We start from the raw sequence: 72,089 nt of genomic DNA, 5'->3' as shown, positions 1-72,089 counted from the left end.
TCTGAAGATCAACATTTTCATTATAGAATGACATTCATATGAATACTGATTTGTTACCCTCTGGATATTTTATGATGTTGTTAATGGTTCTCAGAATAACTTAGCATAATATCCATGTTGCTGTCGATAAAATGGAATTAGGGTATAAGAACGTGAGATTTATTCCGAAATCTATTTGATAATATGTAATATGCTTACTTAATCCTGTTAACACTCATGGAGGAGCATAGACCACTCACCAGCATCCTCCATCCAAATCTGTCCTGGACAATCCTTTCAAATGATTTCCAGTTGCTATTCATTCTTTTCATATCTGCTTCTGATTTCCGATTTAATGTGTTATTTGGTCTTCCTCTCTTCTGTTCCCCTTCAGGATTCCATGTTAGGGCATACCTCATGATGTAGTCTGGTGGTTTCCCCAATGTATGTCCTATCCACCTCCGTCGTCTTTTCCTTACTTCATCCTCATTTAGAAGCTGTCTTGTTCCCTCCCACAGCAGGTTGATGTTGATGGTATCTGGCCTGCGGACATTTAGTTTCGTACGTAGACAATTGTTTATAGGTACTTTTACCTTTTTGATGTTTGTTGTAGTAGTTCTCCACGTTTCACTTCCGTACAATAGAACTCACTGTCTTGACGTTCGTATTGATGATTCTGACTACGATGTTGGCTTACAGATAGCTTTTTTGAGTTGCACGAGAGCTCTTAGCCTCTAGACCAATAAGCTGGCATTCAGTGGTATACGTGTATAACTCCAATCCATTCGTGATATTGCAAAATCCTCATCGATTGCCTGAGGTGAATAGCTGTCTCATGTTGGACATAGTTAAACTCCACTGGTCATGGGTTGTCACTAGAACTTCAAGAGTCGCATCTCGAAGTGAGCACATTATATCATGTACAAAATCTGACCAATTTTTTTTAACCGTTTCGCTAGGTCGTTATTTACAATATTTGTAATTACTCATATCACTGGTAAGAGAAACTGTTATTATATAGTCTAGAAGTAAACTATCCTAAACGTTATATTCATATAGGTAATCATAGTGAAGAAAAAAATAATGTTTACTTTCTATTTTCATAACCTAGTGAGACTAAACGTGTATATTTTCTTAAGAATAAAAAAATCGACGTCGTTGAACTGCCAGTGATTTTTCTGAACAGTCGGATTCGCGAGCCGATATAAGTTAGGCCATCATCGAGAGACTGTAGGTAGTGGGCGGCCGTTTCGTCCTAGTATGGTGCTCTTCAGCTGGGCGCACCCATGACCCCGCGCGGGACTCGAACCTAGGACTATTGGTATCGCACGAGAATACATAATCTCTAGTCCACTGAGCTGGCATCTAATAATGTCGATGTCTAACTTCAATCGATCCATGATCTTGCACAATCTTTCATCAAATGTCTGAAGTGGATAACTGTCTTACACCCAACACGGATTGCACTCCACTGGTCATGGCTTCTCATTAGAACTCCACGAAATCTATCTTAAAGTTAGTCACTAGTGAGTATATGGTTATTATCAGTAAGGGGATTTGTTGAGATTACAGTATTTTTAACAATTGATTTAATAATTATATAATTAGATTCTTTGGAATTTGATTGATTTTTATTGACCTGTAGATATTACATGCACTTTTTGTTTGACTTATGTATTTGATGATGTCAATAATTACTATCAGTTTAAGGAAATACTATTAGCACTCAGACTGAGTTTAATTATTATTCATTAATATTAAGTATAATTTGATGGAATAAAAACTAAAAATAATCATAAATTAACACCAAATAAAATGTAATATTCAACTTTTGGATAGTTTGTATTTAACTAGTCTATGAATCCCAATTGTTATAGACGTAGGTAAAAGAGTATACATATGAAAATCTATTTTAAAAAAAAGAGAACAACAGAACATATGAACCATCTACTCAATAAACCTAAATTGTGATTATATTCTAAACAGTCTAGTGACTGGAATTTGAAATAGATAGAAAGAAAGATAGTGTGTGTGTATAACTTTTTTTATCAGGTAACAACAATACTATTTAAAATGACCTAATAATGTTGGGTTAGGAAATTCCTTCAAAACCGAATAATATATGGTTATGTAGGATTTTTATTGTAGAGTCACGACTGTCACGTTGAGTGATGAAATTAGATTACTACTACAACATTCAGGATAATACAATCATTACTACTCCGTAAAGTGCTTAAACTAACAGAAAATGGTTTCTTTTTAATGAAGTTCAGTTGAATTACTAATAATTACCTGATGTGATATGAAGATAACTGTTTATCATAAAGATCTATTTGAAACTAATACTGAATGCAATTCAACAATCAACAATGAAGCAATTAATGTAGGTTGAAGAAAGACTGTTAATTTGTCTTTTTTGTAAATCCTAATGGGTTTTATTTCAAAAACTTATATTTACCATTATATCTTTGGTAAAACTATATGGACACAATGTTGGGGACGATAGATCCCTAAAACTCATATTTGTAATTTTATCATATCGATTAACTTATCGATGAAATGTTTAAATATTTGAATGGCAGTCACTTGATGAACTTATCGATTAAATGATTAAATAGAAGTCAATTGACGAACTTATCGATTAAATATTTGAATGGCTGTCGATTAATGAACCTACTGAATAATGTTTAAAAACATTTTACTATGACAATATCGATTGTAAATATTTGTATAAATACGCTTGACTTGTGTGCCTGATTGACCTGACCTGACCTGGTATCTGCTGGTTGCCTGTAGAATACACTTTCTACGCCTTACCAAGACTTCTTGATCGCGTTAGCTGAGTTGGGGACAACGGACCAGAATGGTCTATTGAGATTCTGAATCCCTTGATCCGATCGATAAGTCACTGCCCTCTAACCGGCGGCCCTTTGAGATATAACACACAATCAGTAGAGATTTATTCGTCTTCGTTATACACTTGTTGATATCGACTAATGGCGAAGTTGTTGCGCTGTTATTAACTATGCAAGCTACAGATTTATTACAATTCGTTCGTTCAAATTTACCCATCGTTGTCCCTTGTTGGTAAAATACTTGAAAATATTTCTTCTAATTTTATCCTTTTTATGTAGTTTTAAGTGAAGGAAGTTAATAGCATCAGGAAATTAATTATTCAATTTTCTCTCTAACCAGCAGAGAATTTTTGTATAACTGAATAACAAGTGATATATTAATCGTCAAGGAAAAGTTATCATTTGCTTTATGACCTTCGGTTTTATCTTTTTTAATTCACTTGTTATTACATAAATAACTCAGTTATCTGAATTATTTGTAATAAGAATGACAGTTTGTTGACTAATATGTTCTTAGTTCATTGCCCTTTGATTATTTTCTTTTTCTAAAATCTGTTTGGCTGAAATTTCAGAATCAGCTTTGTGAATTTTGACATCTTAACATACATTTCTTTTATTTCTTTCCGTTTTTAATGTCAACAAATTTGGTAGCCGATAGCTAAAAATAACTTCTCATCAATCTATTATTGACTTTATTTTAAAAATAGAATATTAAGTTTTTTAAGGGAATAAGTTGGTTTGAAATATAAGCGTTTCCCCATCATTTATATTAAGAACTGTAATTGACGATCGGTCTCTACTAGCATATATGTATTTTGAACAGATTTTCTCAATGCTCCTTCATGTTATTGGTTTTTAATATATTCAGTTTATGGCTAACAGTGAAATTGAGGATGCGTTAAAATCCAAATACAATGTCCAACAATCGTCTAAATTTTATTTATACAAGTCACCTCACTGATAAATGCCACAGTGTCATGTAGAAGAAATTTTGAAAATTGCGATTCCATGCCCATCATTGCCAAGATTATGCAAAGTTTTAGGCATGGAAATTGTTTTAGTATACTGAACACAGCTAGAATAAATTTAGATATGCTAATTAATTCAAAATTCAAATAAAAAGATGAGGAAATAGTCCGAAGATAATAGGGAAGAAAAACATTCTTATTGGCTGTTTATTGACCTTTATTTAGACACTGAAATAATCAATTGTTATTTAATAAATAATTCATAGTTCTGCCCTACTTGTTGTATGTTTTAGTACATAAATGACAGGTTGATTTCTGTAAGTTATATATAAATAATCAGGCAAACAGTTCAATTGTTTAGTATTAAATAGCAAAATGTTAGTAAAAAGAATACTTTTCTATTACTTATTGGAATATGCAAATTTCTAATAATAATAAAGTTTAATCCTTTGATAATTTATTTATTCCCTGTTTCTACTATCAGGTCTTTGCTTAATTATTTGCTTATGTCAACCTATCAACTGATGATTAGTTATCGATTTAGTAATCAATATTCCCATAATAACAGCCTTTTTGTACTTTCAAGTTATAGGAATGAACTGAGAGTTTTCCCTTGTTGTGTAGGAAAAAAATAATTGAAGTGATAGGCAAAATAGTGTTTTAGATTTGTTATTGGTTAATTTTGAAGTTAAGATTAGGTAATATACTTTTCAGTATTCTGAAAATTTGTCAAGTAGTATTTTGATTAGGCTGATAGAGATTTATTTATCTTTGAAGCTAGAAAAATATATATTCCATTGGATGATTGGTAAAAATGTCCTACAGTTTGATAATAGATAAGATGACATGTTTGTTCTTTATAGTTACTGACTGATAGGATTAAAGCTAGTTAGAAACAATCCAACAAAATGAGACTGTATATTTCGTGATTCAAGGTAAAAGTGGGAGAAAATATCTGATAAAAAATAAAATGTTAAAGAATGGTCTCATGGCCGACTGAACAATATTTACACAATCAAGATGAACTAGTTGTAAATAATCTTGACATGTTTGTAGCTGAAGATCAGCTATTACTACGGCTGAGATTTTTAATTTTTAGTTGTGATAATTAATTATGATTACAGATACCTTCGAATGATTGGTTGCCAACTTCTGGACCAGCAAGTGAACAATGTTAAGATTGGGCGCACGCTACTAGTTAAGGATGACAAACTGACTGATAAGGTAGTAAAGCTTTAGATGGTGGTTGGAGGTAGTCAACAGGAAACCCTGGACCCGGGTTTCGTGCTACTTGGCACTCGTCAGCAAGGTGTACCTGTAATCTTGAGGGAACTGGTGCTCCCTGGCGGATTCGACCTCGTGTCACCCAGCTTCACAGTCAGAGACGTTACCACTGAGCTATCCGAGCCGTGACTAACCTCCTGTAGGACTGAGATGTAATCACAATTGATTGATCACTGGGTGGTGATCACTGTCATGCTTGTCTAGTCCTTATTAGTGCAGATCGAATGCTATCGATCATATTGCAATGTGGCCACCAGTCTAGGTGACTCGACACTGCGGGCACTATGTATTGAGATTTAGATGGTGATTGATCACCACCCAGTGATCAATCAATTGTGATTACATCTCAGTCCTACAGGAGGTTAGTCACGGCTCGGATAGCTCAGTGGTAACGTCTCTGACTGTGAAGCTGGGTGACACGAGGTCGAATCCGCCAGGGAGCACCAGTTCCCTCAAGATTACAGGTACACCTTGCTGACGAGTGCCAAGTAGCACGGAACCCGGGTCCAGGGTTTCCTGTTGACTACCTCCAACCACCATCTAAATTTCAATACATAGTGCCTGCAGTGTCGAGTCACCTAGACTGGTGGCCACATTGCAATATGATCGATAGCATTCGATCTGCACTAATAAGGACTAGACAAGCATGACAGTGATCACCACCCAGTGATCAATCAATTGTGAAGGTAGTAATGCCTTGTCAACTAATATGGTCGGAACTTGCGGTATGCATTCTCAATAACTCTCTGCCTCGATGGCTGATGTTGGCTAGTATAGGAGTAGGTTGAAAGAAAGCTAAGAGCGGCCAAACAAAAACACGGAGTCGGTCCATGAAGACAGTGGCTGGTAGACTGAATTATGTAGGTAGGTGCAAACTACCTGGTTGGGATTTGCATGAGTTTCATAGCCAATAGTTGGAGACTTTGGGTAATACGGCACAGAAGCAGTAGTAATGGCGCGTACATATCCACTATTTGTCCTTCCACAGAGCCTGAGTATCAAAAATGATTTATAATGTTTTTATACAGACAACTTATCCTTCTCGGATAATGATTACAAATTATACTGTTACTACTTCCAATACTCTGAGATTTGTCCTAATTATTTTCCCTTGTTACATTGATGTGATATCGCAACTTGAACCTAGAGACATATGATTTTAGTGTTTCATTCCTAATTTCATAAGAATGTAATGAAATTTTACAAGTTTTTATAAATTAAACGAAACATTTCTTTAAGAAATTTGGAATACATATGCAGCATTTAGTTTGAAACATACATAGTTATCATTTTTGTAACTAAATTTTCATGTTACTAATCAGTAGTTTAAAACCTATATGAAAATTAAAAATTCTCATTATAAAGCAAATAGTCCCTTTGGTAAATTTCGATAGTGTAATTAAAAGACGAAGATTATCAGAACTATGTGATATATTAGTGCAATACGCTTCGAACAATAAAAGGTCAACTAGACTAGAAATGGAGGGTAAGAGGAGACAAGGATAATGGCGAAATAATGTGGAAACAATTTGAAACCTCATCACTGGATATTAAGCTAACATTACTAGGGTAGGTTTAAGGTGAGAACAAACTTTTTTTGAATATACAAAGGAGGTTCAAATTTTCGCATGGCTAAGGATTCAATAAACCTTAGTATACGTCCTTTTACACCTTTATACAACACAATAAAAGCCAAATTAAAATCAATCTTATGGCCTGTTTCGATTATGTGTTTGGCAATAGAGGATGATGGATGTTTATCCTCTGCTCTTATTGGGTCATTAGATTCTATTTGTTTCTGCAACCATTAAATAATTCATCAATATTAATCATGTTAATCTATTCCCAGCTAATATTGATAAGTACGTCACTAATTTATCTTCCACTGTATTGTCTGCTAACGAAAAGAAAGCACTTTCTCTTGGTTTAAATTTCTCGATCCCTATAACGCAAATGTCTGAATTGGAAATAAACGCTTAGTTTGAAAATCTATATGATCAACTAAGTACTCTAACCCCTATGTCTTTAAATAATTAAAGCTGGTGAAAAGCTAAACTGGCAGATATAGCATACTAATTTTATAATACTGGACCAAATAAGAGAAGCATATTAACTTCTCAGAATTTTAAATCACTAAAAGAACCATGAACAAACTCCGATATTGTCTATTTGAATCACCTCTAAATGGTAAGGTGACGTAGATAGGCTTTTTTCCTCCAAAGCTACAGTAGGTCTCACTGTACCATGAACTTCCCATTTATTTATGAGTTTAAGGGGATAGCCATTTCCTATTAATGTTCTATTTAGCAACCTAAATCATCAATGGCGTCATTTGTACAAATACGATCAATCCTGTTAATTAGGCACCTTATCAAACTCCGTTTGTATTGCACAGGGCAATAACTATAATAACTAAGGTATTGGCCTGTCGACGTTGGTTTTCGAGAAATGGATCGTTTGGCTGAGGTATCTTCTCTTCTACTTAGAAGTATATCTAGGAAGGGAAGCTGATCGTTCTTCTCTTCTTCTCATGAGAGACTGATGTGGTTTTGGAGAGTGTTAAGTCTATTCAATAGATAGTTCATATTCTCCTTTCTTTCCCAGACAACTAAGATATCATCCACATATCCTTGTCTCCTCTTACTCTCTATTTCTAGTCTAGTTGACCTTTTATTTTTTATATATAAATGTTCTTAACAAGTATATGTGTGATCAGATTGTTCGAAGTGTATTGCGCTAATATATCGCATAGCTCTGATAATCTTCGTTTTCTTATTACAATATTGAAATTTTCATTTTGTTAATCAGAACACATAAGTGGACAAAATTGTTTTCAATTAGATCTTCATCAGGTTTTACTCAAATATACTGTGATATCTATATTCAATCAAGTCAGCTTATCAGTCAGCGATAACACTGGGATAGATTACTGTTATATATAGAGCTTAGATTCTTAATATGCTGCGCATAACTTGAGCACTCAGATGCTAGAACCCTCCAAGTTGCAAATGAGAAGACAGAAGACAAGTGAAAGAAATTTTATTCCAAACAGTGTCAAATAGGGTACAAAACTCTCAAGTGTTTATAGATTTTTCTAGTAAAAACTAAATCATCATTATAGTCATCCAGTCCGAACACAGGGGGCTTTAGTATTTGTCTAATAGGGAAGCTACACGTATAGATTCTGGAATATTCTTCCTAAAGATAAATGGATGGAATATCTTCAGTTCTTTCTGAGCTTCTTAGAACTTTCTCGAGTTCATCCATGAGCCGTCCTCATAATTACATAACTAAAAATAATAAACGAGAAGTACAGATTAATGGTGCGATTACAGGTGTACTAGTTATGATAGGAATAATTAAGTCAACGAGACTATAATTCATGGACCAATCAATCAGACTTAAGAGAGCAGGTCTTACATTTTGGCACGAGATTCATCCACTCATTTGGTTAAGTACCATTTCGGCATTAAAGCTGATGTCAGTTCGTAATGAAAATATTAGATATAATTTCTAATCCTAACGTTCAACTGTAAATCCTAATCCTAATTCCTCGCACTAATTTGTAACCCTCATTTAACCCTAGTAAGTAGGTGGACATTTTCGGAGTCATTTTAACGTTGCTCAAAGGTCGTCCATAAATTATAGTCTCACTATTAACTCTGCTACTTCCTATCATGAAAAAATTGACTCAAGCCTTCATTATTCTCATTATAATTAGTATACTTGTCGTTGCACTACCAATTCGTAATTCATGTTTAGTATGTTTATTTATGTAATGTATTTTGTTGTTGTTATTGACTTATAAACTGCCTTGATTGGTTTGATATTTGTATATGTGCATATAGATATTACTGTATAAAATCTGACAAAGATCTAATTGACGCTGACATTGTTCATTTATATGAGTGGTTCTAATTGCGAATATTGTTTGGTCCATACATAAAATAATAGATTGATTTCAAAAATATAAACCTGTTAGAGTTGTATTGAATTTTCTTTGTCCAGATAAAGGTTATGAAACTCATTTGAGTCTACATACTTCAAGGATCACTTCTAAAATGTTTATTCTAGAAAGTTAACAATCATCTACTATTTCGATTTTAGAAAGTAGTTTAGATTCAAGCGTTCTTTTAGAGTAGATCATATTGTTTCAAATAATTACTTAATCCCGTAAAATTTCAGAGAATTTTTTACTATTGAAACAACTGTTTTTATAAATTCAGAGTTGCATTAACTGTATTAGTTCGCATATTCGTGACAGAAAGTGGTTTTAAATATATGGTAGATTTTTTCTAAATTCTTATTTTATCACTGGTACGTAATTTTCCCAAGTCAATTTGAATTTCTTGTTCTCTGAGGATTTGAAATTTAGATCCAAATCTGTTTTGCAATTTTCTTCAATGAGGGTGTTATTGATTTAAATTCTACAGTCCAGTTAATTTCCTTCCTATATACACGATTATTGATTTCTCTTGAATTTTATAGTTAACATTACTTACTGATCTTTCAAAGACAGTCATTAAAAATGTTAAAGCACTTGACAGACGCCACCGAGTTTTAATCCAGGATCTTCATACCTGGAGATGAACTCTTAATCTTTTGACCAATGAGTTTACATCCAATGGTCTAAATTTCTAACTTCATTCATGTGTCCAGAAGTGACGGATTTTATGCGGTCATTTCCTGGGTTCTAATCATAAACATAAGTCAAACCATATAGGGAGTGAGATGATATTGGATGAATGATGTGCAACATTCGGTATTGACTTTAGTTGGATACGTAAACCATTTGATCTCCACTCGTTTTTCAAGGGTTAATTGCTTACTACGGAACTGGGTCACCCCAGTTTTACCTACGGTGAGGTCCCTGATCCCCACAGTTAACTCAATCAATTCAGAACATTTAATTGATATCCACTGGTACATATTCTTGATTTCAGTTTATTTGTAAGTTTGCAAGACCTTCATCGGATATTTTCTGTGAGTAACTGCTTCACTTTTAACTTCGTTGACTTCATAGATTAAAAGTTATCATTAAAATGTGAGGAACATATCTAGAAGCTCGTTACCAGTGTCGATTACTCCCTGATTATGAGCTGACTGTTGATTTATTACGTCAGGAAACCGAGGCTGTTAAAATTTCCCCAAACCGGAAAGTTTCACAAGTAAATAATCAAAAACATCGAGACCTCTTTCACATGTCTAGAAATACATTTGGAGTGATATCTACATTACACAGAATCGCACTCAACAAACGAAACGTAAAATATGATTTGGTTACTTATTACCATCCAATGAAGTTATACAACTCGAAAATATTAAACTCGATGTTTATTTTAAAAACAAACTATTCCGTTGAATAAGCTCTATCTCTAATCTGCTTTAGTTTCTCTCATATGGCATAAATCTCTGACATGCACCTTTACTATGGAACATTCTTAATCACTTATCTTTGTTTTACTTCATGTGGCATTAGTATTACTATAAGCTCGAATTACGCATATATTACATTTTTCCTATTTTGAATTATATTCATATGATTTTACTCTATTGATTACAGCCCTTCATCCCAAAGTACATCTTCTCTTAACTTCAGTATGAACCTTAAAATCTATTAATGCATCAATTAGTCAGTGCAAAAGATGTAATCGACATGAAATCAACCTCTCATTATACTACGCAAAACAGATTGTTCAATTAATTGTAATAGAGGGGTTTTGTGATTATTAATTTAACATTTAGTTTACATTTGACAAGGATCTTCTGCAGTAGGAGTGCTGCTAAAAACAAGCGATCACTGTAGATGCGTATCTTTCTAGTATTAGACTCATCAAGTGTGTGGACACAAGACTTTACTATCTGTGTGTAAATATCTAAATATTAGACCACTAAGATCGAACACATTGGTCCACATTCGCAATTCCAATCAGTTTTGCATATAGCCAGTGAGGATAATTGTTCCGCCCACATCTCCTAAAGAGTAATCCCTGCTTCTCAACAGTGTTCAGACTATGACCAATCAGTGACGAATGCTACTCATAATTCGACCAAAACTTTAGTGCTTCGGACAAGCTATTGTTATATCTGTGGATTTATTAACACACAGTCTGGAGTTGTTAGAAGTTATTGGTTTAAGATGATTAAATTTAATCGTTTACCTGATGAACTGTGATTAAAATACAGTCCGAATTGATTAACAGACTTTGTCATCATTTCAATGACTGTTAAGTAAAACAAAGGTTAGGAGTTAAGTATCGATATTCGTTTTAGTTTTCTATTGTAACATTCATAGTGAACTCAGTACCAAGTTAACAGTGTTACAGATTCAGCATTATTTGTATAAATAATGACGAATAATAAAGGATGTAAATCAGGGTTGATGACGAAACGAATAGTGAACGCATTTAAAGTTTTTATGCAATTACTGAGTTGAATTAACATCCCATTTCTACTCGTAAGTGAACTTAGAAAATCTTTTTATTAAGATGACAAATCATGGATAATGGTTATTTCAAGAATAAAGTGAGAGAATTGAGTTGATTCACAGATGAATTTAAGTGTATATTTGTTAACTAAAAGAACATGTTCTCTTAGTTTCAGTTCCGTACAATAGAACTCACTGTCTTGACGTTCGTATTGAAGATTGTGACTGATGTTGGCCTGCAGAAAGTTGTTTCGAGCTCCATAAGTTCTTCAACTGTAGGAATGCTGTCTTTACTTTGCCAATCTTTGCTTTTACGTCTGCATCAGATCCTCCTTGTTCACGGATGGACCTGCTGTTCAGATAGGTGGAAGTTTCCACCTCGACCAGAATTTTTCGATCAAGTGTGATTGTGTTGGTATTCTTTGTGTCACGTTTGAGGATTTTGGTTTTCCCTAGTGTATTTTGAGGCCTACTGAATCAGTGGCTGAAGCCTTGCTGGTTGTCTTGACCTACATTTGTCGGTTTGTATGGGATAGAAGAGTTAGGTTTTCTGCCAAGTCCAAATCTTCTAGTTGCATAAAAGCTGTCCATTTTATTCCGTGCTTCCCTTCAGATGTGAAAGACTTCATGATCCAATCGACAACCAGAAGAAAGAGAAAAGGCGGGAGTAATCTCCCTCATTTGATACCGGTCTTCACTTGGAATGGATTGATCAGCTGTCCTCCATGCAGGACTTTGTACTGTAATCCGTGGTATGAGTTCTGTATAATGAAGATTTTCTCAGGTATACCATAGTATCGAAGAAGGTTCTATAATGTTCCCCTATCTAAACTGTCAAATGCCTTCTCTTAGTCGAGGAAGTTGATGATTAGTGACGACTTCCATTCAAACGATTGTTCAACAATGATCCGTAGTGTTGCTTTTTGGTCTGTGCACGATCGATGCTTACGGAATCCAGAATGTTAACCTCGAAGTTGAGCATCTACTGAATGTTTCATATGGTTCAGCAACACTCTGTTGAGAACCTTTCCTGGTACTGATAGTAGTGTGATGTCTCTGTAGTTCTCATATTTGCTCAGACCTCCTTTCTTTGGTATCTTTATGAGGTATCCTTCTTTCCATTCTGTCAATGGCACTTGTTCTTCCTCCCAAATCTCCCTCAATAGAGTGTGAAACATTATTGCGGTTACTTCTATGTCTGACTTCAGTCAGTTGGCTGATATATTGTCAGGTCTTGCTGCTTTCCCACACTTGATTTGCCTGATGGCCATCCTGATTTCTTCAGTCGTTGGTGGATTGACATCTATAGAAAGGTCTGTGTGTGCTACTTCGATGTCCGTCGGATTTAATGGAGCTGGTCTATTTAAGTACTGTTCTACCCATCTACTCATCAGTTCTTGAATGTAAGTGATTGACTTTCCCTCTTTGTCCTTGACTGGTACCTCTGGTTTACTATATTTCCCTGTCAGTTTCTTCGTCGTGTCATATGGTTATTTCATGTTTCCTTCTCTTACAGCTTTTTCTGCTGTCGCCACTAGGTCTTTCATGTATTTCTGCTTGTCAGATCTAATACTCTTCTTCGCTTGCTTGTTTGCTTCTGTGGATTCAGCTTGTGTCTTGATTTCCTATGCTCTTGTTCAGCTGCTGTTAATTGCTGTCTTCTTATTCTTTCTTTCTTGAATCTTGTCCAGGGTTTCCATAGAGGTCCATTCCTTCTGATGATGCTTTTGACGTGTATATATTACAGTGAGATGATATTTGTATCCATCACTTAAATTTAGAAACATTACAATCATTAGCCTAGTCAAATTCACTAAGTGTTTATGATTTCAAATGTGGTGTTCTATTCACTTAGTTATACATATCTACATTAAGCACTTTTGGTACACTTATGTAACGTGAACAAATTTTATTTTAGGCCTATGTGAAAAGGTTTATAGCGGTGAATTTCTGCATACAATTAATATTTGCTATAAATTTTGCGATAATTCAAATATTTAATTTTCATAAAAAATATTTTGTTGATTCTTATCGACCTGCACTCAAGGTAAGTTGTAAATAGCTGTTTGTTTTAGCGAATTCAATAGTCGAACATTATTATTTTCACTACACTTCATAGAATTTATAGATTGTGAATGTTTTATTATTGATTTACCTCGTTTTCCGACCTAAATTTTGTTTTATTTAAACATTGAATGGTAATAAAATTTTTCTGATTGAAACCATGGATCGATTAATGTTAGACCACTATTAAAAACCTAGAAGCAATGGACGATTGTTTCGTCCTATTATGGGGCTCCTCAGCAATGTATATCTACAATTCCACACGTGGGATTCGAACCTATGACCTTCGGTCTCGCGCGCAAGAGTTTAAACTCTAGACCAATGAGTCGGTATCCAGCGGTGTAGACAAGCACTGCTGAGGAGTACCATACTAGGACGAAACGGCCGTCTAGTACGTCCAGATTTTCAGTGGTGGTCTAACATCAACTGATTCATGATCTCAGTCAAAAATAAATTTTGATAAATATGAATCGGTTATGGAAAATTTGTAAAATACCTTTGCAACTCAGCAAAAAAATGTTCTAACTCCATGTAATAGTCACGATCATATACCAGTTATAGAGATCGTAGTGAAAAAATTATTTCGAATACTTAATGAGTTTTTTTCATAGAAAATGCTCAAATCTCAAAAAAATAGTTTTTACCTCTATGTGAATTGTCAATTTCAAATTGTGCCTTTGATAAACAGTTCCTAACCATAATGATTCCATCACTTTGAAGTTTGCGTTACGATAACACGTTATCTAATTTATATTGTTTAAATATCGTTGAATCCCAGTTTATAACTCATAAATAGCTTTAAAATCTATACTCAAAGCGATATGGGTCGACTGTCAAAAAAACGAGCCCGGAAAAGCCCTAATACTTCAGATAATAATTCTGTTATTACCTATTCCCCATGTTCTGCTACTCCTTTTGAAGCTGATAATGTTGGGATAGGTCTTACACCACATCTGATGCTGGATGACTCTGTCTCTAATTTAATAATGAGTTCCACATCAAGATCAAAGAGTATCGATAATATTAAGAGTGAATTAAACACTGTCTTTAAACAACTAACCGACATGCGTTCTAAAGTTGAGTCACTTGCTAGCTCTTTATCAAAGCATGATGATTTGAAGCAAGAAATAAAGACATTATCACCTCTTAAGCTGCTCCTGTCAAAAGATATCGTTCCTGCGGAACTTGATGACATCATAAAAGCAGAATCTGTTATCGACTTTATCGCTAATGAAGTTACTAAGCGAATAGTCTCTCGTAATAACGTGATTATCTATAATATACCTGACAGAATCCCCATTAAAACTGTAAGGAATTCGATATTAAAAGCATCTAACCTTCAGGATAGTCCATGCCAATCCATTCGACTTAATAAAAAGCACCAGAAATACTCGTGCCCAGTCTTGTTCAGATTCGACTCCCATATACTAGCTGAACAGTTAAAAGAATCTGAGAGGCTAGTCTGCGCGCTTACGAAATTTAGAAACGCTCGTATAGTCTCAGATAAGACCACCAATCAAAGGCTCACCCAAAAACGTACCTTGAACGAAAATAAAGATGTTGAGATCACAACAAACCACGATGCATCAGCTGCTGGATCCACTGATGCAGCTACCTTATCTCATGTTCTCCAGCACTCTGATATACCAACAAAGAATGCTAATTTGCCTGTTATGTCTGTAGTGACATCTGATAGCCAAAGCACATCTATTGACGTCACTAGTCCGATATTACCCAGTTTACCATTAGAAGCCCATAAGCAAGTACTTAGTTCTAATGCTACAACTCTTAAAAACGCTGTCAAGATTAAAATGCCTTTGCCACGTAAGAAGAATGTAAGTACAGAACCTTCTGGTTCTAGACCCAATATAAAAAATACTACGATGACCTTACCAAATAAAAATAAGACTGTACTTCCCGACACCATGTCTCATTTTACGCATCGTAAGGGAGGTTTTAAGGGCAGACTTGGTTCAAATGTCTCACAAGATGGCCACTGCAATCATTATGTAAGCAGGCCTAATATTGGACAGACCAAAATGAACCAACGCACCCTACGGTTATCCTCAAACGTTTTAAATAATAAACCTGTAAGACGTAACTATTCTCAACACTTTCCCATTGGGCAAGATGATTTACTAGGTTACTCAACATCAAACGTTTTAAATAATAAACCTGTAAGACATAACTATTCTCAGCACTTTCCCATTGGGCAAGATGGATTACTAAGTTACTCGACATCAAACGTTTTAAATAATAAACCTGTAAGACATAACTATTCTCAGCACTTTCCCATTGGGCAAGATGGATTACTAAGTTACTCAACATCAAACGTTTTAAATAATAAACCTGTGAGACGTAACTTTCCTCAACACTTTTCCATTGGACAAGATGGATTACTAGGTTACGCACCATTAACCCAACCCCAACTGGCAGGTGCCTGTCTTAACTGTCCGCCTAATCAAGTTCAACAAATTAACCCACTTTATCAAAATAATGATTTTTTTGGCCTTCAGAAATCCCTGGTCCCACTAGCAATACAGTTTGTTCAAGCGATAGCCCATACGATCAGTCAAACATAACAAACCATAGTCTATGCAAATCCAAACTACATAACATCGATAGTGAAGCTCTCGGTTTTTACACTCCACACTCCCTTCTTAAACTTATTACTTATCAATGCACGTTCACTTCTGAACAAAATTTCAGCCTTGAGAACATTAGCTTTTCTAGCCAAACCTTCTTTCATACTTATCACGAAAACATGGTGCTCTCAAGTAGTATCAAATTCAGAATTAGATATCCAGAACTATCGACTTTATCGCTGTGACAGAGAAACTAAGCGAGGAGGTGGTTGTATTATATATGCTTTGGATACCCTAACAACTAATAAAGTTGAAGATAGTGTCCTGAATAGTTTACCAGAATCAGTCTGGATATCAGTCAACACCCTAAATCATAGTCTACTACTTGGATGTATATACAGAGCTCCTGATAGTCCGAATAGTGAGAATGATCTTATTATCAATGCATTCATACATGTATCCTCTCTAAACTTTAATGCTAAGGTTATCACTGGGGATTTCAATTATCCTGGGATCAACTGGAGTACCGGTAGTTGTCAGTCATGTAATGATGAGTTCTCGGCAACCATTAACATGCACTGCTGGTCACAGTGGGTTCGTGCCCCAACTAGAGGCGATAGTATACTCGATCTAATATTTAGTAGAGATGTTATCCCACTATCTGTAAAAGTATATGATGAATTTGAAAGCAGTGACCATAAGATAGTAGTTTGCGCTCTCCCTATCTATTTCTCTTATAACCCACCCATTCAAAAAACCTGTCAATATAGAGACTATAAGCATGCTGACTGGGACCTCCTGCATTCATTGATTAAACTTTCAGACTGGGACAACTTTTTTTCATGTAATAGTCTCATGGATGCTATCGACGAATTCTATCTGATCATTAACTCTTGTTTAGATTCCAATGTACCTCTTAAAACGTACAGGTTTAGTAAACCTTACGAATTATATATACCAGCTAAATATCGTAATAAACTAAAACGCCTACAGAACCGTTATTTTAAGTCAGACGACTTCACAGCAGTTGCACAAATAACAATAATTTTTAATCAAATTAAAGAGGAACATAGGTTAAAAGCCATTAATGAGGAGCTGTTAGCCCTTAATACTAAATCGAAAGTACAAAACTTAACTCTCCTTTTCAATAAACGCACTGAAGCAACTCGAAATGTTGATATACCATGCATCCAGTATAATAGCACTTTTATATACGACTCTAAAACCATGGCCGACCTTTTCAGTAGTATATTCGCGAATGGTGTAGAAAACATAAGTGGCTATGCTTCAAGAGTTATGTGCGTGACTAGCAACTCAATAAAATATATCTCCTTCACATGCATGAAAATTAATAAGGCTATAAATACCCTTAAGCTTTCGAAAGGTCACGGAGTAGACGGGATTTCATCTTTTCTCTACAAATATGGTGGTCCAGATATTCCACTTCTTCTTCTAAAGCTGTTTACTCTCTCTATGGAAACCGGTTCTTACCCTTACTGTTGGAAAACCGCGTACATCATACCACGTTACAAATCTGGAGATAAGACTGACATGAACAATTACCGACCAATAAATATTACTCCAGTTATTTCTAGGATTATGGAAAAAATTATAAGTGATGAACTTTCCAACTATTTACTTGCTGGAAAATTTATCAATGATACTCAACATGGATTTCTTAAAAATCGTTCTTGCGCGACATGTCATTTTGACTTCTTTAATTTAGTCTATTCTCTACGTAGCCAAGGATATCTAGTCTTAGTGCTATATCTGGACATTTCTAAAGCCTTTGACATGGTTAGCCACCAACTTCTTATAGGTAAGCTCGCATCTTATGGGGTTCAAAGTCCTTTGCTTGCTTGGCTTGATTCCTTTCTCAGCAATCGATACCAAATAGTTAAAATTAACTCTTCATTGTCTAACGCTGTCCCTGTTAGAAGTGGTGTAATACAAGGTAGTGTCTTAGGTCCTTTGCTCTTTTTAGTGTTTATCAATGATATTTGTGAAAGTTTTTGTGTCGGTAAGCCCCTTCTATATGCAGATGATCTTAAAGTAGTATATTCATTTTCTGCACATGAGCTGAACAACGTGCAAAATTGCATCAGCATGGAGCTTAACAAGGTGGCACAGTGGTGCTTAAAATGGCAACTGGAGCTTAATACGGCTAAATGTGGATGGATATGCTTCGGCAATACATCACTCAACCTAGACATTACCATAAATGGAGAAGTGTTACCTAGGTTACATACAGTTGTAGACTTAGGACTTAGATATTCCCAAGACCTGTCGTTTACAGAACATATATTAAAACAGACCTCTAAGTCTCAACGTCTAATAGGTTACATAACTCGAAATCTTTACAACACTGAGTCACGTATTCTAATGTACAAAGTTTGTGCTCGACCTCTCCTGGAATACTGCACGTTTATTTTTAGCAGTGCGCTCATAAAGGATAAATTAAGGCTGGAATCAGTACAGAGACGATTTACACTTCGTATTCTTGGAGCTGATTGTACCTTAACTTATAATTCTAGATGCAATAAACTTGGGCTAGACCCTTTATGGAGGAGGAGACTCAAACTAAGTCTTATCTTTTTCTTCAAACTACTTCATAAACTATCGTTTACATCCGATCACGCGATTCAATATGCAGAAACCTCTCATTATGACATCCGTAATTCCTTGGCACCAGTGAAACAAACTCATTCTAAATCATCTCTTTATATGAATTACTTCACCTGTAAATTTTCTGGACTCTGGAATAACCTACCACAATCTATCCGCACGATTAAATCACTCCCATTATTTGTTCGCTGCATCGATGCATACTGCTCCTCTGAAAATGCATTGAATGGTCTAGCGCCTTTAAGTGTATCTCATTCCACAAGTGATATTTTAGGAACCTTAAATGTTTAGCCATCTTTATTAGCAAATTCCCTTAGTAAAACCACCCACTTGCTGTCAATATGTTAACACCGCCCCTAGCAACTTTAACTAATTTGAATAACATAACCAGTATATCACTGTGTCACATAACACACGCATTTAGGTAGACCGGATTGATATATTTTGGTAATTACTTTTTTGTTGTTCCGTGCTCTCTGTTTTCGTTTTAATTTCTCTAGTTGTAGATAATTATCATTATTTCGATCTGGCACACGAATTGACCTTAATTACACCGTTCATAAATCAACAGGCTGTCCATTTAAGAAATATTAAAAATTCCCGGCTGATGCATTGGATCCCTGTAATATATGTACTACTTAAACAACTACTGAACTAGTATACTTGAAACTTTCTTTTATCACATGTTTCTTCTGCACGTCTAACGTTATTATTCATATCAAATTGATCATGCCTGTAAACTGGCGTGAATTCTGTAATTATTATTATTTTTCAGAATATAAATTATTATTATTATTATTATTTATCATGGGTATATTTAATTTTCATACGTTTCGTGATACAATGTAAGCCACTTCTTCAATGAATAAATGACCAACTTAAATTAACCTAAGTTTAAATAGTACAAGGGAACAAAACAAGAATATCTGGTGCAATCAATCAATAAAAATAAGTCTGATCAAGTCGATGTCACGTCGTTCCAGTCAAGATGATTTGTATGAGAAATGCTTGTATATTCGTATGTGAGTGTGTGTATGTATTAATAAATAAAAAATGTGACATGTAATATGAAAGGATAAAGTGCTAAATATTTTTGCTTTGTTCCTTTACCCTGTTTAAACTTGGATTAATTTAATTTGCGTGTTTATTCTTTAAAAGAAGTGACTTGAACTGAGTCACTAAACGTGAGAAAATTTAATTTTTCTACTTAGTGGAATATTACAAATATATTATTCTTTAATATCAGAAGGGGTTTTGTGGATATTATAGTAATTTTAATGGTTGAGATCCTTAGTGAATTGAAGTTAGACCACCATGGAAAACCTGGAAGCACTGGACGGTCGTTTTGTTCTACTATGGAACTCCTCAGCAGTTCGAGACTGATAGGTCCTGGGTTCGGATCTCGTGAGGCGGGATCATGGATGCGCACTCCTGAGGAGTCCAACAGTAGGATGAAACGGCCGTCCAGTGCTTCCAGGTTTTCCATGGTGGTCTAGCTTCAATTGACTCATGATCTCAACTATTAATATTATTTCTTATTAACAACTTTAATATAGCTCTTCCTTACTATACTACTGATCACTGATTTTATTCAAAATGGCAATAATCATTTATTATTCAAATGGAACAAATGTAAAATATTTAAATTAAATATCAGCAATGTTATAGATGTTATAATGAATAGAAAATGAAAGTTTTCTATCGAAAATTTAATCAAATTCTACTCGTTCTATCATTCTTTTCATTTCAAATTAAAATTTATTCATTGACGTTGTGGTTCAGCAGAGATTTGAATGTTAATTAGACACAATCAATTTTCACTAAGAATAATCTTAATTAGTTCACTCATGAATGATATCATCAGGTAACTGAATTTAATAAGAGCAATTCTTATTATCAGTATGGCGTATAAATATTTTGTTATATTACGATGAGAATAATTAATGGTAACCGTTGGGATCTATTTCTAGACTAATACTATGCGTATATTTTCATCGTATAATTGTTAAATAACTAAACTATTCATATTCATATCCCTCTTATTATGAGCTTTATTTTGACCTATGAACTATTATTATACGATTTGCCATTCTTGAGTTATTCTCAGTCTATCAATTTCTATCTCCCACATTCACAGCCACTTTGGCTAAATCTTGTACAAATGTTATTTTCTATTTTATGCTACGATGTGGTCTGTTTGGTTTGTATATAAACCAAGTATGTTTGAAATACATGATTCATATCGCAGTGGTTGAGATTGGTGTTCTGGGCTCAACAGGCAGGGCTAGGCAGGACCGGTAAGGACTCTAGACTGCTCGTACGGGTTTTATGCGTCATTGGTCCGTTCGATAATTCACTGTTCTCTAATCGGCGGTATCATTACATTATAGATTAACAGGGCACAAGAACACAATTTATAACGTATTTTGATAAAACAAAAAAGTTAACTAAACATTTCACAGATTAATAAAAGGACGGATTTGACTATTATAAAATTACAATTTTAGGTTTATTTTTATCATTGTAATTACGAATCGATCAAACCTAGACAACTATTGTGGACCTGAGAACATTGAACGATTGTTTCGTTCCAGTGTGACGCTTCTCAGGAGTACGTACCCAACGACCTCACAAGTTGCACTCGATTTCAGAATCCCCAAGATCACGAGTGAATGCCTAACCTTTAGACCACTTAACTGATCTAATTGTTTATAAGTCCTATTTCCATCAGTCCATGATAATTCATGACTGTTGAATTACATTGAAATTACGAACCGATCAAGGTTTAACAACCATGTTGGTTAGCTATGAGAACGAGTTTCTGCAGTTCTAGTGAAAAGCTATTACCAATGGATCTCAATCGTATCGAGTGTGAGGAATGTACTCATCGAAGTCAATGAATGATAGTCGCCCACTATCGTGGACTAATTGAAGCTATACTTGCGAATCATTATACCCCTGCTCAGTGGTCAAGAGGTTAAATGTCCCTGTGTGAACTTGGAGATTCTGGGTTCGCGTCCCACTTGCGGGGTCGTGGATACGCACTTATGAAAAGTACCATACTAGAACGAAACAACCATTCTGTTTTCATACTTTCAGTAGTTGTCTAAATTTTGATCGGCTCTTGATTTCAATGACATTCAATAATATCAACAACCCTGTCTGGCGTTTTTTATCATAATAATCCATGATATGTGAATTGTGAAAATCAGTCTACGTAATAACTGATCTGGAACTGTTAAGCATTCCACATGCACAGTTCGTACTTAGAAATTCAGTCATTTCTTTTGAACTTGAAGTTTGACACATTTTAAGCTGTTTTCAATACAATTTCGGTTTATTCGGCGTAGAAATCCTTTTCAATGAGTTTATTTACCAATATATATGAGATATTATAGGTCAACGTATAAATATATGTTAGAATTTAATTAATTGTCATGCGACATTTGACCACATAATTTGATATAAACAAATGGTAATTGAAGGCGAAAATATACATAACATGAGAAATATACATTATTACTAAGATGAACGGAATTACTATGGATGTCATTAAATTCAAACGAGTGCGTGTGAAGAATGTAGTTGTGCTATGTTTATCTGTGGAGTTCGTAATCAGTTGGTGGGTATAGATAGAGTGGGTGATTAGCCCGATCTCCACCACCCGGGTTACCGCTCACGTTAGTTCATGAGTCATTCGTCTCATTATCCAGGAGGCACGACACAGACGTGTGAGTCGGATTTTGCCTCCCTGGCTTGGTGGTTATTACCCTAGGCTCCAGTGGTGGCGTGTGAAGAATGGTGATAAAAAAAATCTTGGTTGGAAATATCTTTGTATTAACAATTACAATTGTAAAATAGAGTAAATTAGAACAGCCTTTATAAACATAAGAGTGAACAAATGAAGAAAATAAGGAATGCTGAAATAACAAAATAAAACTACAAGCTGAGGTTGTGGTAAAAATAGCTATCCCTAATAGTAAATGATGGAAGAAATATGTTGATACAATAATGAAGAATTACGAATAGTCCATTTTAATAGAAAAAAAAATAGACGATAACGCAAAAAGTTATTTAGCTTGTCAATATCTGTTCATAATGAAGTTCTTTTTGAGGTTGTTCCTCTACCGATAATCTTTTTAAATGGAGAATGTTTAGTTTCATAATAAATGTGTGTCTCAAAGTCAGTATTCGGAAGTTTCATTGTGAAAGTAATATACGTATGATGAACCAAGTCAGTAGTGAAAGTAGATACCTATTGATGACACTAAATATTTTTCCCTTCAAATCTTTGAATAATTGGTCCTAGAATATTGATCATAAATAAGATTTTAATTTGATACCACAATGATGATAAGGTCACCTAGAGAAATTCAAGTATCATTCTTTAACCTAGAGACACTAGGGAGGAATGAAATACATCTTAACACACCCTAGTTTCATTGATTTTTTGATCAGTATCATAGCATATTAATGGTTTTGAAAATTATACAATTATCTCATTTAGTTTTATAATGATCTGTTAACTTCGTTCACAATAAAATGAGCGTGAAAATAAAGTTTATCATACAACAACTAAACCAATAATCGAAGTATGAAATGTGTTTAAAGTCGACGAAATTCAAAACAACATGATAGTTGTACACAGCATAATGTCATACAGACAAGAAATACCAATGAATGAATGAAACTATCTACAGTTCACTAATTGCGAACCTCTATCCAGTTATATTTATCTTATTATTCAATCGATATTGAAAAGAAAATGGATGGAATGATTTTCGTACTTTTAGAAAAAAATTTAGTTATAAACAATATCCAAATGTCAAAGCTTCAAGTGTCCGACATGAAACTAAGCCAATAGTGCCACAGTTTTAGAGAACTAATGTGTAAATATAAGTTATTATAATAACATTACATGGTTTACATCATGAACTGACCTTGGCTATACAGTCGTTAAAAAACGAGGAGCACTGAGTTGTAGTTCCTTCTCAGTACAGAACTCTTCAACAGTATGTATTCACAAACCCTCCAATGATTGAACGCAGAACGACTAGCCTCCAATCAATAAGTTAACATCCATTGGTTCATATTTTTAATTTCAATCAGTCCACGACATTGTTCAACCATCATTCAATAGCACTGATAGGTAACTGCATCATTCCTGATATGACTGAACTAAACTGATCACATGGTATTGTCTGGCTATCAGGACTCAGTAGCTGAGTGAATAACGCGATGGCGTTTGAAGCGAATGGTACTGGGTTCAAGTCCCAGAGTGAACATCAACTATGAGATGCAGGTACATCCAGCTGACGAGTCCCAAATAGGACAAAATGCGCGTCCTGGATTCCACTGCTAGCCACTATCCATCATTGCTTATAAACTGATCACACTTTCTCACTAGAACTCTGTGAATTATCCCTCAAAATCAGTTAAATTAGCTAATTATTACTAACTGAAACGTAAATTATTGGAGAGTTTCCAATGGCTGTCTAGCAACGGCGATACATGATGTATTCTATGAAATTTACCAATCTCCACAATCAAGGTATTGCAATAACAATTACAATATTTAATTAGATGACATTGGAATCAGTATAATTACGATATCATATTATCACTGAAGTCACCCTTGTGTATAAATATTTTTAGATAAAACAATATGATTCTCTGAACTGACTAGTGTATATTCTGTTTTTATTTTTTCATTACATAATGGACTCCAGTTTTATTTTTTCAATCTTGTTAACACTCATGGAGGGGCATAGACCACTCACAAGCATTCTCCATCCAACCCTGTCGTAAACAATCCTTTCCAGTTCTTCCCAGTTGCTAGTCATTCTTTTCATATTTGCTTCCCATTCCCGAATCAAGATGTCACTTGGTCTTCTTCTTTTCTCTCCCCCTTCAGCATTCCATGTTAGGGCACATCTCATGATTCAGTTTGATGATTTCCGTAATGTATATCCTATCGTTTTACAATATCTTTCCCTCATTTCTTCTTCAGCTGGTAGCTGGTTTGTCCCCTCCCACAGTGGATTGTTGTTGATGGTATCTGGTCAACGAACATTCAGTTTCGTTCGTGGATAATTGTTTTTAAGCACTTTAACCCATAAAGCTTGCTGTTTATTTTTTTTGATATTGCTTCATATAACTAAAACCAGATTAATCGATTCATGATCTCAATCAAAAACGTAATAATCTCGACAACCCCATACTGATAATTGCCATGGCTTCACTAGTGATTAGATTTGTGAGAGAATTCCTGGAGTTCTAGTGAGCCGTGACCAGTGGAGCTAATCCATGTCGGACAGAGACAGGTATCTACATCAGTACAATGGAAGATGGTCACATGATTTCGTGAATTGATTGGTGTTAGACATTAACACCATTAGATGCCAGCTCAGTGGTCTAGGGGTTAAGCGTTCGCACACTAGACCGAAGGCCCTGGGTTCGAATCCCGCGGGCGGGGTCGTGGGGGCGCTCTGCTGAGTAGTCCTACGGTAAAACGAAACGACTGTCAAGTGCCCCCAGGTTTTCAATGGTACTCTAACATCAGTCGGTTCATGATCTCAATCGGAAACTTTATAATTTCCACAACCCATTCTGATAATAAGCATTCATTTGATCAACTGAATGAAATCATTAGACAACTATATAATTGATAACTGCTAGGTAATTGAGTACTGTCTCGACGTTCGTATTGAAGATTGTGACTTTGATGCTGGCTTACAAATAGTTGTTTTGAGTTTCGTATGTTCTTCAATCGTATAAATGCTGCCCTTGTTTTACCAATCTTTGCCTTTACGTCTGCATCAGATCCTCCTTGTTCATGGATGGACCTGCTGTCCAGATAGGTGGAAGTTTCCACCTCTTCCAGAGTTTCTCGATCAAGTTTGATTGGGTTGGCTTTATCTGTGTTGTATTTGAGAATCTTGATTATACCCTTGTGTATGGTTTGTGATTTTTATTAATTATTAACAACAGCACATTTACCAATCAGAGGGAACTGATACATTCTCGATGATTAAAATTAATGTCACTCTCTGCTTTGTTGATATGCCGATTACCAGTAAATTATTGTTACAACAGCTTGACAACAACATTGAATTATTTTATTCTAAGTCTTTGATAAACCATAAATTTCCTTTAAGTTAAAAACATATCTGTACGAGAACTTGCAATATGGATATAACCTAGGTTAAATAAAACGTTTTAGTGTTTATTTTCAGCTAATCTAATTTACTTCATCATGGGATCATTATAAAAATGGTTGGGCTAACAGGGTTAGATAGTTGTACGATAAAATATTTTGTTAACAATTTCCTTGAGATATGCATTGAGTTTGATTTTTCTTCGAAAGGTCAGAAAGGTAGGTAAGTCAAAAGCAGTACAAAAATACATTCTGAATTCTGTTACTCGACATAATCAAAAACTCAGACCCTTTGTATTGATTTCATAATAACATATCATCTTTTGTTTACATTAAGTGATACTTTTCTTCCTCTGTTCTTTGAATTTATTATCTCACTATATGGATTGAAATAAACATTTGAAGAAACAATTAACACTAAGCAACAAAATGTCGGAGATCTAAAATTTTCTACTTATTGGGATATAACAGATCAAAATTTTTGTATTATAACCAGATCCCGTTTCGATGTTATGCATGTTTTGCATTTTAGATTGAATAATCCTCATACATTGCCAATTTTTACTGTGCACCGTGCTTGCTTCCCAAACTTTTACAAAAAATTTATTCTATACTACTGAGTTGTCAGTAAAGATAGTTTCCATATCCTGTCTCTATATTTTAATGATTGTGGATAAGCGCTTAATGTATCATCTACAATGGACTATTGTTATATTGCTACATACTAATCACTTCCTTTACCTACAACATTCTGCTTGTCTATTTTCTGATATAAGCTTGCAAAAAATTGAGCTTGATAAAGGATATGTATATGTTCATACTAAAATACTTAGAGAACTTACATGCAAGTAAAAACAAGTGGGATTGTTGGTAAATGACTGGTAAATTTTTATTGTTACTAAGATTTTTACTGACCATTCTTATCTTTTCATCTCATCTGATATATTTGCTTAACTTCCTTTTTCTTAAATGTAATGTGTAGTTATTGCTCCTGTATATGTGGATAATTCTTTATGGTTGTTTTACGTGTTAAATTTTAGTGAATTATTTAGTATCATTACACTCTAATTCATTGTGTACTCAGAATTTCATTTCTCAGTTGCCTAACTATTACCAATTATTTAGTTGTTTAATGATTTCATTCAGTTGATCAAATGAACACTTATTAATCTGGCCTTAGCTATATGAAGTTATATAAAAAAAATAATAAACAACAAGCTTTATGGGGTATCGTCAATATATTTTCAATTTTTACTTCCTGATAATAATATTCTAGTTCTCTGTTTTGGCAAGGATTGGCGAAGCGAGGACAGCATTTCTACAATTGAAGAACATCTGGAACTCCAAATAACTGTCAGACAACACCAGTCAGGATTTTCAATAACAAACGTTAAGACAATTCTATTGTACGGAACTGAAACTAAGAGAACTACCACAACCATCATCAAAAATGTACAAGTGCTTAAAAACAATTATCCACGAACGAAACTGAATGTTCGTTGACCAGATACCATCAACAACAATCCACTGTGGGAGGGGACAAACCAGCTACCAGCTGAAGAAGAAATGAGGGAAAGATATTGTAAAACGATAGGATATACATTACGGAAATCATCAAACTGAATCATGAGATGTGCCCTAACATGGAATGCTGAAGGGGGAGAGAAAAGAAGAAGACCAAGTGACATCTTGATTCGGGAATGGGAAGCAAATATGAAAAGAATGACTAGCAACTGGGAAGAACTGGAAAGGATTGTTTACGACAGGGTTGGATGGAGAATGCTTGTGAGTGGTCTATGCTCCTCTAGAAGTGACAACTGGAGTAAATGAGTTAGTAAGTACTGTTATGACTCATCTGATGAACTAACATATCATTAAGATCGAACGATTGTTTAATGGCACGAAATTGATCAAACCATTTTTTATAGGATCAATGCAATTGAGAATTGGATTCATTTATTGATCACAGTTACAGAGAATTCATGCTGAAGTATTCACGCAGTATTATAGAGAAGCTTTATATCAAATGAAACATTTTGAATTAGCCATATGACTTTCGAATTCCTTCTGATGTTAATTTTAAGAAAAAAGGTACGATAATTCGAATTATTGAAAACTAATATTAAATACTATTTTACTGATATTTGCCAATTCGTCAAAGTGATTAGAAATTACCACAACTGTTGTTGTAGCTCAGTTCATAATATATGTACTGAGAAACGGATAAAATGAAAATAAACATATAGTCAGTATGGAGTATCAATGCTGAAAAAAGACTAGTATCTGAAGCTTTTAGGTGACGCAGGATCTACTTCATTTACAGAAATAGAGGTTATCATTCAAAAGTTTTGACGTGGGATCGCATGCTAGCTGGTACTCATCAGTTAGGTGGTTCAACCATATCCAGAGATATGTTTTCATTGATAACCCACGGCTCGTTAAAAAGCTCACCAGTTGACAGGCTGAAAGATTTTCGTTCGATTGTATACGATAATGACACTTACCCATAAAATACAATTACTGAATTTAAATTTAAATGAAATCCCCATTTAACTGATCAATTAAGAAGAAATCTAGAAAACCATTGAACAATAAGAAGTGGTCATACACCTTTGGGAATAAAAAGACTTATATCTTGATGGGTGTTTTTGTTTATGGACGAACTACTTATGTGTTTCTGACAAAACAAAAGCGTTAGGTGGTAGTTGGAGGAAGTTGACACGAAATTCTGGACATAATTTTCGTGCTGTTTCTTACTCATCAGAAAGGCATGTCTGTAATCTTGAGAAACTTGATGATCCCTGTAGGATTCGATTCCGTTTCAGCCAACTCCACATTCAGAGACGTTACAACTGAGCTATCCAAACCGCGGCTGACCTCCTGTAGAACTGAGATATATTTACAACTGGTAGGACTGGAGTTTCCTGTCTACTACTTCCAACTACCTCACTTCTCAATATACTGCAAGTGATGTCCAGTCACCTAAACTAGTGGTCACCTCGCAAACTGAGCGACAGAATTCGATCTGTACTAATGAGGACCTGACACACAAGACATTGGTCAATACCCAGTGATCAATCAGTTGTAAAACCATAAGTATAAAACTTATTAGTTGATGGTAAACCATCTCAGAGATATTAGCCAGTAATTCCACACTGATAACTACAGTATCGATTATCCACATTAACAATCACCTTCTAACAGATCATTTGTCATTTCACAAAATCCACATTCTATTCACATTCTTTGACTTAATATTCTCACATTCTCAATTATGCTCTGGTGTTTAATATTCCTCGTTAATAAATTACAAATAGAAAACAACCAGCTAAAGTAAACATCATGATTATAGTTTTATTAAATGCATGCATTAATATGCAACTGTCTCTTATCAGTATACACACAATCAACATATATATGTATATATATATATATATCGATATCACTGATGGGAACATATTTTGTGAAACACTTCTCCTAGATTTTCCTATCAAAAATCGGCCTAAATCCTTTTTATTTATGAAGCGAAAATGCTTATGCAAATAGTTATTTATGTCCATACATGAGTGTTTTTTTTTAAAAAAAAATTTTTTTATACACTATTTAAATGTTAGCATTGTTTAAAGATGACTGATTTACAACTTATTGACTTTTCAATTCCATTCAATTCTTCTTCAGATCGATATGTATAGAGAGAAATAGAATAGGAACAATGTTAAACTAACATGGATGGATTCATTTAGTTTTTGAATTCTATTCGGTTGCTTCCATGATAAAAACAATCACCCTAAGCAATACATATTTTCAACAATGTATTTATCGATTTTATACAAAACTTAAATTCCATTCAATCATAAACCAATAGAGAGTTTGTGAAAGTTGTTCAAGTGTTGATTATTCATAGAATATGTAGATGGGTATTCTCGAAAGCGAATATGTAACTGAGAATCACTAACCTTAATACGAGTAAGAAATTCAAGCTATTACATTCGTAGTGACAGCAGCAAAAGACAGATTGATTGGGATGTTGTAATGACAAGAGTTGTGGTAGATAGGAGAATGGGGAGTATGAATTAAAATACTGCACAACTGCATAGTATAAAGACATAGTCATCAATGTCGTCTTTGATTAATAAACAAATCCTTTACAGTACATAAGATAAGTTTGAGTCATTTGATGATGTTGTGACAGTTAAGTGAAACTAAAGTGAAATTGACTGGTTGCCTCGTCATTTGCATCCATAACGTCGATGCATTAAATAAGCCTCACAACCAACTTGTTCGATGGAAATGTTATTGTTATTATTGAAATCCAACCTAGTTCTTATATTTTTCTTACAACAATGATTAGCTATTGTTTTGTTGACCGAAATTTAGATTTCTGTATTCTTAGTCGAATATGTCGTTGTCTGTTTTTAATACAGAAGCGTAAAATCAGTTGTTCTGATTTTCAATAGCATTGTGGTGTGTGCTACTTATATTGAGATAAGTAGTAGGTGATGTTATTCGTGAACAGAATTTCTGGCAGCAGAGAGACAAGAGGATCGAACAGTAAAGAATGGAAACAAGAACAATGAAGTCTGAGTCACTATGAGACAATTGATGGACATTTTGCAAATTACTTGTTTACTATTTGATTGTTAGATTTTATTAACAAATCCTGTAATTTTGTGTCAAATACAATCCATTGTCCTCACTCCTGTTCTGTTCACTACAGCATATATTAGAAATGACCCATGTTTATTGATTTTCTGTCTAGTCATTTAAACCATTCAACTTTGTTTATAGTTAAAGTGCAGTAGTTGTGTTGTCATTATTGATTTTTTTCACTACATGTACCTCTGGGTGACTAACCGACAATATGTTAGTATGTCAGTTTGTTGTTTACATTTAGGTCAATTCTCAAGTTTTCAGTAAACATTTTTAGAAGGAACACGATCGAGACAAAAATATAGTTTCCTTGTATTTAGCATAGTTAGCATAGTCAGTTATGAATACTTAGTGTTAAAGGTATCAGATAAGTTAGTTAATCGCCAAACAACCTATTATGTATGGATACGTCTAGAAGTAAACACCATCATCTAAAGAAATTAGTTACAATAATTCACGAAAAAACAAATCACCAGATGGGTATTTTATAACAAGAAAAAATCTTCAAATAGTCCATTGGCTTATTGCTTTTTTGAGATCGAATACAGGAATCTTAGGTCTCATAATAATTAGTCACGGTTAGAGAATTATGTCATAACTATAATAAAACAAACTCCGCCTGTAGCTCTTCTAGAGTTACTGCCGGTCCCAAGCCCGGGTAAAGGAGGAGGGTTGGGCATGGGGTTAGTGACCCCATCCCATAGAAAATGTGAAATCTACAGAGGCATTACACTACTGTCAGTACCAGGAAAAGTCTTTAACAGAGTTTTGCTGAACCGGATGAAAGATGCAGTAGACGCCCAACTTCGAGATCAACAAGCTGGATTCCGTAAGGATCGGTCATGCACAGACCGAATCGTAACACTACGGATCATCGTTCAACAATTAGTTGAGTGGAACTCGCCACTGTACATCAACTTCATTGATTATGAAAAGGCATTCGACAGTGTAGATAGGAGAACGTTATGGAAACCTCTTCGACACTACGGAGTTCCTGAGAAAATATTATCCGGAACTCATACGACGGACTACAGTGCAAAGTAGTGCATGGAGGACAGCTGACAGATACATTCCAAGTAAGGACGGAGTCAGACAAAGCTGTTTACTCTCTCCCTTCCTATTTCTTCTGGTGGTCGACTGGATTATGAAGACCTCGACATCTGAGGGAAAACACGGCATACAATGGACAGCTGAGAACCAATTAGACGATTTCGACTTCACAGATGACCTAGCCCTCCTATCACGTACACACAAACAAATGCAGATAAAGACAGCCAGTGTAGCAGCAGTCTCTGCATCAATAGGCCTCAGAATACACAAGGGGAAAACCAAGGTCCTTAAATACAACACGGAGAACACCAATCCAATCACTCTTGATGGCGAAACTCTGGAAGATGTAGAATCCTTCACATACCTAGGAAGCATCATCGATCAACAAGGAGGTTCAGATGCAGACGTAAAGGCGAGGATTGGCAAAGCAAGGACAGCATTCCTACAGCTGAAGAACATGGAACTCAAAACAACTTTCAACCAATATCAAAGTGAGAATCCTCAATACGAATGTCAAGGCAGTTCTACTGTACGGAGCTGAAACTTGGAGAACTACAACAACCATCATCAAGAAGGTGCAAGTATTTATAAATAGCTGTCTACGCAAGATACTCAACATCCATTGGCCGGATACCATCAGCAATAGCCTTCTGTGGGAGAGAACAAACCAACTTCCAGCTGAAGAAGAAATTAGGAAAAGACGATGGAAATGGATAGGACATACATTACGCAAATCGTCAAACTGCATCACGAGGCAAGCCCTAACTTGGAATCCTGAAGGGAAGCGAAAAAGAGGAAGGCCAAAGAACACATTGCGTCGGATAATAGAAGCAGATATGAAAATGATGAATTACAACTGGACGGAGCTAGAAAGGATTGCCCAGGACAGGGTTGGATGGAGAATGCTGGTGAGCGGCCTATGCTCCTTCACGAGGAGTGCTCCCTGACGGATTCGGTCCCGTGTCACCCAGTTTCATAGTCAGAAACGTTACCACTGAGCTATCCGGGCCGCGACCGACCTCCTGTAGGACTGAGATGTAATCACAATTGATTGATCACTGGGTGGTGATCACTGTCATGTGTGTCAAGTCCTTATCTAGTGCAGATCGAATGCTATCGACCAAGTTGCAGTGTGGTCACCAGTCTAGGTGACTCGACAATGCGTGCACTATGTCGAGATTAGATGGTGGTTGGAGGTAGTCACCTAGACTGGTGGCAAAATTGCAACTTGGTCGATAGCATTCGACACACATGAAATTGATCACCACCCAGTGATCAGTCAATTGTAAGAAACCCCTTCAAACAGAACCAAGGGGACATATAGATGTAATAGCCGAAAATGACACTTTTCAGAGCGTTTACAATCCCTGATTCTTCTAAGTTCAACAAGTATTTATTTTGTTAGTGCAATATACATAGAACAGAAACATCAAATTTTCCAAGTCAACTCCCCTTTCTCGTTGCTCTACCAAAACTTATAAAATGAACTAATTACTTAGAATGTTTATTAGATACTTTTCATAGATTTACATAAACATAATAATAAAATTTCACACTACACACAATCATCCTATTTTTACAGGTATTATTCAACGGATAAGAAAACAAATTAACATAGAAACAAAATTTAGTTGCACTGACCTCCGTTTCAACCATTAATGTATACATTAAAACATAAAATTTTCACTGTTAAACTACCTAAAATGAATTTCAATCTGTATATTTTTATTCTATTATAATCTGTTGTGAGATAGTAACTCACTTAATACAATCGTGAACGGTGGCGCGATTTCGTGGATTGGTTGAAGTTAGACATTAACACCGTTGTATGCCAGCTCAGTAGTCTAGAGGTTAAGCGTTCACACGCGAGACCGAAGGCCCTGGATTCGAATCCCGCGGGAAAAATCGTGGATGCGCACTGCTGAGGAATCCCACAGTAGGATAGAAAGGCCGTCCAATGCTTTCAGGTTTTTCATGGTGGTTTAGCTTCAATTGACTCATGAATTCAATTATCAACTTACTACAATCTCCAAAAAACCCCTCTCTGATTATAATCTAATGCTTAATTATTTCGTAAATTGTTTAAGTCTAGTCAAAATTTGCTGTGATTAGTTTAAAACAGAATCTGTATTGATAAAACATAAATGTAACAGTGAAAAGTTCAATACAATATCATATTATAGATGGGGTTTAGTTAAGATCGAATATTTTGGAATAAAAAGAGGGACGAAATTTTCATTGTTATCGATTATTTGCTTAATTTCTAAAAAGGAAATAATTATTTGCGGTTTGAAGATTTTCCGAATAACAACAAAGATCATATTCATGATTATTATTTAAACTATGAATTACTGTTATTGAATTGTACCGGAATTGGAAATTTAAATATACCCGTCTGTTTTAGTTAACGATTTCAATTGATTGTTTAAAAGCAATTACTCTGTTTTAATGAACTGTCTTATCACTTGTAGATGATGAGTGTGATATGATCGGTAGATAAACAATAATGTTGCTTATATGCTACTTATATTTCAAGAAATTAAATGCTGTATTGGTTAAGCTTATTTTTCTTACTATTTATAACTGCTTTAATGATACTCAATAAAGTATCTTTATATTAGTACTCTTTTGATGATTGTTTTACATCAAGATTTAAATCAGTGCACAAAATTTCGATCGCCTTACGTTTCTATGGATTATCTTGTTTAACTAACCGTTGTTACGTTGTTTTACAGTAGCTAAAATAAATCCGATTTCGATTACACAAGCAAAACATTTTCTAAATGCATATCAGTACATTACCCTGTTTGACTGTCAAATAGAGAAGAAGAAAGAATCAATAATTCCCTTTTGGAACATTTCATCAATTCTGATCAATTTGGTCCACCAGTATTATTTTTCAAAACTATCTACATGGTCAAACGAGTGAACTCAAAGGAACACGAATCAGAAGTTTTACACTTTAGTATTTTTATCCATTTGTACGTTAAAGTCTGAACTCTGCTTCCAGAGACAGAGGGTGTAATCTCTCATTCTGCCATAGCACTAGCAATATCAAGTTTTTCATAATTACTATTCAACTGTTACTGAAACTAAGTTTTTCATTTCTTCGACATATCTGTTAAGACTTATCTCTTATAATGCTGACCGATAAACTGTTGTCATGTTACTACTTTTCTTAAATCTTTGGACCATTTCCTAACAGTCTTGTGATATCCTGTGAAATTTTCCAACACTCAGTGATGTAATCTATTTCTTAATAAGTTGTTTTATCCGTCAATCAATTATTAACATTTCTGTACAGCTTCAGTAAATTATATAATTTTGAAGAACCTTTTAATAGTTGATTTATCTTTATTTCTTCTTTAATTACATGATTGGCTTCTTCCGTTGTTTAAACGTAGTTTTAATGATGAACGAAAGTTGATTGGAAAAACTGTTGAACTGATGAAGACGCAAGAAAAAAGCTGTTTCATTTTATTTCGGAACTCTTTTGTGTCGTAACTTGCCATCTTTTACTGAATATAAATTATAACACTGCAGCATCCAACCGACCACACTAATCCTCAACCAATGGTCTGTACTCCTTTAAATTTATTTCCAGTCAGTTTAAGGTATGGTATAACTATCATAGATCCTTATCTATACCCTGTAAATTATTTTACTTCATAAGTCACAAACTTATAGTGAAACCTGGAGACATACACTTTCAAGGTCACCGGCGAATAATTATTAGCTGTATACTCATATAGCTCATGAAAAATCAGTTAATTAGAACACCTTTTTCATCATATGACAGCTTACCAATACTCTTTAGTTCTTAATGGTACTCCACACAATTTCACTGCATGATGAAAGAGATTACATTACTAAGATTCTAGTCAGATCTGTAGATATATATATAGAATCGATTTATGTTAACCAACAACATTTCGTTATTTTATTTCATTTCCATACTTCCTTCCTAAAGATCTTTGATTCGTTTTTAGATTGAAGTAATAACTTTGAAGCGTCTTAATGAAAACACTATTTGTGAGTTACGTAACACTCTGGTTTATTTGGTCTAAATCTATTCTTAATTCAATAGTCTTCGTCTAAACTCAACCTAGGAGTAAATGGTTTTGATTAATGCTTATGAACATCCAATTTTATGAATGATAGCCATGAATGGTAGATAATCATTCAATGTTTTGTAAAAACTGTTTCAATCCAACAATATACCTCATCGTAGACGAAATCATCCGGGGAACTGCAGTAAAACCCGGTACCCACCTATTTAAATAATAACCATATGTTAATTAACAACGAACTTAGTAATGAACTTATCAGGTTCTTAATTAAGAGCTGTTAAACGTGTAGTCATGAAAATCTCGAGTGAAACAATTACCATCCGGCAACAATGAACACGAGCTTTGTCTCATCACAAATCGACTGAAGATAGGAATGTGAACTTCTAGATTTTGTGTAAGTCGTTTAAAGAGATCGTGCTCGTCACAAGATCTTTAAATATTGACCTAGGGCATGTATAGCGTTGTATATAAACAACATTACGGATATTCAAATTAGGATAAAATGTTGGTTCAGGATGATAATATCAGTTGGTGAGGCAATTTTCTCCAAATTAAGCAGATATCGAGAGATCATCGAATCAAATAGCTTCAATGCAACTAAATCTAACGAAGAACATCTTTCTATCAATTTTCCGTTACATTGAAAATCTTAAGAACTTGATGGGATAATTGTAGAATACATAGCTAACCATTTAAATGTCGAGTTTATTCATCTAGTAAATATCTCAGTAGTTACATAACATTACCTACGTCTATGCTGACATAATGAATGAATTTCAGTTGTCAACTGATTAATGTTTTATACTACTAGAAATATGCTAATTTTAGAATTGACTACATTAAAAGAAATATGTCTTTGTCTAATTTCCTTTTACTACAGAGACATCGGAAGAAATGTAATTCTACAATGAATCTTATATTCTAATAGGTCTATGGAAATAATCATATGAAAATTCATTTGACAAGTGAATGAAAAAAATAAAACACGTGTACTCTAATAATAATAATATTAATAAGAAGAATAAAAAGAGGAGGGCGGGTGTGACAGTTTACTCTAATGTGTTGAGAATTATTATCTTGGCTCCAAACCAATAAATAACAGAGAATGATGAGTCGAAACTGGAATTAAGAAGTGAGTGAGACAGAATGAACACTGATCATTTAAAAAATATAAACTCAAAGCATATGTAATCATATTATTCTATATAAGATCAAGTCACTCATCTAGGAGTTCTACCTAGTATCTAACATTATAAGAAATGAAAAGGTAACCAGTCAAGTTCACTTTAGTTTCTTTTTGGCGGTAGACTTCTACCTGAAGTTTGTGCTAATGATGTCGTTCAGAAGAACGATGAAAGCTCCACGACCAAACCATCCAGCTCAGAGAACAAAACTCCACCAAAATCATCCACCTGAGCTACAAATCTTCTCCAACATGTCACTTTAGTTTCACTTAACTGTCACAATATCACAAAATGACTCAAATTCATCTTATGTACTGTAAAGGATTTGTTTATTAATCAAAGACGACATTGATGACTATGTCTTTATACTATGCAGTTGTGCAGTATTTTAATTCATACTCCCCATTCTCCTATCTACCACAACTCTTGTCATTACAACATCCCAATCAATCTGTCTTTTGCTGCTGTCACTACGAATGTAATAGCTTGAATTTCTTACTCGTATTAAGGTTAGTGATTCTCAGTTACATATTCGCTTTCGAGAATACCCATCTACATATTCTATGAATAATCAACACTTGAACAACTTTCACAAACTCTCTATTGGTTTATGATTGAATGGAATTTAAGTTTTGTATAAAATCGATAAATACATTGTTGAAAATATGTATTGCTTAGGGTGATTGTTTTTATCATGGAAGCAACCGAATAGAATTCAAAAACTAAATGAATCCATCCATGTTAGTTTAACATTGTTCCTATTCTATTTCTCTCTATACATATCGATCTGAAGAAGAATTGAATGGAATTGAAAAGTCAATAAGTTGTAAATCAGTCATCTTTAAACAATGCTAACATTTAAATAGTGTATAAAAAAATTTTTTTTTTAAAAAAAACACTCATGTATGGACATAAATAACTATTTGCATAAGCATTTTCGCTTCATAAATAAAAAGGATTTAGGCCGATTTTTGATAGGAAAATCTAGGAGAAGTGTTTCACAAAATATGTTCCCATCAGTGATATCGATATATATATATATATATACATATATATGTTGATTGTGTGTATACTGATAAGAGACAGTTGCATATTAATGCATGCATTTAATAAAACTATAATCATGATGTTTACTTTAGCTGGTTGTTTTCTATTTGTAATTTATTAACGAGGAATATTAAACACCAGAGCATAATTGAGAATGTGAGAATATTAAGTCAAAGAATGTGAATAGAATGTGGATTTTGTGAAATGACAAATGATCTGTTAGAAGGTGATTGTTAATGTGGATAATCGATACTGTAGTTATCAGTGTGGAATTACTGGCTAATATCTCTGAGATGGTTTACCATCAGCTAATGAGGTGAACGGAATTTCTTGTCGACTTCCGCCAACCACCATCTAATATTGATATTTACACGAAGGTTATATCTGATCTAAGTATAGTTTCAAGAAATATCAGTTATGTTGTTAGGATAGACAAAACTGTTCACTTAATATTTCATTCAAAATTATATAAGTTCAATTAAATTTATGTCTCATCGTATTTTGGATAGACAGCCTTGGAAAATATATTTTCATGAATGGAATCATCCAACGCTGACATAAATACAAACTATTTGTAAAGTGAAACAGTATATTATTGCTTAAATTAATGGACTTATACAACTACAGACGTGAATTCGACCGGAGAAACATCGTATTCTGTATCAATTTAATTCTAAGAATGATAATCAATCCATAGAAGCACGGCATTGAAATCACTTAGCATTCAATAGATGCATGAATCAAATCCAATATTTCAGTGCATTTAGAAAAGGTTAATCAACAACCAATTCAGAGGTCAGTGGAATAAAACAGTCAGCTTGACAACAAAGACAACTACAGACAATGAAATCTACAAGTAAAGTCAATCACAAACGAGAGCAACAAAACAATCTGATTTAAAGTTTGTGGAATAACATAGAAGATCACTCCTAGATGAACGGAGTGTTAATGATGTTGTCTAGAACGATAATGAAGGCTCCCCAACCCAATTATCTAGGTTAGATAATTCAACAGCAATAACAGTATAATTCATTCTGTTTATAAGCACATTTCTTCAGTTTTTGTGAAGATATACTCTTTAAAGTTTTTATCTATTTACTTACTATACATTAATTTCTTGAACATATTAGAACTATCCATAAAACTCACAAAAGTTTTTATAAATATTGTAATCTCACATAAAGCACTAGAATTTTTAGTAACACGCGCACTAAACATTGAAAAAATCTCTTTCTCTTTGTATATTTCTGTTATTCTATGGTGTCAGTCTAAAATAATCGTTTCTGTATAGACACTGTGAATATGAAATAACATAATGAAATAGTACTAATCCCAATAAGTCTGGAACTTTGACAAGACACAAGGAAGAACTCAAATTCGAAGTACACAGTATGCAATTGTATTGTATTGTCATGATAGGTTTAAACACAGCATAAAATATCTAAGTGTACAGTAAATGTATTAGTTTTTCACCACAGATACTTAACCGGGTAATTATAATTCTAAAACAGTAAATTCTAACGGGTTCGCTGTGTTCACTGTCTTCAGTTTTGATCTAGTTGCAGATATGGGGTGTTTAAATGAACTAATGATACCTTTGTACTTGTTGAATGCTTGATTTCGAATTCTAAATACAGTACATTCGTTTGTGGTTATCTAGTACTTCTTGATCCGATTACGTTATTTCTGGGATTTTTAGTTCATACTATAAGTGAAATACTTCGGTTTACTACAGAATATTTCGTTTCTTGATGAAATCCTTCGAGTTTTCAAAGTATTTTTAATTTAATTTCATAAATAATGTTTCAGACGTGGTTTTCAATTATGAAGTGGTCTGAATTGAAAAGTTAGAGAAAACTATAAAGTATTAGATAATTATTTCGTCCTTATTCAGGAGTCTTCTAAATGAAGCACGATATAATTAAGCCATTATTGTTTGTAGAAAATGAGTCTTCCTGAAATTGAATTTCTGTTCTTCTCCAGCTGAATGATCGGTTATTTAGAAAAACTGTAGATTGATTATTAAATAAAATTGTTCGAATATTATAATTTTACATTTATCCTTTCATTACATTCAGACAACAACTTAGGCATGAAAGTAAACTGTACATACATAGTGTAGCAGCAGCCTTTGAATCAGTAGGCCTCAACATGAAAAAGGAAAAAAGCAATATCCTGAAACACAACACAGAAAACACCAACCAAATCAACCACACTTGATGGAGAAGCTCTGGAAGAGGTGGAATATTTCACGTACCTGGGAAGCATCATCGAAGAACGTGGAGGATCCAATGCAGACGTAAAGGCGAGGATTTGCAAAGAACATATGGAACTCAAAACAACTGTTAACCAATATCAAAGTCACAATCTTCAATACGAATGTCAAGACAGTTCTACTGTACGGAGCTGAAACTTGGAGAACTACAACAATCACCATCAAGAATGTACAAGTATTTATAAATGGTTGTCTACTCAAGATACTCAACATCCACTGGCCGAATACCATCAGCAACAGCCTTCTCTGGGAGAGGACAAACCAGCTTCCAGCTGAGAAGGAAATCAGGAAAAGACGCTGGAAGTGGATAAGATATTCATTACGGAAATCATCGGACTGCATCACGAGGCAAGCGCTAACTTGGAATCCTGAAGAGAAAAGGAAAAGAGGAAGGCCAAAGAACACACTGCGTCGGGAATCGGAAGCAGACATGAGAAGAATGAATCGCAACTGGAAAGGACTGTCCATGACAGAGTTAAATGGAGATAACTGGTGGGCGGCCTATGCTCCTCCATGAGGGGTAAGTAAGCGCATTCATAAGAATAATTGTATCATTCAGATGAAATTCTTTTGTCAAACATTATATATTTGATGAAACGAACACTAACGAGTTATAAAACTACAATAATAAACATGTCTTAATTTAGAAAATATTTGACATGAAATATTTTAAATGGAAATCATGTTATCTAAGTATGAAGTAGTCATTGTACATTTTCAATCAATAAAATGAATTTGTGGAAAGTTTTTCATATGGTGGATTTGATTTGTACTACAATGAGATTTCAGATAAAAAAGCATTGCAAACTAAAGAATAGTAAAGAGCTAGTTCATTCCAGTGAAAGACTTATCAACAGCAATGCATAGTATCTGCTAATGTATTAGTTGTCAAATGATATAATGATCTAGTAATAAGTGAACTAGCTTAGTATAAATGGTGGTAAATATCAGTATAGAGCTTTAAGGAGATAACAAATTTTTCACAGTTTTAAATCACGAACTGGTCTTAGCTAGACAATTGAAAACCTGGTAAAACTAAATAATTGTTTCGTCCTAGTACAGAAAACTTTGACACTGGTCGTCTTTAACCCCGCCACAGGTAGTTGAGCGTAAAACTATAGGTCATGAGTGAGAATGTTTAACCTATAAACCACCAAGCTGGAATTCGATGGTGTTGATTTTCAATTCTAACCAATTTACGATATTGTGCGAACATCTCTCGTTATAGTGAAAGTATATCTAACGGAGGAAACAAGACTATTATTTTTATCGTTTTCCGTCATAGTGACATTTAATCTATGCAAAAAAAGTAAGACTAATTATAAATAAAAGCATATCGAATAAAGTATAACTTCAGTGTTTTATATAAGTAGCTGGTTATGATTTACTGAACGAAATATTTCAGTCGATATTGGTATATGAAAATTTTGTGGTAAGTTCTTTTATTGCCTTGTGATCAGTTACATTCATTTGAAAGTTTAGGTGCTTGATATTTACTTCAAATCTTAACAGGAATATAAACATTTTAGATCCAATATATGAATAATGAACATAGAACAGTTAACAGCCTAAACATTAGATAAGTTTAATACTGTCACTAAATTTATTCATCTTATAGTTATAAATAATAAATAAGTTACTTCACATACCGTTAGGTGGTACATTATTCCAAAGTATCATAATACTTGAACAATGGAGTTAAATATTTATGTTAACTGAAGCATATCTATTCGGTTTGAATCGCTTAAGTTAAACTTTTAATTAAGACAGTTTATGCTGTAACACATCGGTTATTTTAGTATTTTTTTCTACTTTGTTGTAAAGAAAAACAACAAACAAAATATATTTGTAAATATTTCGTAATCAGCTTTTTATTATAACATTCCGAAAGAAAATAGGTTCCATAGGAATATATTACACACTTATAAAATGTTGTATAATCATAGCAAAATATATCTTACATGGTATATGTCTTATATTTTAATTTAGAGTAAATATTATCAAGGCTTTTTCTTGAAAAAATTATTTTGGTGGAACAATTACCACTGGTATATGAGCATGATGTAACACATAATCAGAAACACTTCCAAGAAAAGTACGTCGAAGTACACCAAGACCTCTACTTCCCATTATAATCAAATTTGCATTATGATCTTCAATTGATTTTAATATAGCTGCACCAGGTCGATTGTCTACGTGAAGAAATGCTTGACAGTTTATATCATATTTTTTTGCTTCAGATATATATTTTTTTCCCAATAACTTGCCTTTATCAATGCTATCTTGCATTATTTTAGTAATATCGGTTAATGGTGGGGTTTCCATTGTTAATCCAACTGCAGGTGTATTATAAACTGGCTCAACAATATTAACAAACTTCACAATATCATTTGAACTCTTCATATTATTCAAATACCAATGAAACGCTCGTTCAGCATGTTCACTTCCATCAATTGGTAAAAGAACCACTCTTTGTTTTGTTGTAGATTCACTCATTCTATGAAAATGTCTAGTGAATTTAGTGTAGCATTTTATATATTAGGGATGTTTATTTAAACAATCATATTGGTCAAAACTTAGTATTCTGATTGGCTCATTGTTTAACCTTGACATAGTCCAATAACTTTGTGAGATTGCCTAGACTGTCCTAAATTAAATGATAGACATGCATCATTGAACTGAAGATAACTAGCGAATTTGGGACGATGTCTCAAATATTTACATAGAAATGGATAGAAGAACGATATCTGCAAGATAGTAACTACTGTGTATATCAAAAAGTTCTATTTTACTATTTTTAATGCAGCATCATGTTAGTTAATAGAAATGAGGCTAGATAGTGCATCAAAGTTATGATTAATAGTCGAGGTTAATAGAGAAGGCGAGAGAGCCAACTCCTTATGGTAAAACGTGACTCAATATTTATAGTCAGACAAAATGTAAGCCACAGACATGTGATGGGTAGGATAAACAAAGTATACACATACACACATAAAAACAGTCAAGGTTAGTGAGTAAATAATTGACAAGGTTAAAACGTGACTCAAGAAGAATGGATAAAGTGACCTGCATGGAAGCTAGAATAACCCATATGTGCTTGAAATAGTACCAGACACTACAGATTAAAGTGAATAAATTATTAAATAAGCAATCATCTATAGCACTGGGAAACAGCTGGAAAGGAGATCCCAGGACGGAATTGGCTGGTGAGTCCTGGTCAGTGGCCTATGCTTTACGAAAAGCAACAGGCGTAAGTTATTTTATACGACGAAAATCGGTTCACCATAGAATAAATCAGTTAAGAATTATGAGCAATATTTCCTCGCATTTTAGTAAAGCAAAGACAACAAGGTTTGGTAAATTGTTATGGCTTTATGTTGCAGTCGATTTCTACCCTGTGCTAATTGTTGTGTCCTTGACTGGAAAATTAGAGAGCAGCGTATTTATCGATCGATTACAGTGACACGTAAACACGTACGAACGGCCTAGAGTCCCGATTGGTCTCGCTTCCCTGTCTAGCCCAGTCAGTTGAGTCCAGAACACAAGTCACAGCCTCGGAGATATGAATCATTATATTTCAAACATACTTTGTTTATATACCAATCAAGCACACCACATCGTACCATAAAATAGAAAACAACATTTTGTACAATATTCAACAAGTGAACAGATATCGACCAATAGAAAATACCCATTTAAAGTCCAAGGACACCATTGGACTTAACATGATAATTATTGGTCTATTCCTCCGCATCCACAACATAAATAAAATTTAGTTTTCTACAAATTATCTCGCTAAGTGCTAAGGAAAAACTCTCCTTTATTTCAATAGAGAATTGTGTCTACATATTACGGTGTGTTGATTGTGACGCGTTCTTTATTGGTTAGTCATCTGACGAAATCTTGACTCAAGTCGAAGTACATATTAAGTACACAAAGAAATCGCCTAATAATCATGTAGAGCTAAAAAAACTCTAAAGTAAATCGACAATATTAGTTCAAGCCATTTTGAATTACCATCAAGTTGATATTAAGAATATCAAAATAATACTCAAAGCCTCTTCCAACTAGAAAGAAGGGCGAGTAGCTGAAGCTTCCCATATATTGATTAATCCTTCTGACCACAGTAGAAAAGAAGGCCTCACTATCCATCCGATTTGGACCATTCATCCAAACTACCCTGTGTGATTCTATTCCCATCTCACACCATTATCACAAATATAGATTCAACTCTATCTTTTCGCACGACAAATATCAGATTTTTTCACCCTTTACCACACATATACATACAAATACACAAACACGCTTCACATAAATCACCTTGACCGGAATTACATAACATTGACTTGGTCAGACCGGATTTTTGATGATCGCACCAAATATTCTTTCTTTGTTCTCTTTTACTATTTAAACTGGGGCTAATTTAATTTGGTTATTTTTTCTTTCAGGAAGTGGCTTACACAGAGTCAGGAAACATCAGAAGATTTGAGAATTTAGTTTTTCTATTCATCTCGATATTACAACTATATTTTTTTTATTAATAAAAATCTACCCAATGCTAAATCTATTTGAGATTATCACGTCAAACCTTGAGAATGATATATATATATATATATATATATATATATATATATATATATATACCATTATACATCTTGATAATAAATTCGTTGAAGAGATCCCTTTGCTGAACTTCGTGTTTCCAATGCGTTTATGTCTCTTCAAATGATTTAGTTAATGACTTAAACGAGTGTACACCATCAGACAAGTAAGTAATATTTAGAATAACTGATAAAAGTAGGAAAGATGGTGTCATATTTTGAAACCTATAGTATTAAATAACTACTTAATCTTTGATTGATTGAATGAACCAGTACAATAGATCAACATATATGTATAAATGAATATTACTCACTTTCTTAAATGGATTTCAATATTAATTTGCGTTTTAGAGTGAAATTTCATGCTTCACTTAGTTACAACCGTTTTTGGCAAAAAATTGATCTTCCGTGTATATTTTTCAATAAAATCTAATATATTCGCGTTCAACTTCAACCAACTAAATAACAAGTACATTTATCTTATATATATATATATATATATATATATATATATATATATATATATATCCAATGCCACCGGTTGTTAACTGGCCTGTTATCAATACGGTTAATTCTATGTGACTCAATTTCTCACCAATACTCGAAAAAAAATCCATTTAGAAACGAATATTTAGTAAATGTACTATAAATATTTAAGACGACAGTGGAATACTTGTCCATATGAGAGAGTCTTCATAGTCTTATTAAAAATCACATACTTATTAGTAACAAACTAGCTTCAAGATAAATTTCCTTAAGTTCATATAGGATGCCATGAACTACGGAATCAATTATATTATAAGTGTGGCAATGAATTTTCATTAGGATTTAATTATAGCGACACTTTATTGTAGGTTGTCTAATGTTAGTAGTGTGGACCATTGAATTCTGAGTTTGTGGTTCAATACTATCTTCATCTAGTAAATATTTAAAGTCATGAGTTTGATCCCGTAGATGGACACTATTGAGAAATGGCAAACCAATCAGCATAAAACTGTTTTTCAATAGTTTACCAGTACATACCATCTGGATAAAAGATCTATTTAAGCATCTTATCACACTCTAACTAAACAATTTATTGTTGTAAATATAACCTACTTCAAAATAGTTTCTACTAATTTTTACTTGAATAGAACATCCTAGTATTTAATCATTGTCTGACTAACATCCGTCAGTGGTGCAAGCCATTAAACTGTTTTGAAGTCATAAAAGAAAATAACGTACACTTAATTGTTTAATTACTCTGTGCAACGTATCAGCCAGTAATATTATTATGAAAAATAGGGAACCATGAACTGTTACTGTGGTGTGTGCTACTGAAGTTGACAGGTGTAAGTAGTATGTACCACCAATCGAAAGTAAAATGCCTGGAGGCAGAAGGTTAAGAAGATCGAAGACAAGAGAACGAGAACAGAGAATAATTGGTGTGGAGACGAAGGAACAATGAAGTCTGAAATGATTGATTGACATTTTGCAAGTGAAGTATTTACTGTATGATTCTAATTTTACTATGACGTTCTGTAATTTTTTATTCGAATACATCCGATTGTCCACATTTGTGTTCTCGTTCACTAAATTACAAGTTGACTCCATATATATTATCAGTCCTATTGAATGAGCAATTTTAACTGTTATGCACGTAGTTCAACCTAAAAATTGTTACCAATTGGTTTTTGTATACGACAATAAACAAAATGACATTTAAATTTTGAAAAAGGCCATGAGACATATTATTTACATAATATCTAAACTTGTAATTTGTTTAGTCCTAATAAAGATAATAATAAGCCAGAAAATTTCATTGCAAAATGTGACACGGCTTGGAGCTTAAAACTTAATAGTTTCATGGTCAGTCTGATAGTATTGAGTTAATGGTTCAGAATAAAAATGGTATGTGTTTTTAAATCTAGCTAATTTGCAATATGTTTTAAATATAAAGCTTACTTATGTGTTAATTTTGTATATTAATACATCTCTAAACGTAAAGGATGCTCTTAGGTTACTATTATTTGATCTTCGAAGAATTTTTCTTGTATGTTCTGATCCGTAAATGACCAGTACAGGGGCTAGATGTAGAGTAACAGGCAAAGATGACAGATGATGAGGAAGTAAATATTCTTCCATTGAGGTGGTTGAGACATGTGCTACTTATGGCCAACCACTGCCTGTCTCGATGCAAAATCTCGACAAGAATAGCAATGGATATGAAAGATGGGTAGGTGGACGAACTAAAATCTAGCATCAGGTCATAAAATGACTGACTGTTGGTCTGATAAATGTTGATAGGTGCATTTGCATATCGTAACGAGTGCTTGCATGTATTAGATAATGTTTCAGAATTGGTCCCAATGGTGCGTATGCATCCACTCTTTTTTCGGGTATGTTCTGAGTTTCGGAATTATTTTTTCATCCTTTATTCGCCGAATGTATTCATATTCTCCTTAATCTATTTTACTGCTAATATTTCAACTATATTGGTAGTTATCATAATAATTTGGTTTTGTTTTGATGATGTACTGTGGAAACTTAGGACGACGCACATTTTAACCAGGCTCTACTTTGCTTATGGTTGTCTTTAAATGATAATATTAATAACAATTAGTAGTCAAAATGATATTCTAATCAGTCCGTTGTTTTAATTTTCTGCCACATATTGCTAGTATTTGAGTATTAAATCGTACTGATAATAATAATAATAAGTTAACAATATAATGAGTAATTTGACAGAGAATTCTCAATTCATATAAACAAAGGTAACAACAAATAACATAAGAATGCATTAGCCGTAACTAATTTTTTAATAAATAAAAAATAACACAAAAGAATATGATCCATGATGATGGCTTATTGTTTTTCATGACGTTTATTATGAAAGAAGAATGGTCTTCAACAAACAATATAACTCAAATGTCATTTTATTGAGTTGTCTGAAGGTCACTCACATGTTTTCCATGTATGTGAATTTCTTCCATAAAAAAAAGCAGTCGAATTCATTGACCTATTAAAATTTTGAGCTTCGAAAAAAAAGAAAAACGGAACGTACTATTTATGCTGATTTAACTCTATTTAAAAGGTATTGATGACCACTTATAGTTTATGAAAACTATAGTCACATAAATGCGTATGGTTCCTTTTAACAAATAATATCCTTGTGTTTTTCTCTTTACATTAGAGAAATATTTGTTATTGTTGTGAAGTACATTAGGTTATAACAACCAATATTTCAAAATATTCAATCCCTTAAGTTCAGTTATGGTAGCATTATGTAGAGTCAATAAGTTTCACTGATCGATGACAAGCTTAAATCATAATACAGAGACAAGCCAACAATGACAATAATATGACCTATGATCTTGAAGTCACTTTCAACCTATGAACAAAGTATGTACAAATTAAAAATATTTTGAAAAGCAAAACAACCAGACATAACAAACACTGGAAACTTTTTTGGAACGTTATTTCACTTAACTCGAAGCTTGTAAAGGACTAACACTTAGTTCTATCCCTAGTTTATTCTATGAACCATAAGCTTTAAGTTTATGTATGACTCACTGTCGTATTCGTTTCTGTTCAAAAACTATTGTAATTTAAACGTAGCCTTTGATAAACTATTTTTATAACCTAATGCCTAGTTTGGACATAATTGCATTTTTCTAATTGTTTGTACGTTTTGGTCATCTTAGTCACCTATCTATTCACGTACCTTTTTGCACTGATCGGAAATGAATCGAGTAGTGTCCCAGTTGGCTTGTCTCCTCTCTCGATTACCAACCAATCAGGTGGCAGTATAGTCTTCGTCTCTGCCCTAAGTCGTTAGTCTCAGTTCGGACTCACGCACATCTAACCTCAGGGATAAACCAGTTAGCCTAACGTGACAGAGCCTTAACCCATACGAGACAAGTTCACTGCTGTATACTGTTGGGTAGACAAATTAAGGATGTAACATTATCAGTTTTTCAAGATTTATTTACTAGTGTTCCGATCTTGATATTTTAAAAATATATGCATAGTCCCACTCATTTGTAAGGAATTTACTCAAGCTAAAGGTAAATCTATGACTCGTCCTCATAGCTACAAATACCTTTCTAGAGAAACCATCATTGCCTACAAAATATTTGTTGGTAATTTCACTAGGAAGTTAGAGCGATGGACCTATAAGTCAACAATAATTGTCCCCATATTTATATAAGAAAGACATGCACAAGAAACACTATTTATCTTTGCATTCCTACTTCCCCAACTTACTGATTATTTAGTAATTCACTAATAAAATGACTTATTTCATAGTTTGCTATAAACGAAGTATTATGTACACAGAAAGAAGTGAGGATTCCATGTGTTTAACAGTCGTTTTTGCCAGATGATAACAAAGAATGTTTCCTAACAATTTTAAACTTTTAACAAACATATTTCCATCGATATTTTCATGTGATACAAAATGAAATTCACGAAAAATCACAGTAGTTTCCATAATTCTGATTGACTCAACCGTATAATAAATGGAATCCCAAATTTTTTTCTAGTACGACTGACAAAAGTGAAAGCTGACTTGTTACTGTGACCTTTGTTCTTATTCTAGGTGAATCACTTGTTATTTGATAAGTGACTCTGTTACACTATTTCATTTAGATATTTTCAATATAAACACTTAATCTATTGAATAAGAAAAAGAGAATTCAGCGAAGAAAATTTTCTTTTCGACGAAATCATTTACTTAAGCTGAATTCTTTTTCTTATTCAATGACACTATGGGTTATTTTACATAATCTATTGTCCATTGGTTTTGTTTTTTAGATCTTTTACGGTTGATATTTAGGTATCGGTTTCGTAAGCGAATTTCCAGTTCGGTCTTCATCAACTGTTCCATAGAATTTAGTAACCAATCACACAGTCAAAACATTTACACTATGAACCCGACAATAGTCAAGTGCTAATTAAATTAGAGTGATAGAATACTTCCCGTAAGTTTTTGTGAAACATGAGGTAGCAAACTACTTGTAAGTAGTTCAGAAAAAAATACAAAACTTGAGAGGTTTACGATAATGTAAATTCAATAAACAATCGAAGTTCTTCCGTGGAAAGTTTCCCAAAACGTTTTCACCTTTGGATTTCACCATACTTCTTTTATGTTCGTCACCATAAATTTTCAATTCTTTTCAAAGATTTAAGACTCATGAGTAACAAAATTTACTACGTTCTGTCACTGACAAGATGAAAAGTTATATATTACTTTGTCACTCTACCTTCATCATAATTAGTCATTAACAAACTAAAAGGTCAAGTACATCTGTTAAGTTACGATTCAAAACTTCAATGACTTTCGTCAGTTTATCCATCTTACGGTCTGAAGAAATTCGATGGTAGTCATCTTGTGGAGTCACTTAGAATAGTATCCAAGGTAAAAATGTAGAGCAAAGATATATGGGTCCCATGAGATCCCAAAGAGCTATGGTAAGTCAGATTAGAATTTGAGGGGATTAAGATCTCTAACCGAATGACTATTTTAAAATTATAACGATTAAACGGACCAACTAACAATATTGTATGAAGTGTAATGCATTTGTAAATCAAGATTAGGTAGATCTATGTACCAAAATGAAGTAATCATTAACTGAGAATATTGGCCAGTTGTCCGTTGTTTCGCGAGTCCTCAGAAGTTTGTACTTAAACCTCCATAAAAGCAGGGCCAAGTCAGCAGCGTAGCAAAACTTCAGCTTAGTTAGAGAAATTTCACTTGAAAAAAGGAAATATTGCAACAGTACAAGTTCGAAAATAACTGATTATCAACGTTTTTTGGTTGTTTTGTTCATCATTAATTTTACATTGGACGTTAGCGAAAATAATTGATTTCGTAACAAAGAACTGATTATTTTAACATTAAGAAACATGACATTAAAAGATGACGTAACTACGAAGGACTATCACGTTGGTTGACTTTATTTTAATACCACTGGTATCAAATTAGTCGTTTGCTATTTATGAACAGAAAATTAAGTTAAAAGTGTGCATTTATACTTGACCGACTTTTATAAGCACAGTGATGATTTAGGATGAGACTTACTATGAAAGATGAGTGAGTGACCAGATGAACTTTTCGTTACATTCCTTAACCAAAGGCCAGGAAACGGTCAAATGAAATATGACCATTAGCTCGAACATCAAAATTTACACTATACATCAAAAATTCCAGAACGACTATATATTTTCGGATACAATATTTTCTGATAGTTTAAAGAGTGCATATATTAAAAGTGACTTATTTTGAAGGTGTCGTGTCCTCTGAGCTGAATTGTTTAATCGTGTATTTCTTGACGGTATCACGAGTGTACAATTTAATAAGTGACGCCTCTCTCGGTTTAAACCTATGACATAGCTTTACATATATCAATGCATGTAGACAACATTGAAAATTAGATCGACTGGGAAAACATGGAAACATTGGATAAAGAAAATGCAAGTAATGTTGGAGAATTTTTAAAAGTCCGGATTCTGGGGATGCACTAATTAATAGGCCTATAGAAGTCGACTCAGCTTATTAACTTAAAAGAAAAAGGATAAACAGCTGCAAGGTCGGAGGTCAAAGCAATAGAAATAGCCATGTAAACAACGGCCACAACAAGCCAGTAAATTCTAGTTCAACGAAACAACATGCTAGTCATTTGTAGAGAAATTCTAATGAATCACCTCTTATTGAAGTATGTGTATTGATAATGTTGTCGGAAAAGACGATGAAAGGTTCACGAATAAACTATTTAGCTCAGAGAAAATGCCTTCAAAATATTCATCCCAAGCTACAAATATTCTCCATAATCTCAGTGATTTATTTAACAATAAAACGGAATACAAGTAATCATCCGTTAATTATACTTCCGGTTACTTAAGTTTATCAAGGCTTTATACAATTCGTTGATTTATACGTAACCACAAAAGAACTTCTAAGAAAATTAAATTAGGGAGTAAGTTCAATTCGTAATAATAGTTTTTTAAAATGGCATACGAACAAAGTATAAATTGAACGGAATATTTAATTCCAATGTGTATCACTAGTTAGATAGTTCAAATTAAGAAAAGCAGAAATGTGTGAAATAAAATTATTATTTACACGTGAATACCAGTTAAAAAAAGAATATAGAAAGACAGAAATCATTTAGTCAGTTAATTCATCGGCTAGATCAGATTGACCAAAAGTATGAGATATAAGATTGATACATAAATTGAAAAATTCAATATCTTCAGCGACAACGCTGCACTGTTTCACATTATTATCAGTAGTAGTAGGAAATGATGACTGCTCGAAATCCTGTAGAGAAAAGTTATAAATAAAATATACACCTTACCCGTCTTAATTTGCGGCATCGTTTAACGATAGTGCGAAGATCATGGCATAAATCTGGATGGAATGGTGGCTCCAAAGCAACCAGAAGAGAAAAAATCCACACGTTCTATTGATAAAAAAACACTATATTTTACACATGCAAATAAATATGGCAAAGGAAAGTAAGATCTTTTGTCAAGTCATGTGATGTCTGGTTATGAAAAACAAATACTGTTAATTCGGTTAGCTATAAGTTACCGAGTTACGGTACATTTTTAAAGAGATTCGGTAATGTAAATGTGAAATATAGTTTTGACAGGAAGGACAAATAAGTAACGTCTAAGTAATTAGAACTAACAGATCATAAGCATAAAATATCCGCAGAATTTGAACTCAATTTTCACACATACACTTGGTGTCCATGTATAACTCTGATACTTACTGTAAACTGATTTCAATAATGAGTTATATTGATTGATAAATATAGAAATAGCTTTTGCTCTGGGACAAAAATCAGCTAAACGATAGTTAATATAGTAGTAGTAATGGAGGTAAGTGGTTATTGACCGGAAAAATTAACTCATATTTGAACATGATAGTTGATTGAACCCTTGTTTTAAATATCTTGATTTTTAATTTCAAGTTAAGTTTTTTATATCTAACTAATTACTCCTGTCATGCCTGTCACTTTTTATGTCCGAGGAGTGCTTAACTAACTTGTTCTTGGTACTGAAACTCTGAATCCGACGATGTGTACTAAAAACACAAAGACTAGTGATACGAATTTATTTAACAATCATAGTAAATTAAAATGATGCAGGAATATATCACTTTTTATATGATTTATTAACAGTCAGGTTTGTATAATTTGAACTAAGTAAGGTTTCACATCAATTAACCAATAATTTACGATGTGAACACATTTTTACAATATCATACTGTGGTGCATGCTCTTATGCTGACAGATATAAGTAGTGTGAAGCAGCAATGGGAAGCAAAATGCCTGCCAACATAAGATTGAATTAATAAGAACAGGAAGGTAAACACAGAGTAATTGGAATAATGACAGAACTGGGAGAATCAGGAAGTATGTAAACGACAACTGAAGGAAAATGTCTAAATAATGATTTATTGCATGATTTTCATATTTTACGAAGTGTAATTTTGTATAAAACAATAAATTGCTTTTCCCTACCCGAGTTCTTGTTTACTACAACACAACTAGACATTTATGAACAACAGACATAACTAAGTGACTAAGTCATACAATTACATTTCAAAATGGGGTCACACGCCACAGATGAACAATTTTATACATCAATCGTAGTCCAATCGATCAAATCGTTGCTTCCTATATCAACTTCTTTTAACATATAAGTGATCTTCTTATTTTTAGATTGAACGTAAATACTCTACAGCTGATATATCTCTGAGTTCATTTAAGTACGGATAAACAACTGGTGAAGGCTTTTACTGCACCAAGATGTGGTAATCTTTACTAATTTAACCCAATGAGAAAATCTTGTGAGATTATGAAACATTAAAAATGTACATTCTTATTTGACTGTGATTTTGTACATAAACATTTTTACTAAAGAAATGATAAGACTTTACAATAGAGGATGATTCTATTATTTTATGAACAAATTTCTGATTCTTAGAATCAGTGAGTACAATCACTGATCGATGGATGGTGTATAATTATATAACGTATGGTCAAATGTTGGCTGCTCACGAGATCGTATTATTGACGTAGACCCTCGAACAATTCGAAATCGAAAACAGCAGTAATAGCCAGAGAGGGTGGTTTTATTGTGAGATAAGATTACATGTTTCCATACAAAACGCTAACACGATAAATATCATAAAATGTCTTAGGCGACTGGAGGAAACGAGTTTGTAGATCACTTATTCGATAGTCAGTCAGTCAGTAACAACGTAGAACTTCGTATGTACGTACATCAGTTCGAGTTGCCACGCCACATTAGCACAGAGATACAGTTGTCGATTCAAATCCCATAGTGGTAGACGTAATAAGAGTATAAGCAGTAATCGGGAAGATTAGGGTTTGGAGATGTTATTTGAAGAGTATAATCCAGTGAAATAAATTTGGAAAGAGGAAGAAAGGGACATGAAGAATTCAGAAGATTAGAATTTGGGAGAACACAAAGAGTGGATGCACCTGCGCCATTGCAAACGATTTTGAGCCATGTCATTCAGGGTCTCTAACCATCGGTTGCTATCATCTCGTGGTCCCCAACCAGGTAGTCTACACCTACCAACATGGCTCAGTCCACTTGTCAGTGACTTCATGGATTTGTGCCATGTTTTGGTCTGGCCACCCCTAGCTTTCTTCCAACCTACTCCTATACCATTGAACATCGCTCGTCGAGGCAGTCGGTCGTTGGGCATACGTAACACGTGTCCCAGCCATCTCAACTGATGAAGTTTCACTACGTCATCAATCGATTTGCCATCCTTACCTAGTACCCGTTTCCTAACAACTCCGTTACTTACTCAATCGTCCCAGGATATACGAGCAACGTTTCGAAGACACCTATGATCGAATACTAGTAACCTACGAATATCCTCTACTCTTACTGGCCACGTTTCACTGCCATAAAGTAGGACGGAATGAACTGCTGCGCAGTAAACACATCCTTTGGTTGATAGACGGATATCTCGCCTACGCCATAAATGACGCAAGTTGGTGAAAGCTAGTCGAGCCTTCTGTATCCGTGCTGAGATTTCGTCACACACGAGACCACAAAGGCTGATGAGACTTCCAAGGTAAGTGAAGCGGTCGACACACTCAACTACTTCACTCCCTATCACTAGTTCGGGTGTCGATGCAACCCAATCCTGAAGCAACATTTTACATTTCGAGGGGGAGAATCGTATCCCGAACATGCTTGCATTGTTGCTTAGAGTGGTCAGAAGACTCTGCATTTTGTCAGCGTCTTCACCAAATAAAACTATGTCATCGGCATATTCCAAGTCAACAAGTGGGTTTCCTGGTAGAAGTTCAACCCCTGGAAATTTAGATGAGGAAAGTGCCACCTCTAAAAGCACGTCAACGACGAAGTTGAACAAGAATGGAGAGTGGGCAGCCCTGACGAACACCACTTGAGGTAATCAATTCTGATGACAGTTCGCCATAAGCTCTCACTCGACCAGTTGTGTTCGAGTAGAGAGCCTTCACAAGGTTAATGTACTTCTTTGGTACTCCTTTCAGTGACAAACACTGTCATAGAACCTCACGATCAATAGAGTCGAATGCCGCTTTAAGGTCGAGAAATACTACCATTGTGGGGCGTCTGAATGCGTGGCTGTGTTCTAGAACCTGACGTAGTATGAATATCTGATCTATACAACCACGTCCAGGTCGAAAACCAGCCTGGTTTTCTCTAGTCTGCTCTTCACGAGCTTTGATTAGGCGTCGAAGTATTATTGAGGCTAATATTTTAGACACTATATTAGTCAAACTGATTCCTCTGTGATTGTCACAAGAGGACTTTTGTCCTTTCTTATAGACTGGCACAATCAGTGATTGAGACCAGTCAGATGGGATTACGTCCAGTTCCCAAATTCTACCTAAGACCTCGGTTAATCTCATTGCTAATACTGGACTACCATCCTTAAAAATCTCAGGAGTGAACCTGTCAGGGCCTGCCGCTCTCCCTAGCTTCAGATTTCCTATGGCTTTTTCAACTTCGTAAAGGGACGGAGGACCTACATTAACTTGCCATTCAGGTAGACTAGAGATCGTGGGAAACCGAAGTGTGGCTGAAGGCCAGTTGAACTGATCTCTAAAGTGTTCTGCCCATCGATCCAATCTCCTGGATTGAGAATGAATAATATGTCCATCTTTCTGAGATTTTTTCGCTAACAGTCGGGTTCCTAATACCGGTTCCCTTAACGAGTCTGAACAATTGTCTGCTATTACCTATTGCCGCTGCCTTTTCCATCTCTCTTGCTTTTGCTACCCACCACTGTTCGCGATCATTGCGTAGACTTCTTGTCAGCTTGCGCTTAAGCTGACTCCGCTCTTCACTATGTTCAGAGCCAAGTGGAATGAGTTTCTGAGCATCTATCAGTGCGATAGATGCTGCTGAGATCCAGTGTTGCTCCCTAACCTTCTGGTTTACCTTACTAGCAGATATCACTGCTGTCTCCACAGCTTTTCGGATATCATTCCATGCTGCATCGGGGTGGGCATCACATACATGGCTGCCTAACTGTTTTCCTAGTTGTTCCTGAAATATACTCTTAGCTTGACTATCATTAAGTAGGCCCCTAAGAGGTTTCCTTGCAGCGTCTTTCCTACGTCCAGTAAGACGCAAGCAAATACGCGCTCGCACTAGAACATGATCTGAATCTAAGCATGTGCTCCAGAATGAGCGACAGTCTTCTATCGAGCCCCTCCATCGGTGGCTGATAGCGATGTGATCTATTTGGGTCCAACGTTGGGACGAATTAGGGGGTCGCCATGTTAAAAGATGTTTTTCCTTATGCTTAAAGTTAGTATTTGCAAGGAACAGGCGGTTATCTGAGCATAGCTGCAACAGACGGTCGCCATTATCTGTTCTTTGAGCCACGACACCATAAGATCCACCTAAGTGTCTTTCTCTATCGCTTAGTTTACCTACTTGAGCATTAAAGTCACCAGCCACTATTACTACATCAGAGCGCCTAGCTTTTCGGAGAAGGTCGGGAAGCTTTCTGTAAAACTCATCTTTTACATCATCTGAGCTGCAGTCAGTGGGAGAATAGGCAGAGACGACGAAGAGGCAACGACGAGTGTCCCTATCTTTCCGGATCCTTACTGTTCCGTTCAGTCGGACAGCGCACAAACGACTGTCTACTGGGACCCACTTTAAGAGAGCTAGTTCTGCCCTAGGACTCAATGCTATACCTACGCCGGCGAGGCCACGGGAAGCAGAATCCGGGCTTCCAGATACACGAAGCGTAAATCGAGTCGGTTCTTTATTTTGGCATGGTGAGGTCAAATGAATGACGCTACTCGGATCTTGTATGCGCGTTTCGGAGACGCAGCACACATCGATGGCGCGAGATTCTAAAGTCCTAGCTAAGGAAGCCTGCTGTCCTATTTGGCACAGTGTTCGGACGTTAAAAGCTCCTACGTGTAGTTTAGAGCGTGGTTTCAGGAGACCAGGAATAGCGTTCCACGTACTCGAATCGTTTGCCCTAGCGGTGCGAGGTGATAAAGAGACGTGAGGAGGGTTAGTCATGGAGATAAGAGAGGTATTAGGAGGTGTAGGAAGGATTTGAATGTGACCAACTTGGTCTCGTGTGCTGTTACGGGTATGAGGGCTGATGTCACTTCCCGGCTGCCCACACCGTGGAAGGGTATTTCTTGAGGAACCTGAAAAGGAAATTGGATTAGTGTTGGTCTTGATGACCTGGGAGCGTGACCGCAGAGCCCAAGAGACAACTGCTTGAGGCCGGTCGCGCACGGCCTTTTTGTGGAAGGTTTTTGACGTGTTAGCTCCGTTCTTCAAAGGGCCTTACCGCCGGAGACGGAAATCCGTGAGGTAAGGTGAGGTGTGACATTTTTAGGGTCGACCTTTTCTAACCCCACTCCTCCTTGTGGGAAGGCAGCATCGATGTCATGCTGGTTGTCCGAGGGAAACACCTTACTGCTGTCACACCTCTCTACAGTCAGCAGTACGACTTCGCCCTCAGACCTTGAGTTGCTGCTTTTAGTCTTACCGTTCACCAATCGACCTGCCTGGCATGGTAGAACCTACAGGAACATATGTTCCAGCCAATATAGCTCGGTTGGGTCATCACGATAGGCAAGCCCGACCACCGCGTCAAGGTAGCAGCTTCGGTCGGGACTTATTCGATAATTAAGACCTGGCTATTAGCCTCAAGTTTTGTTCATCATATCAAACTCTGAAATCATATATACAGTAATTTACTACGTTAAGACTAATATTATCATTTAAGTGGATCAAAAAAATTTATTATAACCTGTGTTTCCTTATTTTGGATTAAACCTATGTTCACTTATCAGAAAATTATGATCTTTTTATAATTATTTTTCTCATACCTGTAAAATTAAATTAACTTACCAATTTAGAATTCCAGTGCTTTTTGGTGCATACGGATGCAACCAAATTAATCAATGTCATAATTTCTGACTAAATGATGAAATGGAAAAATATAAGATAGATAAAATAAAAGTGAAGATTAATACTACCCTGGTTCGTTGAGCGATCCAAGTTAAGGATGGAGTGTGTTCAAGTATTGTTGTTTTAGTTATTGGAATAACAGTTCTAGTCTATGAAAACAAAATTACAGAAAAAAATGCACCAAAGTAGTTTATAAAACGTTAATTTATAAGTATGACTAATTAGATCGGACTAATGGTCTCACATTCGTACGTTTTTTTAATTTCACCAGTTGATCTAGGTAGTGTGGTGAAATTTAGCTTTGCTGTGATATGATACTCAGGGTGCCTTAGACCTCTTTTTGTCCTGTTGTATATATATTCCTAATGGGGTAGTGGGTTAGACATTCAACGTTTAACCACCTGTTTGCAGACTCAAGTCCTGATCAACATACTTCGGTTTGAATAAACAAGTAGTATCACTAGCCTTTACGCAGTGTGGCTCAAAACAGAGTACAAAAATTTGTACTTGGTAAATGAGTTGCATTTATCTCTCTACCTAGTATATATAAACTTTTATATTTCATTCTACTATTATGTTACTTAGTCATTCACTAGCAATGTGGAACATAGCACAGATGTGAATCGGTTCAATTTTGGAAACCATATAAGCACAAAAAGAGGAAACCGATAACTAGCACCAGAGACCTTGGAAAACTGATTATAGAGTATATGGTTTAGAAAGGACAGTAATATCAGAGGAATGAAATTTCTAGAATATTATAACTCAAGATTTGAAAGATGAAAAACGAACACAATCCCACGTCGATTCTGAGGCAACAATGACATATTTAAACAGAGATCACCATCGTCGTGCAGAATCTAACAAGGAACCCTGAACCTATTGATATGATTCGAAACAATAGTCATTGACTGCATGGACTGATGTCAAGTCCAGGTTTAAGTGTCTCTGGCCTTTCCAACTTTTATTTATTTATTTATTTTAACACATAGATATTAGTACAAGGAGGCACCAAATACATATGCGCCACACAAATCTCATTTGATATGTGTGAGGGCTGTGATACTACCCGGGCGCCCAAACCGAAGCAGGTGGTTTTCTTAGGGGGCCACACCTGGAGCCTTCGACCTGGAGGTCTGATCCACAAGGCAGTGGAGCATCGTAAAATGATGCAGTCCCATGGCAGCCGGTGACCAACGATTGGTTCATACGCCATTTGTTTCTTTAGGATACTGGAGCCCATATGCCCCATTGGTTTGGAATCAGGGTTTTCCAACTCCCGTAGGTGGACTCTCCATGTCCACCAACCCGGTTTAAGAGCCGGACATTCGCTTTTCGCCCTCTCAATTTCGTAAACAACACCCCCCTCCACGAGAAGGCAATCAGTAGGACTTCCCTGGAAGAGGCTATATACGCGTGGCCATGTGAGAGCATTTCGAGAGGGGCGTGGATTCTCCCCACTCTCGGCCGTACCAGGGCATTTTCCAACTTATTCCTATACAAACCAGGGTTACAAGTCAGTGTAGGCGGTCGACGAAGCTTCATGGGTTTATCAGCCTATCTGTCATCTTTACCTAGTGATCTACACTTAAATTTACCATTGTTTATTCGATGACTTCATCATAACCTAACGGTGCCACGAAGATATATATATTCCCTACCTCCAAAGGACATGTTTTAAAGCCACAAAGTAATACAAAGCTGAATGGTGTTTAGCATAATTTCCTCTTGATTTTCCTCAGTTTCACAAACAGATGTGTCGGTTCTTATACGTTAAGAAGAAAAGCCGTCAATACTGGTCAAAACGGTAATAATTACAGCTCTCAGGTTAATAATAACCCAGTCAATTTCATTATTAATAAATATCATTATGGGGTTGTGGAGATAGTTAAGTTTAAATTGATATCACGAAAGGATTAATGTTAGACCACCATTGAAAACCTGGAAGCATTGAACGACCATTTCGTCCAAGTATGGGACTCCTCAACAGTGCGCATCCACAACCCCGCACGTTGGACTCGAACCCAGGACCTTCTGTCTCGTACGCGAACGCATAGACCACTGGGCTGGCATCCAATGGTGTTAATGTCTAACTCCAATTAGTCCCATACTAGGACGAAACAGCCGTCTAGTGCTTCCAGGTTTTCAATGGTGGTCTAACATTGATCCGTTCGTGATATTAATCAAAGAGTCACTCTGAAACTAATTCATAAGGTCCTGCGAATTCACCTCGCCTCAAGTTAGTCATGATCTTTTCGGTCTCACTGGTAGCCGGGAGGTCTGTGTCAATTTCCCAACCACGGTGTTGACGAATTGAGATTTCCTGTTATTCAGATATTAACTAAGCTATACTTGTATACCAAATTTTGCTGTTCTAATTTACTGTGCTGTCATAAGCATTAAAAAAAGTAACTTAATGGTCAATCATGAATAAATGTAACTCATTTGCCAGACCCAGGATTAAGTACTCTCCTGAGCCTTACAATTTCGCAACGGCTACTGACAACGTCTTGTTGCCTAAAACGAAATAAGTGAACTGGTGTTCGAACGCGTGATCTAACAGTTGGGGGTTAACTACCTTAACCATTCCAAACAATTCTTTTGAATGACACATACTACTAAATCATCTGATATACCAATTTAAGATAAGGTTTAATTTACACAATATTCAAACGAATTAATGTATCCACCTTTTGTCACAATTGCATACTACAAACGGATCTGTTAGTCTACATTTCTTCTTAGCTACCAATAGAATGGTAAGTTACTTCAGAAGAATCGAACAGATATCTAAGCCATTAATAATGTGACATAATTGTGAAGTGTGATCGATGAACGAACTTGCCAATGATAAGGTGAAACGCCCACTACTGCATTAACTTTCTTTGACCTTGTATGACTATGTCTTGTTTATTCACCAATCACAATTTTATGTTCATTATAAAGCAACATTCGCCTTGTTGACTCATTTTTCCTATCCTCTAGTTACTGTTCGAAACAGAGATAGTTTATCAAGCCGAAGAGCTTACTTGTTCTGACTTTGGCTATATTAAGACTATGTGCTCGACAGTCTAGAGAATAGCTTAGAGTTACACCTGTAGGAAGTTGCTTCCTACAATAATCACCTGCAGAAATCAAATAGCTCCATCTTGAAACAACTTTAATAGTAAGTGTACAACATCACCACTAGGGTTTTTACTTATCAAAGTGCTTTTAACATTAATCTACATGAAATATTGTGAAGATAAATATTAGATACGACTGCTTACCATATCATCGAAATTTCTCAAAACTAGTGACTTCAAACATTGGTATTCCTATGAGACAATGAATAAAAATGAGACAGTTTATTACATCAACAGTTTTACGGAAATGATTGATTTGATTTTCCTGTAAATGTCTTGAAATCTTCGTGGAAATGACCTTGCAAGTTTTTTGAATGTCATTGTCAGTCGATTTAAAATACTCAGTTGCTGAGGTAGCCGTTTGGTTGACCATACCTGTAGGCGGATTTTGACAACATAACACACTCGGGAATGATGAAGCTTGATACCTATCATTAACATTATTATTTATCAAACATACCGCACAAATTTTAAGTATTCATCAGGTGATGTAAGGGCCTTCTCGTGATTAGGTGGATCATTCAAATCAAAATCCGAAACTGGCAGTGCTTGCACAAGCAAACCAATATCTGAATCCTCTGAATCGGACATTTAATTGAATGTATCAAATTGAGATTATTCCCTTTAAAATAGATAGACAATACACACGAAAAATGAAGTCAGATGGATCAGAAAACATGCTTGTGATTACTTTTGATTTGTATTTTACTGTTTTTCATTTGATGTATCTTAAAAGTACACAAAACACCCAAGAGGGGAGCGGAAAGCTGAAAATAAATTAGATCTTCTCTAAGCTTTACAATATTGTTCGCTCATATATGTTGTTCTTATTTTCTCAATAAGAATCTTGAATATTTAAAAAAGAAATTGTTCATATTTAACACAATAGTGGGAACCAGTAAAGGTTTCTTAAACCTAACACTACTGATAAATTTCACCACTGATATTTCAGAAGCATCTTTGAAGAAAATGGCAGATGAAGCCGAAATGACTTGGAACTTTTCGAGTACATGAACGAAATCACATGACTGAAATCGTAGTTATTTGGTAAAGTGACTACATTTAGTGTCTGAGGTTGATACAACGGATGCTTTAAAATATTTTTCTCACCATCAGATATATTACAATACGTTAATACGATAATGAAACTAGCCACGTTATATCGGGTAAAGGATTCACGACCCAGAATACAGAACTAAGGTATAAACTAAGGGTCTAATCCACAAGACAGTAGGGCAATGTTAGGAAATGCGGCCCCACAGTATCCGAACACCAACAATAGGTTCATACACCCTTTGTTCCCTCAGGATCCTGAAGCCCATGTGCACCATTGGTTTGGAATCAGGGTTTTCCAATTACCCTAGGTGAATCCTCTATATCCACCAACCAGGCTAAATAGCTAGAAACTCACTTTTTGTCCCCTTAGTATTATTAACAACGCCGCCGCAGCGAGAGAACAGTGAATAAGACTACCCCTGCAATACCTGTATACGCAAGGTCATGTGAGAGCAATATGAAAGGGAGAGCGGACTCTCACCATCACCAGCCGTATCAGGGCATTTGAGGGGTAGCTATGTTGTTTACCGAGTGAAAATCCAGAGAGAATCCTTAACTCAATAAAATACACCCTAATATTAGAATAACATTATTATACGACTGTCGAACAAAATCTCACCATTATCTTTGCTTTGTCTTACTTAAAATTATAGTACCAATATTTTACTTTTACTACAGAGTATCTTGAGGAAATCCTATCTCAATCTCGACGAGACTATAATTTATGGACGACCTTACAGCAACGTTAAAGTGACATTGGGAATGTCCACTTAGTAAAAAATGCTAGCCGAGGGTTATAAACCAGTGCGATGAATTAGAATTATGATTTTCAGCTGATGGTTAGGGTTAGGAAACAGATTTATAGCTTTCATCACGAACTGACGTCATCCATAATGTCAAAACGCTATGTCAAGCCGATATGGGTTATTCTGGCCTCCGGACAGACCAATTTGTTCATTCTTCTTCAGTCACATTTTGACTTTGTCAATTGCTTACTCATTAACTTGACTGTATATGGGCATGTGTATCGCCCTATTCATCAAGTTCCTTTAGTTTACTTGTCTTCCCCGTCCCGCTTTTCATTCTTATTGTCTGTCTGAATAAACGAGTGCCCGAAGTGAATTCGTCCGACTCAACGCGCATTTGGCTTCTCATTATCACCGTCAGACAGACGGGGTTAGCATAGATGTAATATACGGAGTTGAATGGGATATATCTATTCTCATGGCACATTCAAACGTTCCTTAAAACTGGAGTCATATCAATGGGCCACAAAACTGGTGGGCCCTTCTTATTGATTACTCTACAGCTGTAAGAGAGTCAGGACATTTCAAGAACCTATCAAAGGAAAACCATGTATCACGTTGATCAGACAAACTTGCAGGTCAACGTAGCCTGGTCATTTGAAAAAACGCGGGGTAATTCCAAAGTCATATCTTGTTTCGTTCATGAAAGACTCATTCAACATATCGCGCACTAACACAAACAAATTCGAAGTAATATCCATGGCCAGTTACAGAAATATCAATCGCAAGTATAAAAAGACAGCTTGATACAGAGTTATGTGTAACTGACTGGTAGGTCATGTAGTGGTTAATAAACTTATTAATTCTCAAGTAGTTCTGTAATTATTCAACATTGATGCAAACCTTATTATTTTATTGGACACACTATATATGAAGGCAGTCATTCACACACCTAAACTAGATTACCATCAGTTCTGCCGTGCTACCCACCCCTCATGATTATTAGCCGGCTTAACTTACATACTTCTCCAAACTTCAGTTATCTTCCAAATATATTTTCGAACTCATTCATCTTTCACGTCCGTTCAGGATCCTTGATTCTAGGGGTAATATGAACAACAGCGTTGACACACCCTTAATATCCGTAACATCTTTAGTAGTAAGCTCGTCGTAATTCGGCACACTAAATGGTAAACTGTAAATTTGTTCCATGATGTGACATCACGTTTGAATTTCTCCTACGTTTCGTGATGTGATTTTCGTGTTCCCAATTTTTTTCACATATTTAGGGTTTTAATTTTTAAAATGTCAAAATGGACATTCAAACTGGAAAAGTTTAAGACACTTACACCTCCATCTTTCAACCCATCCCATCCTAGCCTGATAATACTGAAACCCGGTTCTGCAATGCACAGACCGACTTACACCAGGATGAGGTCACAGGCGCATGCGCGTAACTCTTTGCATTAATGAACGGTCTGAACAGGTACATTACACCCAGTATATCCATTAGTAATTTTTTAACTTTATGATACCCTATAAAAGACTGTCCTCGTTTGCGTAAACCAGTTCGCTATGTTTTGTTGTTGCAGACGTGTCAATATCAGTCACTGGTATAGGCCAGCTACAACACCATAACTTACTCATCGACCCAAAAAAGGTGGAGGTTAGTAGATGGAAATAATGAACTAACTGTTTGTGGGACTTCGCTTTCTGGTTATAGGTTTTGTTCGATCACGATTAAAAACAGTATTGATCCACAGTTCCGACAAACACTTGACAAGTATCCTGAACTTTACAAAACACGAACAAAACTATAATATGTAACCGGCAATGTTACGCACCACATCACGACTACAAAACCACCCGTAATCTTGAAAACACACCGACTAGCTCCTGGGAAGACGAATTTGCAGACATGATGGACTTAGGAATTTTTCGGCTGTCAAAAACTTCGTGTGCATCTCTTCCGTGGCTATCAGCGACTTCATAAGGAAAACACTTTTACGCACATCCACGACCTGAGAACTACAGTTAAAGACCCTATTATCACTTCGACTTTTGACTTGGTTAAATTATTTGGCCGAATTTCTATGACTGTGGGAGATATTCTGCAAACGGCTATTAGCATCCCTTTTATGCTCTACCAATTTTAGCAGATGTTTTTCGCTTTAAGAACTGTTGTTCAGGAGTACCAAACAGTCGCTGATTATGTATTCCAAGGTCTTCACTTTGTGCACAATTATGTCCATGACTGTCTGATCGAAAGTTCGGCCTGAGAATTTCATCTCTAGTATCTGGACTTTATTTTCCTACGACTGCAAATACATGAAGTCACTGTAAGGGTTACAGAATGTCGGATCGAAATCACCCCCGGGACATTGTCAGGCATCCCATTTAGACTCAATGATTCACCCTCTGAGAAATAAGGTGGATTGACCAGAACCTAGTACAGTTAAGAAACTGCATACATTCAGCTGACCAGTTATATTTAGCTAGAGACCCGTATAGAATTGAGCTTGCGTTATACGACTGTCAACGGACCAGCTTCTCCAGCATGCGACAGTCACCAACTTTGACAAAAACGCGAGAAAGTCATTTACTACGGCGAAGGACATTATCACCAACTTTTACGCCTCAACGCCAAAACATTCATTAGAATCACCGTAGACGCATCTAATTCAGCAATCGGATGAGCCTCACAACAACGGGTGAATGACACCCAGCAACCGTTGGCATTTTTGCCGAAAAAGTTCAAAGACACTGGACCGATATGTAGCGATTTAGGCAGGAAAATCCTAGCTATATATTGTGCTGTACTTCGTTTTCAGCGCTCACTGGAAGGCGGATAACTCATTCAGTTAACCGGCTACAAACCTCTCATGTAACTGCCGAAATTCCAGTATTTGGTCCGTTACAACTTAACTATAATCTTAGCTCGCTGACAAACAAGTACACTCCTGGTAAGTCTTGAAAACTGATCTTTATCCCAAAGCTTGATTCCAGTACTCAATATATTTCTAGGCAGCCGATGTGATTATAGACTTCATATCTCGTAAAGCGTACGTGAAAAGTTTCCAAGGAAACGAGCTACTTGAACTCACTAAGCCGAGAAATGAATAAAGTGTTCTTCAATACAAGTTATCTTCAAGAACCCTGGATCTATGAATCTAACAGAAAAGACACAGATAAGGCAACTTTACTTTGTGACACATTAAGTGAAGGGGACCATTCAATCGTTCCCAAACATAATGGATGCAATGTCTTCAGTACATGGCAAAAAATTTTAGCAATGGTAATAAACCTCCGTTTTACATATGGATAAGGCCATATTAGAGGTCGCAGTAGGTTTTTTTATTCAGAACGAGGAACAGAGCAGTTTGAGTGTGAGGTCTCAAATAAAATAAACAAAAGTTTCAACGTCCAACCTATGACATTAGGAAATATGATGCCCACACAAAATGAGGAAGCCAACGGATACTTGGGTTATAATATTTTGATATTACCACCGGATTTTCGGCCAACCCTTAATGATCCAACTTAAATTACAACATCAGCTTCATCTAAGAATCAACTTCCATAGAAATGTTGGTTCAATCATTTTCCAAACCAAAAACTTGTCATGATCAGAAATGGATTTTGTGGATATCATAGTAATTTAATAGTTGACTTCATGAGTCAATCAAAGCTAGACCATCGTTGAAAACCTGGAAGAAGTGGACTGTTGTTTTGTCCTGGTTTGGGACTCTTCAGCAGTGCGCATCCACGATCACTCTTCGCGAGCTTCGTACCCTGGACCTATCGGTTCAGTGTGTTCAGGTTTTCCATGGCAGTCTAGCTTTAATTGACTCATGAATTCAACCATTAAAAACCTGTCAGTTAGATTGCTGTTACTGCGTCAAGCCCACACAGGTTATTCTAGCCACTGGGCAGACCAAGCTATTCATTGTTCCCAAATCACGTTCTTACCTTATCACTTATTCGCTTGTCAACTCTGACTGTTTTTGTTCGATTGTGTGTGTGTCAACTATTTACTCTTTTCATTATTTGTCTGTAGCATATTTTTGTTTGGCTACAAATATCAAGTCACGTTTGACCAAAATGAGTGGACTCACTCGCCTTTTTCATTGGGCATCATTTTTTTGTTTCGCTTTACTCTCTCGTCTTAGCTTCCTTTGCTTTGTTTCCCTGATTGTCCCTGCAGATCGACGACTGTATGAATTGTACGTATTCGAAATTCATTCTCGTATTTGGCTTATTTAACTCCGCTATTCACTAGCGTGACTTAAAACCGTAATTATATACGACGGTTGGCGGTATGCATATTTAAATGACAATCATTTATCCAATCGAACCGCAGTAAGATGCAGGGTCATTAAACTCTAACAACTGACCAAAGTAAGAGATTATCACGGTCAGACCCACTATGGGCAGATGTGATCTGCTGGTTCAGTGTGTGATCCAGCACTCGGAAGGACGATGGTTAGAGTGCATGCGGATGCAGTATTTTTGTGCTAAAAACTCTCACTTATGTGCGTTGTCACCTGAAACCAAGCTAATTAGAAAAGAGAACAAAGAAAATGCAGAAAAATACGTTTGACTAGGACGAGTAATGGATTACCTAACCTAGGTGAAGTCTGTTGTTCGAATAATCCGTTAACCATTCTTTTTCTTAACCAAATATAAGTTAACATGATCACAACGACTGCGTTTTTAATTTTGTAAATTCATAGAGGAGGCAGAGCGGTTATAATTTTTGACGGTAAAGAGTAATGGTAATAATAGCCACAATAATAATAAGTAAATCTAAAAAATTAACGTGGTAGCTTTTAACTTGTTGCATGACCGGCAAGCCCTCACTTGGAATCCCTTAGGCCAAAAGAAAAAGAGGAAGATCATACAACACATAACGCCGAGAGATGAAGACAGACATGAAAAGAATGAACAAAACTTGGATAGAACTAGAAAGGAAGGCCTAAGAGAGAGTGTGTCGGAGAATGCTGGTCGGCGGTCTATGCTCCGTTGGGAATTACAGGCGTAAGTAAGTACATCTGTCAGGTGATGATAGGCGTGTCGTCGGGGGGGGGGCATCGGATACTCTACCAGGGGTTTGGAGTTACGAAACATTTGTATACGATTAAGACGCTTTTAGGATGAACACTCTTAGGGCTGAAGACATCTTCAAAAAGGTGTACTCATACAAAACAGGGTGTTCCGAGATGTGTCAAAGTGTAAGAACACCAGTTAACGACTTTGAAGCAATAAAGTTAGTAGAACAGGTAATACACATAACTAAACGGCATTTAATTGTTCGAGTGTGTCGAGAGTAGATTAGTTTCAAACGGCTGGTCTCACAAGAGATTCACTAAAATCGTCAATGATATCCTTACCAATGGTTGAGAATAAAGGACCTCAGGATCACAGAACTCATCAGGATACCACCTATGTTAGTGTCTACTTCATCATTCTCTAACAAATCTGAAGCCGGAGAAGTAAGAATGGCAATTCACTGTGTAACTGGATCTGCAGGGTTCCTATGAACGATATAACCTACTAAGGTCCATACACTAAAGCCAACCCAATAATTATATCGCTACTCTTTTAACAGAAACCAGTGGCTGTCTCAGTAGGTACATAAAAATGCTTACACAGTCTAAGACACGCGAACCAGACAGAATGATATGCAGTATTTTCGGTGGTAGCGTGGCAATTTCTTGAGACATCTCATTGAATTTCAGTTAAGATTATGCTTCTTTGAAATCACCTATTCACTTTTCTCCCCAAATTATCCTATAAGCGATACAGCTCGGAATCGTACTCCGAGCATAGTAATCACGAATACACGGACGACCCATAAAGTATGACAATATTTACTAAAATTGACCTGATCTGGGCTTTTCACAGCATTCCAGTTACTGATGAAGATATTTCTAAGACAATAATTGTTATACCTCTCGGATCGTTCAGATCCATGTGTACGTTATTCGGTGTGAGTAATACGGGACAAGCATTTCAAAGGTTTGCTGTAGATTTACTTTAAAGTGTGTTATCAAAGTTCACCTTTCCTTCACACCATCAGTAACCTTGCATATTCGGTTATATTTTATTCCGTCTCTGAGACAGTCATTGTTCTTTCGCGAAAAGAATGTTTGTTTGCAAAGATTGGTGAGGATACCTGAATATAGAGTGGAGAATACGCAATATTTGTGTGTAACTTTAATCTTCCGTGATAAATTTCGGGCTGTTCTGTTAATCTAATTGCAGACATAACCCCATTTTTTGTGTTGCATGCATACATTCGGTTCTCCTTAAGATTCGTTTTGGTGTAAACTATTTCCGTTAAGGTCAGGCAAATTATGGCAACACACTTCGATTGTCCATCGTCATTCATATCAATAGCTTCAAGTGCAGAATTAACGTGTCTTATTTCAAAAGAATATGTCATCACTCTGTTGAGTGCCAGTCTTGATCTAGAATCACGTGAAGAGTATGTAAGAGGTTTGTTAAAATGACTGAATGAAAACCCATGGAATGTATGCCAAAAAAGTGAGTTTCTTATGTTCAAAATTTGGAATTTCCAGGACATGCAATAAGCCCAAACAGAATTACATTGACCAAAATACGTCTTAATTCCAACAATTGGAATTATGGAGGAAAACGGAAAAGAGAAAGACCAAAGAACACTCTGCATCGAGGGTTGGAAACACATCAAAAGGACAAATAGCGACTGGAAATAACTGGGAATGATCGCCCACGACTGCAGTGGGTCGAGAATACTGGTGGGAGGCCTATGCTCCTCCACGAGGGGTAACCGGTGTAAGCAAGCAAGTAAGTGACTCCAACGATTTTTCGTACAGAGTTATTTAACACTGTTCGGAAGTTCACCAGTTTAAGCTCACCGTGATCATATAGTTATACGCGGTTATGCTCAATAAATACTACTGTTGACATTCGTCTTTATAGAAAGCAAAGAGATTTTAAGTTCACTTCCGAGGCTATTGAATAGTTAGAGAATATACTAGCCCAAGAATCTATGTCGACCTATCTGACCGCAAATCCACACTCGGTTCCGTGATAGACGCATCAAGTTAATCAGTATGGAGAGTTCTTAACAGGTCTGACTGACTGTCTTCCTAAAAAGCACAGGATGCTATCTGGTAAAGGCCAGTCTACATAAAACTCCACAGGTTAACGTACTGCCCAAGCTCATTTTAATCTTATAGGTTCATTAACAAGGAAAAAGTAACTAATGGTACCACCACAGGACAATGCAAACGATTTACAAATGTACCACTGAAAATCATCCACCGTTGCATTTTACGGTTGAATGAAAGCAAACAGTAGTCCGATTTTAGAATATTTCATGAACTCTGGTTACCCAACCCAATCGAATAAATCTTTCTAAATCCTTTATACATCTAAAGAGTTCGGTTCAAGAGGAAGGCAAATTCATAACTAATTTAAACAAAGCAAGAACAAATATTGATGCACACAGATAAGATAAATTTTAGAGGTAATAAAGGATTCATGGAATTAAAAACTGATAAGATAGGTTACGCAATAAATAAATGGAATTTGGAAATTTAGCATAACTGAAGAGGATCAAGTGAGCGGAAATGTGTGAATGAAAAGTTGGTTTAAGAATTAGGTAAGGGGGGAGTAATATAACACAAAATAAATATTTTAAAATAAATAAGTGAATAAAATGACCCAATTAACAAATAATTGGATTACCAGGGTAATAATAGGTTGGTTAATGTCTCTTTTTGAATACATAAATCCAGTTTAAGTTTTTTTTACGATTGCTTCAGCGAAACGGCGAGCGGTCGCACTCTTTTGGCTGTTGATTATTTTAAAGGCATGCGGGATGTCGATGGTATGCCCGGTGTCAAGTAAATGCCGGGCTATTGTACTGTTGGGAGTCCTAGTCCCTCGCAGCCTCAGGGTCTTTGGAACATGCTCAGAAGTGCGAACATACACTCTTCTCTCAGTTCTTCCAATGTATGTGCTTTGGCACGTACATGTGAATTGGTAAATGCGATTGAAGCTATTGATAAAAGATGGCTTGTCGATTTTGGTTTGTTTGAGTGGGCAGTTCGTTTCTCATACTGTCGTCAGTTTTGCTGCTGGGTAGGCCACTTTCAACGCGGAATTAAATCTGCGATTAATTAATCCAGCAACTTCGTCTCCTTCGAAACGTAAATGTAAGAAGCAAGTTTTCTTTTCTACTTTATCATACTTTGCCTGAGGATTGATTTCTGCATATTTATGGTTGAATTTAATCAGATATGCATTTTCACCTACACAACTAGTGATGAGAGCAGTCTCGTCATCCAGGCATTCCTTTGAACAAATTTTACGCGCGCGGTCAAAAAGGGTTCGTACAATAACCTTTTTATAACTCATTGGACAGAAACTATAGTAATTGAGATATACTTCACTCCAAGTATTTTTGTGATGAATGTGTCTATGTAATGTGCCATCAGATGAGATGGGTGGTTTTCGAGATGTAATATCAATACACAATATGCCACGTGCTATCCTCCAACCTGACCAGTGGAGCGAGAAGACAGGTGAGAATGAAGGGGATAGTAGGGCGGCAACCGAATGCGTTTAATTGCGTTTTTTAGGTAGACGTTCGAGAATACTCCCGAGGTGAACTGAGGTTGATTATCTGCCAATAGTGTTTTCTAAAAACAAGATCGCCCACAAAGCCTGTTTTGAACCCATTTTGTCGATGTCAGTGAGGTCTGAATCAGTAAATAAATCTCCGTCAATTTTGTAAACGAGTCGATGATAATAAGAAACAGTTGACCACTTACCAATTCAGCAAAATCAGTATTAACACAAGACCATGGTGATGGATGTA

General features: G+C 35.4%; 2 protein-coding genes across 3 annotated transcripts; both read right to left on the bottom strand.

Moving 5' to 3' along the window:
• Positions 1-42,241: 42,241 nt before the first annotated feature.
• Positions 42,242-42,715, bottom strand: MS3_00010920 (uncharacterized protein; the record flags this gene model as incomplete). The annotated part of the gene is made up of 1 exon (XM_012937273.3): positions 42,242-42,715. The coding sequence occupies one exon, from the start codon at positions 42,713-42,715 to the stop codon at positions 42,242-42,244; it is 474 nt and encodes a 157-aa protein (XP_012792727.3).
• A 7,772-nt stretch (positions 42,716-50,487) lies between these two features.
• Positions 50,488-63,955, bottom strand: GEMIN2 (gem (nuclear organelle) associated protein 2). Of its 2 annotated transcripts, XM_051215951.1 has the most exons (9): positions 61,879-63,955; positions 61,648-61,846; positions 61,563-61,610; positions 61,323-61,517; positions 60,984-61,281; positions 58,362-58,442; positions 58,234-58,302; positions 52,158-52,262; positions 50,488-52,120 (listed from the first exon to the last, which is right to left on the bottom strand). In XM_051215951.1, the coding sequence occupies exons 1-4, from the start codon at positions 62,007-62,009 to the stop codon at positions 61,428-61,430; spliced, it is 468 nt and encodes a 155-aa protein (XP_051066492.1). In that variant the 5' UTR covers positions 62,010-63,955; the 3' UTR covers positions 50,488-52,120; positions 52,158-52,262; positions 58,234-58,302; positions 58,362-58,442; positions 60,984-61,281; positions 61,323-61,427. The 2 variants fall into 2 exon arrangements, with proteins under 2 accessions (XP_051066492.1, XP_012792714.1); XM_012937260.3 differs by lacking the exons at positions 60,984-61,281; positions 61,323-61,517 and having other exon boundaries at positions 61,879-62,040; positions 63,857-63,879.
• Positions 63,956-72,089: the final 8,134 nt, after the last annotated feature.

This window comes from Schistosoma haematobium, chromosome 4 (assembly GCF_000699445.3).
Source record: "Schistosoma haematobium chromosome 4, whole genome shotgun sequence".
Taxonomy (NCBI): domain Eukaryota; kingdom Metazoa; phylum Platyhelminthes; class Trematoda; order Strigeidida; family Schistosomatidae; genus Schistosoma; species Schistosoma haematobium.
The sequence above is the reverse complement of the archived record's forward strand: the minus strand, read 5'-3'. Positions and strand labels throughout refer to the sequence as shown.

Excerpts from the sequence above, each read along its gene's own strand:
- GEMIN2 (XM_012937260.3), bottom strand. The coding sequence starts at position 62,009 with ATGTCCGATTCAGAGGATTCAGATATTGGTTTGCTTGTGCAAGCACTG. Across the intron at positions 61,611-61,647 it reads ATTTCCGTAAAACTGTTGAT|GAATACCAATGTTTGAAGTC; the intron begins GTAATAAACTGT and ends ATTGTCTCATAG. Across the intron at positions 58,303-58,361 it reads GGATCGCTCAACGAACCAGG|TCAGAAATTATGACATTGAT; the intron begins GTAGTATTAATC and ends TTCATCATTTAG.